Below are 72,089 nucleotides of genomic sequence, written 5' to 3'. Positions count from 1 at the left end.
GTGAATGCTTATTTTGGTGTCCCGGATTTCTTCAGGAGTTCCTAAATTAACTGGTTTGGTGTCATTCAGATTTGGCTTAGGTTTATTCTCAAAATGTTCCAACTCTCGGTTTATTTCCCTAAAAGCCTCTTCTTCATCATATTCTGGTTCTGGGTTCATTATTTCACAATTAAATAGCTCGTTGTGATCTGGGTGTGAAGTCCACAAGCATGTCATATTTAAAGCCGCATTATTATAACTGAAAGAAAAGATAAAGGAAAAATATCAAAAATCAGAACAAAGGAAAAAATGAGAAAACAACGATGATTTTTTTTTCTTGGAATTTGGAAGACAACAATATTTACAACTCAGGAATTCAAAACAACAATTGAAGGGAAGAAAATATCCAGGTTATATCCTGGAGATAACTTGTGATGTAGGAAAGGTGGCAGGACAGGTCTACCCGGACTTCTACCTAGTCCGAATGGCGTGGCCTCCCAGTTTCGAAGTTTGGCGTTTGGTCCCATATATAGCATCTCGGCGGTGCTGGTGCCTTCTCCTGGTTGAACCATGTGAGCCTCTTAGAGCATTTCTCTCATTTCCCCACATATCTCCTCGATTTCCTCAGCCGTGAAAACCTCATCGTCTTCTTCTTCAGTGTATCTTGGTCTGACGAAGGTTTCATATAAATCCGGCAGTGGCCGAGGCAGTTTCCAACCCCCACTCTTCCTCTTCTTTGCCCATTCTTCATCTTCTGGAGTAGGTTGAAAACCTATCCCAAAAAGTTTCTTGGCGGAAGGCAAGGTGATGGGTTGCGTTATTCCTTGCAATGTTCGTCCGAGCCCTTTCCCTGGCCTGAATCCGTGCCGGATCATCTCTTTTTCTACCATGATCGAGGCGTTAGACAAGAAAGGTTGGGGGTACGGTCTTCCCTCCTCATACTGCTCTGCTAACACAACTTCGAAAGCCTGATAGACCGTGTGCTCGCTCCCTTCCCTTGGTTCAAGATATGGGATGGATGGGTCCCGATATATAGACTGTTCGTCTTCTCCGTGTACCACAATTTCCCGGTCTTCGTGCTCAAACTTCACCATTTGATGAAGAGTGGAAGGTATAGCCCCCGCCGTATGAATCCAAGGTCTGCCGAGGAGAAAATTGTAGGACGTATCCATGTCAAGCACTTGAAAAGTTATTTCAAACTCTACTGGCCCTATGGTCAAAGCCAAGTCTATTTCCCCAAGGGTGTCTCTCTTGATGCCGTCAAAAGCCCTTTCGCAGACATTATTGGGGCGGATTCTTCCGGTCCCAATTTCCATTCTCCGTAGCGTGGAGAGCGGACAAATGTCAACACCTGAACCCCCATCCAACATTACCCGCTTGACGTAGTAGTCTTCGCATTTAACTGTTAGATGCAAGGCTTTGTTGTGTGCCGCTCCCTCTGGGGGTAAATCGTTCTTGCTGAAAGAGACCTGATTAACGGCGAAGGACCTCTCCGTCATCCGTTCCAGTTGTTCAACTGAGGTTTCAACTGGTACGTATGCTTCGTTCGGCCGACCTCATCAGCAGCGATAGCATGGACACTTGCTCGGGGCATTTGCGTAGTTGGTCTACCACTTCGTAGTCTGGCATTTTCATTTGTTGGAAGAAAATTTCCGCTTCTTCAATGCTTTCAGGCTTCTTTGGTAGGAAGCGTCTCCGTGTGGTGTTGTTTAGCTGTTGAGTGTTCGAATACCTTCCAATGAAAGTATTTTCCTCCCGTGACTTCTTTACCTTTGTATGTAACCAACGTTCTTTGATAGTTCCACGACACTATGGACGGGTTGGTCATCGTCTTCTGTGGCACGCGTCCGATAACCAATGGCTCATTCAGCCGAGGTGGTTGAATCGTCCCCCGGACCACATAGGCCCCTTTTTGCACGTACAATGGCCTTGCCCTTTTGACTTCGAAACTTTGCGGCCTCTCTGCTCGACCTCGCGGGACGTAAAGAACTCCATTCTTCACAGGCACCATTTTTTTCTCCACCTTCTTTTCGGGCTCGCACTTCACAGTACTGACCTTCTTTTCCCCTTTTCCTAGCTTTGGGCTTGTTTCAGGCCTTTTCCCTACGTCGACGATGGTGATTATGGCTTTTAAAGTAGGAGCAAATTCTTTGTCCTCGCAGATCATTCCAATTAGCGGCCCGTTGTTGTGAGCAGGCAACGGATTGTTAGTCACATTTGGGACCTCCTCGTCCCTTAGCACTATTTTCTCTTGCTCTATTAAATTCTCGACTACCCTTCTCAAAGCCCAGCAGTCATTTGTATCGTGCCCTTCCGCTCCTGAGTGATAGGTGCATCTAACACCGGTTTTGTAAGAAGGTGATGCCGGATTGTGCCTTGTCTGAGGGACCGGCTGCAGGAAACCCAACTGAACTAGCTTCGGGAACAAAGTAGAGTATGGCTCACCGATGGGCGTGAAAGTCCGCCTTCTAGGTGGTTCCTGAGGGCGGAAGTTATTTTGAGGAGGCTGTGGGTTATAGTGGTTGCGGTATGGAGGCTGATTTCTGGGAGGTAGAGCTTGGCCTCGATTGGCTTGCTACGGCGGATGGACATAAGGTTGGGTGTTCATACCATGTAGGGTTGAGGATCATATGCCACACTTTGGTGGGGGTAGTAGTGTTGTGGGGTCCTTTCTGGAAAACGGGGCCTGGGATTACGATATTCCCTTGCTTCTGACGCTGCCATGGCCGTTTCTTCCTTTTTATTTCCTCTTGTCATTCCTCCGGACCCGCTTTGGACTGCTTGGGAGGTTGCCCTTATGGCTGCCTGACTCAAAATCCTGCCCGTTTTCAGACCATTCTCCACCATCTCCCCAATCTTAATCGCTTCTGCGAAAGGCTTTCCCATGGCTGACATCATGTTTTGGAAATAGTCGGACTCTTGAGCCTGGAGAAAAGTAGTGACCATTTCTATCTCGTTCATGGGAGGCTTCACCCTTGACGCCTGCTCGCACCACTTAATAGCATATTCTCTGAAGCTTTCTGAAGGTTTCTTCTTCAAGTTTGACAGAGAATTTCGGTCTGGTGCAATGTCGATGTTGTACTGGAATTGTCTCACAAAATCTCTAGCGAGATCATCCCATATATGCCACCGGGATATGTCCTGGTCCATGTACCATTCTGAGGCTATTCCTACCAGACCTTCCCCGAAATATGCCATTAGCAATTCCTCTTTTCCGCCGGCTCCCCGCAATTGGTTGCAGTATTTCTTGAGATGAGCAATGGGGTCACCGTGCCCGTCGTACTTCTCAAACTTTGGGGTCTTGAAACCCACTGGTAGGTGCACGTGAGGGAACATGCATAGATCGATATAGGAGACGCTCTTCTGTCCGCTCAAACCTTGCATTTTTTTCAAACTCTGCTCAAGGCTTCTCATTCTTTTGGCCATCTCATCTTGTTCAGCAATTTTGGGGTTCTGATCCTGCCCAGGTGCAAACTCGCACTGAGGCTGTGGAGGATGAGTGCTAGTGGCGAACCAAGTTGGTTCCATTTAGAAAGATGGTGCTTGGAAAGTAAACGAGGATGAGTCAAAATTTGGCTTGTACGTAGCAGGTTGTGCCGTGATCGGGCAGGGTGGTGCAGTAAAGATGTTTGTGTTTACATCCGTTGTTAACACCCGGGGATAAGAATCAGAGGGCGATCCAGCAGAGAAGGCCAAAACGGCTGGGTATCCAAATGGGGCAGCAGGATAGCTTATGGGGACGTTAGAAGTCCCGCTTGTCCTGGAGAGCAACTCAGGGAATCCAGGGATGACACTTGGTGGCTCTTTTCCGTTATTCCAGTCATCCAGCATTTCCAACATGCGGAGCCGCATGATTCTATTCTCCTCCGCGGTTGCAGACTCGGGCGTGAGGACGGCCGATATAGAACTCTCCTTGGAAACAGGAATTGTCGGCAAAGGAATTTCTGAAGACATTTCTATGCTTCCTTTTGACCTTGTGAAGTAAGTGTGAGCACCGCCTCCTGACTTAACAACAGGTAATTGAACACTCCCTTTTGACCTCGTGAAGTATGAGTGTGAGGCCAGACTTTCACCAAACCAACCGCCTTTTCTAAAACCTGGAAGGACTCAACGACAAACGAACGGTTAGTTCGAAACAAATAACAGATAGGCAATCTCACGTTGGAGCATGATGCACCTATACAGTTAAGTGAATTCCTACATTTTTGCGACGAAAGCATGCGTCATTCCGGCTTCCTTTTTAGGCTTTTTTTTTATTATGTTTTTATTTTTCTTTTATTTCTCCTTTTGTTACTGTTTTCAATTTTTGTGGTTAAAATGTGACCAGATCCGATGAGGATTGCCTACGTATCACGATGCCACGCGAATCAGATCATTACATAGTTCAAAAACAGATGAATGTAAAAGAAACACACATTTTATTACTGAAACGATCTATTACAAGCAACATTTTCGAAAAAGGAAAAACAAAACTTGAAAATAAACATATACTCAAACAGACTAATGCACCCTGATGCGAAAAAGGCAGACAGAAGATGTTAAGATACAGACTTGACCTATGAATACATTATGGTTTCGAAAATTGGTGCCCGCGGGGCATCGTTTGGCCTCGCCGCAGTCCTAGGAGTGAGATCCCTTTCAAGTTGTTCCAGCTCATGCATGGTTTGCTTGACATAACCCATCACTGCCGAGAGAACGGTAATGCTGGTCATGTTCTCACACCGTAGACATCGTCTGATGATGGCATGGGCAATGGTCCTGATCCTATCTCTGGTTTGTTTCTTCTCTATGAGCAGGCGTTTTATCTGATCACTGCACATTTTTAAAACCTGAGAATCTTGTATATGCCGATTCTTCAGTTGCCGCACTTCTGCCTTCATTTGGGCCAACAGGTTGTAACAGTATCTGCTCTCAAATTGGAAATCCTCGGCCGGCTTAACTGCTTTAACCTCAAGTGTAGCCATATCTCTCTTCATTTTAGCGACAGTTTTCTCGTGGTCGTGTCTCAATTGGTTCAAGTATCGGCGATGCTTATCTGGTCTTGTACCCCACTGTGCTTTGAGCTTTGCCATGACATTTTCAGACTCTTCTAAACCATCTCGCCATTCTCTGACTTCTCTTTTCAACCCTCTTATCCACTGCTCGTCTGATCGACTTCTGGGCTATTTATCAAGAGCCAATCTCAATTTCTGGATTTGGGCCTTAAGTTCTTCATTTTCTTGGATCAATCTATTCGTTTCGCTTCGATCTGCAGCGATTTGTATGCTGTTATTGAATTTCTGACTTTCAATCTGTAGCTTTAAATCACCGATCTCTGCCCGATACCCCTTTTCTTTTGCTAACCAGTTCCATTGCTCTTGGGACGACTCAACGAAATCTTTGAGATGAGGTCTCTTAACTGGTCTCTCGCAGGACATGTCACCTCTAAACCAAGCGTGATACCCCGGGGCAACTTCCCCTTTTGTCGTATCCATCACACAAGTGTTTGCTGTCAGATGTTGGCACTCACTCCAGATTTGGCGAACCTCTTCTTCGGGGAAACGACCGTCCGGACTGATTTCTATCACTTGGGTAATCAGATCTTCATCTTTCGGCACCACTTGATACCTCCCAAGTTGCCTCAAAACCCGATACGGTGCATAGGGTTGGATGCTTTTAAGTCCCATTAACAGAAAGTGGGGCCTGGTTGCCGGCATGTATATGATTTCCTCAACGGGTAACCATCCGAGCGTCCACTGGATTTGGTTGGCAGTGAGAGTTCGGAAAAATGAGGTCCATGCTGTGACTCCCTCGGGTAGACTGAACCCTTTGATTCTTGTGTAGAATTCTCCAATACAAGTTTTTTCGGGCGAACCGTAACCCAAGAGCGGGGAGCGGGGGCATAAATGATCGGTCATCCACATTTGCAACAGCAGGTTACATCCTTCGAAAAAGTCGCCCCTGGCTCGGCAAGCAGTGAGAGCCCGGAAGATGTCAGCCATAATCATAGGTGCCAGAGTACTTTTATCTTGGGTGAGCAAAGTGCTGACGACCCCAGTTACTTTTAGATCGATGTTTCCATCTTTTCTTGGGAACACTATAAGACCCAAAAGGGCTGTCATAAAAGCTACCAGCCTGTGTTCGTCCCACTTTTGTCGGTTGCCTTTACTGCATAGTTTGAAGTCCGGCTTATTGAACCCAGCCACGTGGCCGTATCTAGCATATATGAGGTGGAGACTGCAGAAACCTTTGGCAAGATCTGGATGGTGAAATGTTCGGGGTATTTTTAGGAAATCCAGAAACCGGTGTACCGTGACGGCCCTAGGAGCAATCAAGTATTTGAACCTTAACGGAGCTTCATCACCTCCGATGTATCCCGCTATTTCTTCCAATGTCGGGGTGAGCTCAAAGTCTGAGAAATGAAATACATTGTGTGCTGAATCCCAGCAAGTGACCAATGATCTGATAATATCACCCCGAGGTTGAACGTCTAGTAAATCCGGGAGATCTTTCAGATATTTCCTTACTTTGTCTTGCCCCTCCTTGCCTAAGTCGTTCCACCATAATCGCAACTCAAAAGGGATCTTGGTCATTATTGAAAAGGGTTCGTTTTGTATCGTGCTCATCCTGCACATTTATTAGGGTGATTATGCTAATGAAAAGACTTTTATTAGACTCAAAATAAAACTATCTAGATTTTTTTCAAGATTTTTTTTATCTGATTTTTTATTTTGTTTTTTTTTCAAAACGACGAACTCGATTTTCAAATGCGGCCTTTTAGCACTTTGAGAATGAAGATTTTAAAGCTGCGAGGATCAACCGAAAAAAAATGATGACCGAAGATGGCCGTTTATGCAATGTCAGCCTTCCGGCGTCCCGCTTGGGAACATTCAGCTGTTTTTACAAAAAACGGCATCACCCGACTCATAAATTAAAATTCTGTCATTTTGGCTATTTCGGAAAATGGGGAGGTTGGACCCGATGAGGGTTGCCTACGTATCTCATACCCCGTGAGAATCAAACCGGCGTAGTTCGGTCGGATCAGAAATAGGGGGAACAAAAAAAATCTTTTAATGAAAAAGAGGAATAACTATTTTTCTGGAATTTTATATATTTTTATTTTATTTTATATTTTTTTTTTGAAAAGAGACTAAGAAAATATTTATACATTTTAAACTTCTTTTTCATTTTTTTTGAAATTTCGAAAATCTTTTAAAGAGATACTACAATTTTTTTTTTTGAATTTTTCCCCTTTTTTTATTTGTATATATTTTGGATTTTGAAACTGATTAAAAGGAATAAATCAAACTAAAAGACAAACTTTATTTTCATTTTTCTTTTTCTTTTTTTTTAAGAAAATTCCGGCGAGGTTTTGACATTACTTGGACATTGGTTTTATTTTTCCAAAAATAAGTAATTATCTCCCTACCCTGCTATTTTTTTTTTTTTTTGAAAATTTTTTCGGAAACCGGTCAGCATGCAGATCCGAAGCAAATAGATGCGCAAAACAAACGGGATGCAGCAGGACGGTCTTTTCATTTCAGGTTGCCTGTCCTAGACGGACCCAACCCCTGTATTGAGTCCCCTATGTCAAATGCAACATGATGCAGATAAGCGTCCTACTAGGGATCCGGCATGAGGTTTCGTTATACTAGGTTTATAACCTGGGTATATGTTCTAGACTGTGTACCCGAGCGAACAACTCGAGTCGAGGAGGGGGCAACTTACCGGGAACCAAAAGGCCATCCGGCTTCGTAACTTATCCGTCCTCTTTCTTATTTCAGGTATTGACACTTATAGAATAGGGAGCCTCGACCAGCGAGCTTCTCCCCAGAGGTAAGAAGAGAAGGGTTTCGGCACAGTTTATATACAATTCAGATAATATCAAAGCGGTAAAAGACAATATTTAGCACATTATGCCAAAACATGTAATAAATATCAGATAATAAAGCCAAATATAACAATTATTCTAAGCTCGAATTCTTGAACCCTGAACTAGAGGTTCTGGGTAAAAGTTCCCCAGCAGAGTCGCCAGAGCTGTCACACCTCCTTTTTGCGCGCCTACCCCGAAGGGTTAAATGCGCGAGGGAGTTTTTCCAATTTAAGTTACAATATTCGAAATGGGATTATTTATTTAATTCAGAGTCGCCACTTGGGAAAGGTTTGGCTTTTGGTGTCCCAAGTCACCGGTTTATCTTGAATCCCAAATCGAGGAAAATATTCGACTTTCCAAATGAAGTCTGCGAACCAGAAATTCTAAGTAAGGAATTCGGTTGACCCGAGGGAAGGTGTTAGGCACCCCCGAATCCCGTGGTTCTAGCACGGTCGCTTAAATTGTTATAATGGTTAACTATTTGATTTTAATACATGTTATGACTTGTGTGCTTTTATTTGGTTTAAACCGCTTTTATTATTATTATTTTTATAGAATTGCAACGTCGTGAAAACGCATCTCGAACCACGTCACAATCAATGCACCCATGGTTGTTAATACATTCCGACTCCGTCGAGATTTGAATTTGGGTCACATAAATGCGCACCCGAATTTAAGAATGTAATTTAATTAAGTCGCGCCTAAAGAGTCTAACGCGTTATTATCTTTGGGGAAGGCAGTGATATTCACTAAACAGTCCATCCCAAATTCTAAGTATTTATTATGACCAATTATTTAGGGCCCCGCAATTTGCATTTTTTATTTGGCGAGGCTCGTCTCATTATTTTTTTTAAAAAAAAGGATAACCTTAGCATGACTACATTTCTATTTTTTTTTGTTTTCTAAAAATAAATGAGAAAAGATCCTAAATCGTTACAAGCTTAAAAGAGACATATCATATTAAATGCTACATTGAGACGCACATTTACTGAAAGGAACATTACTAGAAATTATAAACAAAATCGAGGACGATGAAATAATATATCCGAACATGATTAATTATCCTATAGCTAAATTAACTCCTCATAATTATGTAAACAAACGAATAATCGTCCGCGACTATTAGTGCTGGGATTAACCTTAATTATTAATGCTCATTTGGGAGTTTATCTGATCTAAGCGCCAGACCATCTTACTCAACTCATGCCTATTAAATTAGTGTTCCTCAAAATTGTTGCATTATTTCGTGCTTCAAAAATAGGTAAAAACTTGCTGATCTTATTAATAGCCACTTTGTCTAAATGGTGGGCCGATGCCAATATCAGTTATTATCGAACCTATATCGAAACAAAGAATCTAAAAAAGAGGGTTGGAATATATGGCCAACCTGTTAACGTAACACCATATGAGAATTTGTTTGGGATACTTTTATCTTGAAATCAAATTGGGCCAGACATAACAAGGTTTGACAGTTCAATGATCCAGGCAGGAATACATACAGATGCTTGCTATGATTCTATGTTATACTGTCCTCACTAAATCAGACTAAATTGTTATACACATGGAGATACGTCTGATCTAACAACATACTATCTAGTAGTCTATCTCAATTAGGATATGTATTAATTCATACAGAACAAATGCAATTGGAATGAGCTTAAACAAATACAGGCTAACTATCATTTAACCTACTGCTATACTTTGAACACAGGTAGTGTGAAGCAAACGACGTTCATTTCATTATTTCTACTTCAAACTTCAAGCTTTCAACAACACATGGTTTCAGAAGTATGTACCTGGAAGTGCTTACAATTGAAGAAGAAGAGAAGTAATAGAATAACAGTGGCAAACAAACAGCAGCAGTAACAAACAGGTAATAGCAGAACAAGTTCCAGTGCAAGATGCAACTATAGCCGATGGAAAAAGTAGCAAAATGACAGCAGCAAGCAGTGTAGTAGAATCAGAACTCCAGACAGACCAAATCCAGAAACAAACCAATGAAACACACAACCAGTAAACTCAGTTGGGAATTAGAAAAATCAGTATTGATTAAACAGGTCGAAGCAAGTGAAATCAAGACAACAATGGGAAGAACAGTTTCTGATTTTTGTCTGTGTGTTTTCTATCTGTTTCCTGTATATATGCCTCTCTCCATGTGTATCTGTATATGCCTATCTATTTCTTTGTATCCTCTTCTCAAAATGTTCTCTATCTCTATCTCAATTCCCCCCTTTACTAAGTGGCAGCTCCTCCCTCTTTATACCTAACATCAGGCCAATTTACAGCCTGTTAAAACAATCAGAAACCCCTCCTTTTCTGGTGTTTTTCCACTCAAACATTTAAAATTAGAAACCCTCTCATGAGATTCCCTGACAGCCCTTTTATCACCTTATTAAACTAAAACCAGACATGGGCAGCAAGAATATAAGCTGACAGCACATGCTGTCCAATTATTTTAATTCCTTAACAGCTGACCATACACATGCTGCCCAAAATCTAAACCAAGTGAACATGTTATCCATTTAAAACCAAAGTTTGAACTGCAACTATAACACCACCCTTAAATGTTTTCTGATTCAAATTGAACAAATCACAGGCAACATACTCAGTTCCTAATTGAATTCAAATAAAATTTCAGCAGACAAACCAATGACAAGGATCAGATTATCACCATTCCAAGCTGAACTAATTGACGATGTATATCGACTCGACTATACTAATTGTAATACATACAATCGAAACCAATGATCAGAAATACCAAAAGTATCAACATGTGATTCAAATTGTACTGACTAAACAAAGTTGTACTGGGGACTAATTAATCAATCAAATTTAAATTCAATTGATTGTACAACTTACACACTTACACACGATCAGTAAATGGAGAAAACTTGGCCAAATACAGAGGTCCGGGCAAGGTGGACAACACAGTCGACAAAAATTCAAAACATAAATTAAACAAAACATTTGGACATATGAACAGACATTCAATTACAACAGACAAGATGAACTGATAAAGAAAAAGAAAACAAAAATTACCTTAAAGCCTTGAAAAATCAGAAAGCCCTAGCTCGGATTTGAATCGACCTTTCTTGGGGTTGAACGGACTTTAATCGAAGTGTTCTCTACTGAGAATACTTCGATTAAGGTCCATTAGACCCTAATCATCTAGGTTCAAACGGACACAGATCGAGCTCAGGGTTTCTAGGGTTCCTAAGGGGCAGATTTGGGATTTGTGTTTCCCTGGTTAGATTCGGACCAAACCAAGCATGGTTTGGTCACGATAGAGGTCAGGGGAGTGCCTGGTATGAACCTGGGGTGGTTTGGTGTAGATCGAGTTTTGCTCGAATCTTCAAATGAAGATTCGAGAACCTAGGGGTTGATTCGAGGCAAAGTGACAACAGATCCATGTTCAGGGTGGTGAGGCGGTCCTAGGGTGTTGAGGTGGTGGTAACCGGCGTCCATGCCGCCGGGTTTATGGTGAGAGAAAAGGGGGGCAGCTCTAGGGTTCTGAGGGACTGGGTCTGTGGTGAGGATGACCTAAGGGCGGGGTGTTTGGATAGGGGGCAGGGTATGATATAGAGGCTTTTATACGGGGTGGATGGTTGGGTCTTGGCCGTTAGATCACTCGAGATCAACGGCCTGGATCCAAAGGTTAATCCAGACGGTGTCATTTGGTTTAGTATTGGGGTCGGGTTGGTCCGGGGTTGAATGGGTCGGGTTCGTATGTGGGTACGGGGATATGATGAGGACCGTTAGATCAGTGTGGTTTGAACGGCTGGGATGGGTTGCCCCCTGAAACGACGTAGTTTTGGTGTCAAACTACGTCGTTTGGAGGCCTGGAGATGGGTCTGCTGGACCGGTTGCTTGGGCTGCTTTTTTGGGCCTCGGATTTTTAAATAGGAAACCAGCCCAATCCTATTTTAAACCAATTTGCACCCTTTTCTTTTATTTTCTAATTTTTTTAAAATACAAAACCTAATTTAAAAAAAATGAAATTAAACACTCACTAATCAGTACTTAACACAATTATCACACACATATTAACATATTTAAATAGGTGAAAATCACACCAAAGCAACGAATAGGACAAAAGACACATATTTTGTGATTTTCCTTTTAATAACCGGATTATGGTTCAACTACACACGACACACATTTTTTTTGTATTTTGTTTGATAATAACAATGGACAAAAACACAAATAACTAACAAAAATGCCACGTAAAATCCAAAAATTGTACAGCAAGACCATTTGCTATTATTTTTTATTTCTTTTGGAGTGATTGTCGTGTAAACAAAAATCACGTGCTCACAGGCGCCACTTCCCATACTTCTCAAGCTCCACCACCCAAACAAGTCCCATACCCTCCTCCACCAATTACACCTGTTTTTGTGGCACCTCCACCTACTACGTTACACCGATCTTCCAGTGAACCCCTGTTCCAAACTCACGACAACCAGTACTATCCCCCTGAACGCACCTTCAAAGTCCCAGAACCATATCCTTACACCTCTCATCTTGATATCCCGACAGAGACCGAGAAACCGCCCAAAAATCCCGAGCATGAAGAGATGATCAGAAAGGTCAAAATCTTAGAGCAATCGTTCCGAGATATGAGGGGGCTGAGAGGTCAAGTGAGTGTGGCCTATAAGGATTTATGTCTTTTCCCAGATGTTCAGTTGCCAGCAGGGTTCAAAATGCCCAAGTTTGATCTGTACAATGGGCATGGTGACCCAGTAGCGCACTTAAGAGGATTTTGTAGCAAAATGAGAGGAGAATGTGGAAGGGATGAATTGCTGATGGCATATTTCAGCCAAAGTCTGAGTGGATCGGCTTTAGAATGGTATACCAGACAAGATCACAACAGGTGGTACACATGAGACGATTTGGCCCAAGCCTTCGCCTGCCATTTTTAGTACAACCTCGAAATTATCCCAGATCGTCAGTCGTTGACAAAGCTTGAGAAGAAGCCCTGTGAGAGCTTCAGAGAATATGGATTCCGTTGGAGAGAGCAAGCTGCGAGGGTTGACCCTCCGATGAAAGAAAGCGAGATGGTTGATTATTTCTTGCAGGCTTTGGAACCCACTTATTTCGGTCACTTGGTGTCAGCAGTAGGTAAGTCCTTTAATGAAGTCGTAAAAATGGGAGGCATGGTTGAAGAGGGACTTAAGTCCAACAAGATCATGAGTTATTCAGCAATCAAGGCGACCACTCAGGCCATTCAAAACGGTACTAGGGACATGCTCGGGAAGAAGAAGAAGGAGGATGTTGCGACAATTGAGTTGGGAGCTTGGGTTGGATCCAGGAACCTTCCCCATTACTACAACCAGCCACGACCCTATCTCTAAACTTACCCCCACACTCCATATAACCCACCACAACACTATTACCCACCGCTAGATCCCTATCTTTCTGTCCATCACGCACAAACCTATACCCAGCGGCCCGCCCACTCTCAATGGCATGCGCCAGCTCCACAAAACCCGTACCAAGCTCCAAAAAATAACCATCCACCCCTAAAAGCCTACAGAAATCCTCCTGGAACGGGTTTTCGACCCAACCAAGCCTTTAAGAATGAAAGGTTGCAGAAGCAAAAGACTTTCACTCCACTGGAAGAATCATATGCTAGTCTGTTCCACAAACTGAGACAGTTGGGTATGTTGAATTCGATCGAGGCTAAATTGCCGAATCCCCCTCCCAGAAATCTTGACTTCTCGGTGAGTTGTGAGTATTGTTCAGGGGCCCCGGGACATGACACAGAGAAATGCTGGAAATTGAAAACAACCATCCAAGAACTTATTGACACCAATCGGATTGAGGTCCAAGCTCCAGAGGAGCCCAATATCAATCAGAATCCCTTGCTAGCCCATCATGAAACAAATGTAATTGAGATAGTTCATAAAAGAGGGGAGCCTAATAAGCCTTCGCAAACCGTCATGATGATTCAGGCTAGTGAAGCCAGACAATTTGAAAAGTCAACAAGTGAGAAGTCTGTGATCAAGTTGAACAGGGAAAATAATGAACAATCTGTGGAGGTCAAGAAGGGGTCCTCCAGTGACATCGCAGGAAAACTTGAAAGAGCAAAACTGGTTGTGCCAGGAGTGACGAACAAGCCTGTGTTAATTGTGAAGGGCGCCCCCACAGATCCTGTCGTTATCAAACCGGTAACTCAATTACCGATAGACAACAACAAGGCAGTCCCATGGAATTATGAACGAGTGACTGTGACTTACAAGGGGAAAGAGGTTAGAGAAGAAGTGTGTGAGACTCATGGTTTGACTTGATCGGGAATATTATTCGCTCCCGAATAGTTGAGAAAAGCTAGGACCTCAAAAGATAATCTAGTGTTGGTGAAGAAAGAAGTGACTGAGGAAGAAGCAGAGGAATTTCTAAGAAAGATTAAGGTGCAAGACTATTCCATTGTAGAGCAGTTAAGGAAGACACCAGCTCAGATGTTGCTTTTGTCATTATTGATCCATTCAGACGAACACCGTCGGGCTTTAATGAATATCTTGAACGAAGACCATGTCCCTGACAAAATCTCCGTAAACCACTTGGAAAAGATAGCTAATAAGATATTTGAGGTAAACAAAGTCACTTTTTCTGATGATGAGTTGCTCGTGGGGGGTACCGATCACAATAGAGCCCTTTATCTAACGGTGAAATTCGAAGATTCAATGGTTACTCGGGTACTGGTTGACAATGGGTCTAGTGCGAACATTTGTCCTCTCTCCACATTGACCAAGCTGAAAGTGGAGGATGAAAGAATTCGCAAAAACAGTATTTGCGTTCGGGGATTCAACGATGGAGGGAAGGATTCAATCGGGGACATAGTGCTTGAGCTCACAATAGGGCCAGTTGAATTTACCATGGAATTACAGGTACTCGATGTGGCTGTTTCGTACAATCTGCTGTTGGGACGACCCTGGATCCATGTTGCCAAAGCAGTCCCATCTACTCTGCATCAAATGGTCAAGTTTGAATGGGATCAACAGGAAATTGTTGTACACGACGAAGATAATTTGTGTGTGCCCAATGGCGCCATTGTTCCATTCATAGAGGTTGACGATGGCAAGGGACCATGGGTTTATCAGGTTTTCGACACAGTATCGGTAGAGAAAATTTCGGAAGGAAAGTGCGCTCCAACTCCAAAGATGGTCGCTGCATAAGTTATGGTGGCTGTTGAGATGTTGAAAAATGGTTTCGTACCGGGCAAGGGTTTGGGTGCGTCTCTGCAAGGTATTGTGCAACCAGTTTCTCTTCCAAAAATCTGGATACTTTTGGTCTGGGGTTCAAGCCTACCGTTGCAAACGTGAGAAGATCTAGAAAAATGAAACAGAAAGCATGGGCATTGCCAAAGCTAGTCTCGCGTCTGTCTAGATCATTCGTCAGGCCGGGTATCAGAAAGAAACTGTTGTCAAAGGTTCCTAGACCACTGATTGGTGCCGATAGAGGCTTGGAGAAGGGGTTCAAAAGGTTATTCGCCAAGGTTAACATGGTTCAGGCTGGGGAAAGGTCCAGCAGGGTAGATGTTCAATTCGTGGGACCACGTGCAAAAGTCAACAACTGGGAAGCTACTCCTCTAACTACCCGGAAGGAGTCTTGGTAGTGGGTTTTGATTTTCTTTTAGTTGTCTGGATTATTCTAGGGTCTGTAATTCAGATATTATGTTCCATCCAGTTGGATGTGTCAAAACCCTGATATCTTTAAATTCAATGAAATGCAATTGTTTCTTTTCCTTCATTTCTTCTAATTTTATTTTTGTTTCTTCTTTTGTATAATTCTTTTATGCTGATATCAATGACATGACATGCATGAGAAATCTTCGGTCCAGTTTTAAAAGCCAATCTAACTCTGAAATAATAATACAACAAATTGAGTGTGATGATGAATTGGAATTTGATGATGATGAGGCCTATGAAGATATTAGTAAGGAACTAAGTCTTTCTGAGGAAAAACCCAAACCTAATTTGAACGATATAGATCCAGTTAATCTAGGGGACCAAGATAATGTCCGTGAAACTAAAATAAGTGTCCATCTGGAACCTCAACTAAGGGAGGATATAATTAAAGCAGTGTTCGAATACAAAGATGTTTTTGCATAATCCTATGACGACATGCCGGGCCTAAGCACTGATTTAGTGGTTCACAAGTTGACCACTGAACCGGCATTCCCTCCTGTCAAACAGAAGCTGAGAAAGTTCAAAACGGATATGAGTGTAAAGATCAAAGAAGAGGTCACCAAGCAGTTCGATGCCAAAGTCATTTTGGTCACCTGGTATCCCACCTGGTTAGCCAATGTTGTGTCTGTGCCGAAGAAGGATGGCAAGACCAGGGTATGTGTTGATTATCGGGATCTCAACAAGGCGAGTCCAAAAGACAATTTCCCGTTGCTGAACATCCATATCTTGATTGATAATTTTGCCAAACATGAGATTGGCTATTTTGTGGATTGTTACACATGTTATCATCAGATCTTAATGGACGAGGAAGATGCAGAAAAGATGACATTCATCACCCGTGGGGAACGTACTACTATCGGGTCATGCTATTTGGCTTGAAGAATGCTGGGGAAACCTACATGAAGGCACTGACAACAATATTCCATGATATGATACACGAGGAAATCTAGGTGTACGTGGATGATGTGATTGTGAAGTCTAGAAAGCAGTTTGACCATGTCAAGGATCTGAAGAAGTTCTTCCAAAGGCTTCGCAGGTACAATCTCAAGCTTAATCCTACAAAGTGTGCTTTTGGGGTGCCGTCTGGAAAGTTGTTGGGGTTCGTAGTCAATCGTCGGGGTATTGAACTAGATCCATCGAAAGTCAAGGCCATCCAGGAATTGCCACCTCCGAGGAACAAGGCCGAGGTGATGAGTTTGTTGGGGAGATTGAATTATATCAGCAGGTTCATCGCTCAACTCACGAAAACTTGCGAGCCTATCTTCAAACTGTTAAAGAAAAATGTTGCAGTCAAGTGGACAGATGAATGTCAGGAGGTGTTTTATAAGATAAAGGGGTATTTGTCAAATCCACTCGTGTTGGTCCCGCCAGAACTAGGGCGACCATTGATTCTATATTTGACGGTTTTGGACAATTCATTCGGCTGTGTATTGGGTCAACATGACATCACTGGCAGGAAGGAGCCGGCCATATATTATCTCAGCAAGAAATTCATGCCATACGAGGTCAAGTACACTCAGCTTGAGAGGACATGTTGCGCCCTAACTTGGGCGGTACAGAAACTGAAACATTATTTGTCATCTTACACTACCTATCTCATATCTCGCTTGGATCCATTGAAGTATATCTTTCAGAAGCCTATGCCCACAAAGAGGCTTGCAAAGTGGCAGATCCTGCTCACAGAGTTTGACATTGTCTACGTGACTCGAACTGCAATGAAAGCACAAGACTTGGCAGACCATTTGGCCAAGAACTCGGTTGATGAAGATTATGAACCTTTGAAAACTTATTTCCCTGATGAAGAGGTGATGCACGTTGATGAGTTGAAACAAGTCGAGAAGCCAGGGTGGAAACTTTTCTTTGATGGGGCTGCAAACATGAAGGGCGTGGGGATAGGAGCAGTACTTATTTCTGAAACAAGACAGCACTACCCTGTTATGGCTCAGCTTCGTTTTTACTGTACCAACAACATGGCTGAGTACGAGGCATGCATTCTGGGTTTGAGGTTAGCTGTGGATATGGGTGTCCAGGAAGTCTTGGTCTTGGGTGACTCGGACCTCCTGGTGCACCAAATTCAAGGAGAATGGGAAACAGGGGATTTGAAACTAATACCATACAGACAATGTTTGCATGATCTTTGTCAACAGTTTCAGTCAATAGAATTCAGGCATATCCCAAGGATCCATAATGAAGTCGCCGATGCTTTGGCTACTCTGGCATCAATGTTACATCATCCAGATAAGGCTTATGTGGACCCTTTGCAGATTCAGGTCCGTGATCAGCATGCTTACTGTAATATGGTAGAAGAAGAACTTGATGGGGAGCCATGGTTCCACGTTATCAAAGAATACCTTCGGACGAGGGTATATCCGGTACAAGTCACAGGTGATCAGAAAAGAACAATTGGATGATTGACAAGCGGATTTTTCTTCAGTGGAGGGGTGTTATACAAAAGAACTCCAGATCTTGGATTGCTAAGATGCGTAGATGCCAGACAGGCCACAGTTATCATGACTGAGGTACACTCCGGAATTTGTGGACCGCATATGAGTGGGTACGTTCTGGCAAAGAAGATTCTCCGAGCAGGTTATTACTGGCTCACTGTGGAGCGAGATTGTATCAGTTTTGTGCGCAAGTGTCATCAGTGCCAGGTGCACGGAGATTTGATTCATTCCCCACCATCTGAATTGCATACAATGTCGGCACTATGGCCCTTTGTTTCTTGGGGAATGGATGTCATTGGGCCAATCGAGCCAGCAGCATCAAACGGACATAGGTTTATCCTGGTAGCCATTGATTATTTTACCAAGTGGGTTGAAGTGAAAACTTTCAAATCTGTGACCAAGAAAGCAGTGGTCGATTTTGTGCATTCAAATATCATCTGTCGGTTTGGGATTCCGAAGGTAATCATCACGGACAATGGCGCTAATCTCAATAGTCATTTGATGACAGAGACATGTCAGCAGTTTAAGATTATACATCACAATTCCACCCCATATCGCCCTAAAGCGAATGGAGTAGTCGAGGCAGCTAATAAGAACATAAAGAAGATACTAATGGTGGAAGGGTCCAGACAATGGCATGAGAAGTCACCTTTCGCCTTGTTGGGTTATCGCACTACTGTTCGCACTACAGTAGGGGTCACTCCTTATTTGTTGGTGTATGGCACAGAGGCAGTAATACCCACAGAAATTGAAATCTCATTCCTTCGGATTGTTGCTGAGGCAGAAATCAATAATGTTGAATGGGTCAAAACCCGCTTGGAGCAATTAAGTCTGATTGATGAAAAGAGATTGGTAGCAGTATGTCACGACCAATTGTACCAACAGAAAATGGCGAGAGCATATAACAAGAAGGTACGTCCATGGAAGTTCGAAGAGGGTCAGTTAGTGTTGAGACGTATCTTGCCTTATCAGGCTGAAGCAAAAGGAAAGTTTGCCCCAAACTGGCAGGGGCCATTTGTCGTAACTAGAGTGTTGTCCAATAACGCATTATATTTGACAGATATAGAACGAAAATGTGTAGAAAAGGCTATCAAATCCGATGCAGTCAAGAGATACTATGTATGATTTCTTTGTTTGATTGTACTTGTTTGTATTTGGCATATTTTGAAGATTGAAATGATGAAGGCGTTTTGTTCTGCTATCTAAATACTTGATCCCTCGTCACCCCTTTTGAGCCTTATTTATTTTCTTTCTTACCCCTCTTTTAGAATCAATAGTGAATATCAGAAATACAAGCGTGAAAGATAAGAAAAGAAAGAAAATAAAAATAGAAAGAAAGGAGAGAGAAAGAAAAGAAAAAAAAGGAAAAGAAAGAGGAAAAGAGAAAAGAAGAAGAAAAACAATAAAAAGAAAAAAAAAGAAAAGAGAAAAGCAAAAGACAAAAGAAAAGAAGAAGAAAGGGAAAAGAAAAATCACAACAACGAAGTAATTTCTATGACATGAACTACGTTCGACCTGATTCCTTTTAAGGATACGTAGGCAGCCTCACGGTTCGGTCCCGTCAAAATAAAAATCCAAAAAGCACTCAACCAAGAAACTGGGGCAGAAGTTGTGGTTGTTGTAAGAAAATCTGATTCCTAAAGTTGTAATTTTAACCCATTTGAATTGTTTTAAGCCTTTTATACCCTTTCTTTCTAAACCTGTCCAAAATCCCACATTACGGTCCAAAGAAAGACCTTCTGATCAGTCTTTGAGAAATGCCGAGTCAAGCAGGCAAAGGTAATTCATGTCAGGGGCAACACTCTGGTTCAAGCAGAAAAAATAAAAAATGAGAGAGTCTTATTGGTGAAAACCTTCATAGGCACCGTAAGACGATGTGAGTTGTGAGAAATTAAAATGAGAGAGTCTTATTGGTGAAAACCCTCACGAGCACCTTGGGGCGAAAGTGAGTTGAAAAGTCAACAAGTGAGAAAGGTCTGTTGGTGGAAAACTGTTTTAAGGCACCACAGGATGAACGAGGTCAAGGTTTGGGTAAAGTAATCAGGTCATGGAAATGTTGAGGCGACGAAGTATGGCAACTGAAAGTGGATCGGTTGTACATATTGGGCCAATTAATCTGAAATGAATGTCATGATCATTTGTACCAGTTGTTCCACTCAGATAAGATTTTTTTCCTTTTCCCTTTGTAGTAGTTATCTGGTTTTGGATTCTTCTTATCCTTAACCCGCAAAGTCATTGCATTTCATTTTCTTTTGGACTTATTTGTCTAAGAGGTTTTAATGTCAGTCTTGTCCCAAGTAAGAGGAAAAGAATTTCAAAGCTCACTACCAACTCCCAAAATTGCAAATTACAATGTGATCAGAGCATACTAAAGGCAGCGTGATGTAAGGTAAGGTGGGATATGGGGAATCACCAGAAGTTGCACTGGTGGAATGATTTGGTATGTCATGGGAGATGCAAAGGTTCATATCAAGGGGTCAGAGGTGTGAAACAACAACATGGGTATAGAACACTCGGTTCGTCAAAGGCCATGGAATTTGAAGTTCAGTTAGAAAGTCAAAGCGGTTCAGGGCCAGTTCGGGAAAGCCATTCAGAACAAAACAATGCAGTGGAAAGATCTTCAGCAAGAATGCCATCAGCTAACCATCACTTTAAACTGACAAAATTTTCTTTGATTGAAACAGGGGCAGAAAATTCATTTGTTTCAGAGAAACTCTCCATAGGGGAAAGAGCAAGCATCAAAACATGTTTGACTATAAACTTTTAGGACCCTCCTGGAAAATGGGACCTAGTTTACAGTTCAGAAATAGCATAATCTAGCATAAATGTATCTCAAAGGAATAAGTTGGCTTAGAAGTTTGCATGTTCGAGATAGGATTTAATTAGGAGTTTCCAAGACCCTCCTGAATAATGGGACTTAGCTGTAAAATTTCGATTAGATAGCAACATTTAGCGTACAATTTTGCTATAGGATAGTATAATTCAGCCCTAAAAGCTGTCACTCTTAAGATAAAACTCAACTTTTCATTTTCAGGGCCCTCTTGGATAAGGGGGAGTAGTTTGAAGACCCTCTTAGATGACAAGATTTAGCAGAAGTCACACTTTAGAAGATATAGCATAGATTTTTAATTATCGTGTAACTAGGAATTTCAGGACCCTCCTGGATAATGGGACCTAGCTTTCAATTCTTAGTAATACGTGGTAATACAATTTAGTTTTACACTCACATCTGTGCCCAACCACCAAACTGGGGCAGAAATATTTTCTTTGTTTTATCTATTTTAAATTCAGGAGCCCGCCTGGAGAGAAGGGAATACATTTCAAGTTGAAGTCAGGAGCCCGCCTGGAGAGCAGGAAATACATTTCAAGTTCAAGTCAAGAGCCCGCCTGGAGAGCAGGGAATACATTTCAAAGTCAGCCGTCAGGAGACCGCCTGGAGAGCAGAGAATACGGACAAGCATAGCAGTCAGGAGCCCGCCTGGAGAACAAGGGAGTACAATTTAAATTTTAGCCTTCAAATTCTTTTTTGTCTATGTTGAAGTCAAGAGCCCGCCTGGAGAGCAGGGAATACATTTCAAGTTGAAGTCAGGAGCCCGCCTGGAAAACAGGGAATACTTTCAAGCTTAGCAGTCAGGAGCCCGCCTGGAGAACAAGGGAGTACAATTGAAGTTTTGGTTTTCAAAATTCTTATTGATATTTGGAGACCGCCTGGATAGCATGGGAATACGTATCAAGTTCAGTGGTCAGGTACCCACCTGAAGAAGGGGAAGACATCTCAGCTTACAATTCAAGGGGATAACAAATGGATATCACCGAGAGAATAGAGGACCACAAGACAACAAGAAGCATAAGAGCAAGTTTGAAGATCTAGATAGGATTTTGTAAAACATAGATCATAGTGTAGTCAAGCTTCTTTTATTTTTGACATGGTGTAATAAGGGGTTCAGTAAGAAGCAGCAGCAGCAACAACAGTGAAATCAAGGCTTCATGGTAGTCCCAGCTACCAGACATTCCTGAACTACACTGACCTGATTCCTTTTTAGCCAAGGATATGTAGGCAACCTTGGAAGCAGGATGCGGTCAAATCTCTCAAAAATGCTTCCCACAGAGTATTCAAACGGGCAAAAATTGCTTGTATCCGCTCACTTATCTTTGCACGAAAACTCTTTGTGTTTTAAAGCAAAGAGGGGCAACTGTGAGCACGTGATTTTTGCCCTATATGAATTAGTCCATCAAATTCAAAACAAAATAATTTCTTTCAGTGTTTGCAATTTTGTTGGATTTCGTGGAATTTTCTGTTAATTATTTACATTTGTCTGTGCGCGTTTATTTTATTTAAGTCGTGAAAAATACAAAATATATGTTGCATCTGCATTTAGGATTTAATTTTATATTTTTAGATTAATTAGTAAATTAGTTTTGTTTTATAAAAAAAATGAAAATCACAAAAAATAATTCATTTTTGCATTTTTTACTTTTCAATTTTGAATTGTGTAATTTTTCTTTAAATTTTGGATTTAATTAATTATTCTAAATACCATGATGAGTGATTAATCTAATTGGGTAGGTTAATTTAGTTTAAAAATTATTATTAATTAATTTAGGATTTATTTTAATTTTGGAAAAAGAAAAGAATTGTTAAATTAAAAAAGAAAAAGAAAGAAATGAGAAGACCTAAATCTGGGACAAAACCAATCCAAATTTCCCCAACCCAAACGAAAACTACCAAATACCCGGCCCAAACCACCCTAACTCGGTCCGGCTTCCCCCCCCCAAAGCGAAAAGACGTCGTTTCAATAAGTATTGATCTGAGCCATTGATCTCCCCTTGATCAAACGGCTCAAAACTGAAGCCCTGGGGGGTATTTAAGTGTTCGAAACCTTCCCTCCCTCCCCCCTCAGAAACCCTTCTATTCAACACCCCCACCAGAAACACCCTGAAACCCTAGCTGAGCCGCCCCCAAATCCCCGGCCTCCGGTGGCGGCGCTACCTCCAAACGCCACCAAAATCACACCACCGAACCACCCTGACCCCCTCGTTCCGAATCCCCACTCCGTTTCCCTCGAATGTAGCCCGATATTCTCGAATAGATCAGAGGATGAACCATAGAATCCCCAGGTCTCAAATCAAGGTTTCGTTGAAGATTTTAAGGCTCAGGTCGACTTTAATCGCATGTTTTTGACAAAGAACATACGAGTAATCTCGGTTTGGGCCGAAAATTGGATATGTTGAAGCGTAAAGGCTATTTTGTGTTTGTCCGAGATCCCTAGGTATTTTTCTATCCCCTTTGGTATTTTGTTTCCTCATCCTCACCTTCTTCTACTCTTTCTCTTATTTTCTGATTTTTATCCTATTTCTTTTTATTTATCATTCTTATTTATCTTCTGTACCTGCATTTAGATTTAGGATGTGTATGATTGTAAGTTGGGTCTTGTGTTCAAGTCTGAATTTGCATTGTCTTTTTGGGCTTAACTTCGTTCCGAGTCTTCAGGATCTCAATTTGAACATTTGGGTTTTGGGGTTTTTCTTAGTATTGATTGGGTTCACAAGATTAAAAAGCCCAATGAGAGTTGAGCTAGGTTTTCAGCTTGACCCAATTAGCTTGACTAGTTGACCCGGGTGGTTTTGGGGTAGTTTCAGATTCTTTAAAGGGTAGTCTAGGGAATTGGCCTAAGGGAATCTTTCTATAACAGACTAGGATGCTTCTAAGAAGCTGGGGAAGGGGTTGGTTCTGATTTTCTGTTTTTTTAAGGAGTATCTAAGCTATAATAAAAATGAAAAAGGGGGAAAAATGCAAAACTAAGCCTGCCCTAATAGCTTGCATATAAAGACAGCTTTTCTTGCCTTACAAGGCAGACCCAAGAGAATTAAGAGAAAAATCAGAAGAAAAACAACAGCGGTTAAAAATCTCAAAAAAGATCACTGTTTCATTCAGTTTTCCTTTGTGATTCTTGAAGTCATCAATTTCTAGAATAATTTTCTTGACTCATATGGGGTAAAAATGGATTGAACTTGGTATTGAAAGAGCTGGTTTAAGTTTGCTGACTGGTTTACTGTTCTATCGATTCTTCTGAGTGGATTATCACTGTTTCAATTGCTGAAGCTGGGCTGGCTGTTACTGTTTATTGTTGAATCCCTCATTTTTCTGTTTTGATTTTAATTCCAGGTACATTTTCTGAACTTTACTTGATGTAAGTTTCAGTTCAAAGATGGAAATAAGAGGTTAAAGGAAGGCAACAGTCTTACCTAAGTTTTTTTTACCTTTTTTTGTTGTTTGTGATTTAGATTGTATGAATCATTGTGTATTCTAGCTGGTTTCCGTTTGAATGGTTAAATTCTTATAGCTGCATTTGGTTTGAGACTGCTTGACTGTTATGTAAAAGAATCAATCAAGTTATTATATCTCAAATGTGTTTGAGCCTTAAATGAAGTAAGTAGGTATGCTTGGTAGTATTCTTATACTTGAATTGGTGCTAACGAGACTACAAGGAGATGATTAATGTTTGGTATGCTGTTAGAGGATTCTGTGGGGTGTTGACACGTAGTAGTGTTGTTTGGAAATGAGATTGATTAGCTGATGTAGCATCAAAACTTTGAATTGCTGGCCTCGGTACTGTCAATATCGAGAAAATTTAACTGAGCATATTTGATTGTCTCAAAGTCTAGGTTATTTGATCCTTTAAGTGTGTTAATGTAAGGTCTAAATAAGGTTAAATTCCCATGTTAGCAGTGTAAGCTGATTTAGGGCTTTGAAGATTAAGAGTCATGTGCCACGTAGTTGGGTTCTAATCGTTTTCAAACCATGGTGTTGCTAAGGATTCTTGTAATTATTTACTGGTCAGTCAAAGGGTGATTTTCAAATTGTTGCATCCATGTTAGTTCAGTGTTAATTTCTGTTATTTCGACCCTTGCTTGCACGCTGTAAGGGCTCGATAGTGAGTCTAGTTCATAATAGCCTCAGGTGATTTGAAATTGGGCTCACCCTAGGCCCAAATACTTGGGATTTGTCGCCTTTTCAGCCCCATTTTCTGATTACTAGTCCATATTAACTAAGGCTCATTCGCCTAAGTTGAACAAATCAGCCTCGTTTTCTGATTAATATTAATTAGTCGTACTCTTGAGTAGTTTCAAGGGGTGCTATTAAATAGAAGATAGTGCGTGGCCCTAGTGATTAATTTAGAGACATTAGAATAAATCGAGGTATGTCGTGCCAAACAAAAATGGCAATTGCATGGCCTTCATGTAATTAATTTTATTTTGATCCTTAGATTTCGAGGTGTGCCATTTAGCGAATTTTTCATGGCCCTCGCAAAGTTAAAGCACGTAGTTGCTTTAGGCGTGCTATTTTAATCATTTACCTTCCTAAACTCGGGTGTGCATTTCATGTGACCAAAATCAAATCTTAAAACGCTGAATAAAATGGGTTTAGGATTGCGGGTGCATTTCATGTGGCGCGATCCAAAGACGTATTTTAAACGACGTTCAATCTTCTTTAAAAATTAAGTAAAAGTGGTTAAAAGGTTAAAATCGGCACATAGGTTCATAATTAATTAAAATCAAATAATTAAGCCGAATTAACAGTTAAGCGACCGTTCTAGAACCACGGAACTCGGGAATGCCTAATACCTTCTCCCGGGTTAACAAAATTCCTTACTCGGATTTCTGGTTCGCAGATTGTTAAACAGAGTCATATTTTCCTTGATTCGGGATTCCATCGATGACTTGGGACACCATAAATCATCCCAAGTGGCGACTCTAAATCTTTAAATAAACAAATCCCGTTTTGATTGTCCTTTAATTGGAAAAACTCCCTTGTATTTATACCCTTTACGGGGTGTAGTAAAAGGAGGTTTGACACATACAATCGATTTTAATTCCCTAAAACTTGGATACATTTGGTTTGGGGTTCAAGCCCACAGTTGTGGATGTGAGAAGAGCCAGGAAAATGAAACAGAGAGCATGGGCCCTTACGAAGCCAGTCCCGCATCTTTCCAAATCATTTGTCAGGCCTGGTACCAGAAAGCACCGAGTAATGACGGTTCCCAGTTCGGTGGTTGATGTGGATGGAGATTTGATGGAAAAGTTCGAGAGGATATTCGACGAAGTGAACATGGTGAAAGCTGGAGAGGGTTCTAGGAAGGCGGATGTGCAATTCGTTGGGCCCAATGCAAATATTAAAAATTGGGAAGCTACTCTTCTCCCCACCAGGAAGGAGTTTTGGTAGTTTGCTTTGATTTTCTTTCAGTTTATCTGGATTATTTCAGGGTTGTAATTCAGATTCTATGATTCCGTCCGTTTGGATGTATAAACCTTGTTATCTTTAATTTCAATGAAATGCAATTTTCCATTTTCTTCCTTCCTGATAATTTTATTTTTTCTCTTTTCTTCCTTGTACAGTTCTTTTTATGATGGCTTCAATGATGTGACAGGCATGCGGAATCTCCGGCCCAGTCTTAAAAGCCAATCTAATTCCGAAATAGTAATTCAAGAAATAGAGTGTGATGTTGAATCGGAATATGACGAGGATAAAGCCTTTGAAGAGATCAGTAAAGAATTAAGACATTTTGAAGAAAAACCCAAGCCTAACCTGAGTGATACAGAAGCAATCAATTTAGGGGACCAAGATAATGTCCGAGAAACTAAAATAAGTGTTCATCTTGAACCACAACTCAGAGAGGAGATAATCACAGCACTGTTCGAGTATTAAGATGTTTTTGCATGGTCCTATGACGATATGCCAGGTCTAAGCACTGACTTGGTGGTTCACAAATTGCCCACTGATCCGGCATTCTCCTCTTGTCAAGCAGAAGATGAGGAAATTTAAAACTGACATGAGCGTGAAGATCAAGGAAGAGGTCACCAAGCAGTTTGATGCAAAGGTCATTCGGGTCACTCGGTATCCCACTTGGTTAGCCAATGTAGTGCCTGTGCCGAAGAAGGATAGCAAGACCAGGGTGTGTGTTGATTATCGAGATCTCAACAAGGCATGTCCCAAGGATAACTTCCCACTGCCGAACATCCATATATTGATCGATAATTATGCCAAACATGAGATTGGTTCTTTTGTGGATTGTTATGCGGGTTACCACCAGATCTTAATGGATGAGGCGGATGCAGAAAAGACAACATTTATCATGCCATGAGGAACGTACTGTTATCGGGTCATGCCATTCGGTCTGACAAATGCTGGGGCAACCTACATTAGGGCAATGACAACCATATTACACGACATGATACATAGGGAGATCGAGGTTTATGTGGATGATGTAATTGTCAAGTCTAAAAAGCAGTCTGATCATGTCAGAGATCTGAGAAAATTCTTCCAAAGGGTTTGTAGGTACAATCTCAAGCTCAATCCTGCAAAATGCGCGTTTGATGTTCCATCGGGAAAGTTGTTGGGATTCATAGTCAGCCGACGAGGTATTGAATTAGACCCGTCAAAAATCAAAGCTATCCAGGAATTGCCACCTCCAAAGAACAAGACTGAGGTGATGAGTCTGTTGGGGAGATTGAATTACATTAGCCGGTTTATTGCTCAGCTCACGACAACTTGTGAGCCCATTTTCAAATTGTTAAAGAAAGATGTTGCAGTCAAGTGGACAGATGAATGTCAGGAAGCATTTGATAAGATAAAGGGATACTTGTCAAACCCACCTGTGTTGGTCCCGCCAGAACCAAGGAGACCTTTGATTCTGTATTTGACAGTCTTGGACAATTCATTTGGATGTGTGTTGGGATAGCATGACATAACCGGCAGGAAGGAGCGGGCCATATATTATCTCAGCAAGAAGTTCACATCTTATGAGGTTAAGTACACTCATCTTGAGAGAACGTGTTGCGCCCTAACTTGGGTAACTCAGAAGGTGAAACATTATTTATCATCTTATACTACTTACCTCATCTCTTGCTTGGATCCGTTGAAGTATAACTTCCAGAAGCCTATGCCCACGGGAAGGCTCGCAAAGTGGAAGATCTTGCTCACAGAATTTGACATTGTCTACGTGACTCGGACTGCGATGAAAGCATAAGCATTGGCCGACCATTTGGCTGAGAATCCTGTGGATGAAGAATACGAACCTTTGAAGACTTACTTCCCTGATGAAGAGGTAATGCACATTGATGAGTTGGAACAGATTGAAAAGCTAGGATGGAAACTTTTCTTTGATGGGGCTGCTATCATGAAAGGCGTTGGGATAGGAGCGATACTTGTTTCTAAGACAGGGCATCATTACCCTGTTACGGCTCAGCTCCGGTTCTACTGTACTAACAACATGTCTGAATACGAGGCATGCATTTTGGGTTTGAGGATGGTTGTGGATATGGGCGTCTAGGAAGTCTTGGTCTTGGGTGACTCGGACATTTTGGTACACTACATTCAGGGAGAATGGGAAACACGAGATTTAAAACTCATATTGTACCGGCAATGTTTCTAATCAATATAGTGCAGGCATATTTCAAGGATTCATAATGAGGTCACTGGTGCTTTGGCTACTTTGGCATCAATGTTACATCATCCAGATAAGGCTTATGTAGACCCATTGCATATTCAGGCCGACGATCATCATGTTTATTATAACGTGGTGGAAGAAGAACTCGATGGCAAACCGTGATTCCACGATATCAAGGAATACATTCGGATGGGAGTATATCCAGTACAAGCTACAGGTGATCAGAAGAGAACAATTCGTCGTTTGGCAAGCAGATTTTTCTTCAGTAGGGGAGTTTTGTACAAAAGGACCCCAGATCTTGGGTTGCTGAGGTGCATAGATGCTAGGCAGGCTACAACTATTATGATTGAAGTACATTCTGGGGTCTGTGGACCGCACATGAGTGGGTACGTGTTGGCAAAGATGATTCTCCGAGCAGGTTATTATTGGCTTGCTATGGAGCGAGACTGTATCAGTTTCGTGCGTAAATGTCATCAGTGCCAAGTGCATGGAGATTTGATTCATTCTCCACCATCTGAATTACATACAATGTCTGCACCATGGCCTTTTGTTGCTTGGGGAATGGATATCATTGAACCAATCGAGCCAGCAGCGTCCAACGGTCACAGGTTTATTCTGGTGGCCATTGATTATTTCACCAAGTGGGTAGAGGCTAAAACATTCAAGTCTGTAACCAAGAAGGCGGTGGTCGATTTTGTGCATTCAAATATCATTTGCCGGTTTGGGATACCAAAGGTGATATTACAAACAATGGGGATAATCTCAATAGTCATCTGATGAAAGAGGTATGTCAGCAGTTCAAGATTACGCATCGCAATTCCACCCCATATCGCCCCAAGGCGAATGAAGTAGTCGAGGCAGCCAACAACAACATAAAGAAGATACTTCGAAAAATGGTAGAGGGTTCTAGGCAGTGGCATGAAAAGCTGTCGTTTGCATTGCTAGGTTATCGTACTACTGTCCATACTTTAGTAGAGGCGACTCCTTATTTGTTGGTGTATGGCATCGAAGCAGTGATACCCGCAGAAGTGGAAATTCCATCCCTTCGAATTGTCGTGGAGGCTGAGATCGATGATGATGAGTGGTTAAAAATCCACTTGGAACAATTGAGTTTGATCGATTAAAAGAGACTGGCAGCAGTGTGTCATGGCCAGTTGTATCAACAAAGAATGGCAAGAGTATACAATAAGAAGGTGCGTCCACGGAAGTTTGATGTGGGTCAGTTAGTATGGAAACACATTCTTCCTTATTAGGTTGAAGCAAAAGGAAAATTCGCCCCAAATTGGCAGGGGCCGTTCGTTGTAACTAGAGTGTTGTCCAATGGTGCATTGTATTTGACAGATGTAGAAGGTAAATGTGAAGAAATGGCTATCAATTCTGATGTAGTCAAGAGATACTATGTATGATTTCTTTCTTTGATTGTACTTGTTTGTATTTGGCATGTCTCGAATATTGAAATGACAAAGGTATTTTGTTCTGCTATCTAAACACTTTATCCCTTGTCACCCTTTTTGAGCCTTATTTGTTTTCTTTCATACCCCTCTTTCGGAATCAGTAACAAATATTAGAAACACAAGCGTAAAAGATAAGTAAAGGAAGGAGAGAAAAATAGAAAGAAAAGAAAAGATAAAGAAAAGAGTGAAAAGAGAAAGAAAAAGTGAAAAGAGAAAGGAAGAATGAAAAGAGAAAGAAAAGAATGAAAAGAAAAAAAAAGAGGAAGAAAAACAACAAAAGGGAAAAAGAAAGCAAAAGAGAGAGCAAAGAAAGAGAAAAAGAAAAATCACAACAACAAAGTAATTTCTATGACATGAACTACGTTCGACCTAATTCCTTTTAAAGATACGTAGGCAGCCTCACGGTTCGGTCTCATCAAAACAAAAATCTAAAAGTCCCCAAGAAAGAAACTGGGGCAGAAGTTGTGATTGTTGTAAGCAATCTGGTTCTGAAAGTTGTAATTTTGAACCCATGATGAGTTGTTTTGAGACTTTTTATACCCTTTCTTTTTAACCCCATCCAAAAGCCCACATTACGGTCCAAAGAAAGACTTTCCGATCAGTCTTCAAGAAATGCCAAGGCGAGCAGGTAGAGGCAATTCATATCAGGGGCAACACTCTGGTCCAAATAGGAAAAGAAATCAAAAATGAGAGTCTTATTGGTGAAAATCCTCACGGGCATTGTAAGGCGACGGGAGAAGAGAGAAATACAAATGAGAGAGTCTTATTGGTGAAAACCCTCACGGGCACCGTAAGTCGATGGTAAGTTGAAAGATGAACGAATTAGAGAGGTCTGCTGGTGAAAACTTTTTAAGGCATCGCAGAATAAACAAGGTCGGGATCTGTATGAAGAAATCAGGTTATGGAAATTTCGGGGCAACAAAGTGTGGAAACTGGAAGTTGATTGGTTGGAAATATTGGTCCGATTAATCCAAAATGCATGTCATGATCATTGGTGCCAGCTGCTCCACCCAGATAAGTCCTTTTTCTTTTTCCTCTTCAGATAGTCTTCTAGTTTTGGATTTTCTTATCCTTAACCCTAAAAGTCATTGCATTTCATTTCTTTCGGGTTTAATTCTCTAAGATGTTCCCAATGTCAGTTCTGTTTAAGCAAATAAGAAGGAATTTCAAAGTTCACAACCAGCTTCAAGATTGCAAAGCACGGTGTGGCTAGAGCATACCAAAGATAGCATGGTGTAAGGTAGGATAAAGTGTCGGCAAAAGTTCCATCGGTAGAATGATTTAGTAATTTAATGGGAGATACAGAGTTTTAGTTAAAGGGGTCAAAGGTGTGAAACAACGGTTTGGATATAGAACACTCGGGTCATCCAAAGTCATGGGGTTTGGAAAGTCAGTCAGAAAGTCAAGTGGTTCAGGGCCAGTTCGGGGAAGCCAGTCAAAACAAAACAATACAGCGGAGAGACCTTCAACAAAGAATGCCATCAACTAACCACCACATTTTAAACAGACGAATTTTTCTTTGATTAAATAGGGGCCAGAAATTTCGGTTGTTTCGAAGAAACCCTCCGTGGAGAAAGGCGGTCACCAAACAGGTTTGATTTTTGATTTTTTAGGACCCTCCTGGAAAATGAAACCTAGTTTAAAGTTTAGAAATAGCATAATTTCGCATAAATGTATCCCAAAAGAGTATAAGTTAGCTTAAAATTTGCATGTTCGAGATAGGATTCAATTAGGAATTTTCAGGACCCTCCTGAATAATGGGACTTAGCTTTAAGATTTCGATTAGATAAAAACATGTAGTGTAAACTCTGTTGTAGGGTAGTATAATGTAGCCATGAAAGTTGTCACCCTTGAGATAAAATTTGACCTTTGATTTTCAGGACCCTCCTGGATAATGGGGAGTAGTTTAAAGATCCTCTTAGATATCAAGATTTAGCAGAAGTCACACCTTTAGAAGATATAACTTAGATTTAAAATTGTCGGTTAATTAAGAGTTGTCAGGACCCCCCTGGATAATGGGACCTAGCTTTCAAATTTGTAGCGATACTTGGTAATATGATTTAGTTTCACACTCACAACTGTGCCCAGCCACCAAACTAGGGCAGGAAATTTTCTTTGTTTTTGTCTATTTCGTTGAAGTAAGGAGCCCGCCTGGAGAGCAAGGAATACATTCAAGTTTAGCAGTCAGGAGCTCGCCTAGAGAGCAGAGAATACATTCAAGTTTAACAGTCAGGAGCCCGCCTGGAGAGCAGGGAATACATTCAAAGTTAGCAATCAGGAGCCCGCCTGGAGAGCAGGGAATACGTTTCAAGTTAGAAGTCAGGAGCCCGCCTGGAGAGCAGGGAATACATTCAAAATTTAGCAGTCAGGAGCCCGCCTGGATAACAGGGAATACATTTCAAGTCAGCAGTCAGGAGCCTGCCTAAAGAACAAAGGAGTACAATTCAAAGTTTTAGCTTTCAAGTTGTTATTGATTTTTGGTAATGTGATCCGTCTTACACTTACATCCGTGCCCAACCTCCAAACAGGGGCAGAAAATTTTCTTTGTTTTGTCTATTTCATTGAAGTTAGGAGGCCGCCTGGAGAGCAGAGAATACATTTCAAGACAGCAGTCAGGAGCCCGCCTGTAAAGCAGGGAATACATTCAAGTTTAGCAGTCAGGAGCCCGCCTAGAGAGCAGGGAATACATTCAAGTTCAGCAATCACGAGCCCGCCTAGAGAGCAGGGAATACATTTCAAGTTCAGCAATCAGGAACCCGCTTGGAGAGCAGGGAATACATTCAAGTTCAGCAGTCAAGCGTCCATCTGGAGAGAAGAAAAAACATCTCAATGTGCAGTTGGCAGTCAGGCATCCACATGGCGAAATGGAAAATATCTCAGATTACAATTCAAGGCGGCAACAAGGGGATTCGACCGGGAGAGTACAAGTCAACAAGGCAACAAGAACCACAAGAGCAAGTCTAAAGTTACAGATAGGATTTTGTAATGCATAGATCGTAGCATAGTCTAGCTTCTTTTTATTTTATCGTGGTGTAATAAGGGGATGCAGTAAGCAGCATCAACAACAACAACAACAGTGAAATCACAGCTTCATGGTAGTCCCAGCTACCAAACATTCCTAAACTACACTGACCTGATTCCTTTTTAGACAAGTATATGTAGGCAACCTCGGAAGCAGGGTGCGGTCAAATCTTTCAAAAAATGCTTCCCACGGAGTATTCAAACGAGCAAAAATCGCTCGTATCCGCTCACTTTATCTTTGCACGAAAACTCTTCGTGCTTCCGAGCAAAGAGGGGCAGCTGTGAGCACGTGATTTTTGCCCTATATAAATTACTCCCATAAATTCAAAACAAAATAATTTCTTTCAGTGTTTGCAATTTTGTGGATTTTCGTGGCATTTTCTGTTAATTGCTTGCATTTTGTTTGTGCATTTTAATTAGTGAAAAATACAAAAAAATATGGTGCATTTGCATTTAGGATTTAATTCTACATTATAGGATTAATTAACAAATTAGTTGTTTTATAAAAATGGGAAAAATCACAAAAAATAGTTTATTTTGCACTTTTTAATTTTAATCTCGAATTTTGGTAATTTTTCCTTGAATTTGGTTTTTAATTAGTTGTGGTTATTATTTAGAGTTAGTTAATTTAATTTGATAGGATAATTTTCTTTGTGATTTAATTTTGGTTTTATTTTTAATTTTTAATTTTGAAAAAAAAAGAAAAAGAAAACTTGAAATTGTAAAAAAGAGAAAAAAGGTTTTGAAACAAGAGAATTTGAATTTTGGGCTTATCAATTGAATTTCCCCCCAGGCCCAAACAATATTCCGCTAATACCCGGCCCAAACCCGTTACTGCACCCAGTCCAAGCCAGCCTGACCAAACGACGTAGTATGGGGGTGTTACTACGTCGTTTCGAGTTCACCAGTGTCAAATTAATCCTGGACCTCCATCCCCGGATCATCCAACGGTTAGGAAGTGGTGTCGTTTGAGTATTTAAATGTCGGAACAGCCCCTCTACCCCTCACTCATCGTCCCTCTCTCACCTCTCTGAGACCCCTTATCCCTGATAAACCCTAGCGCCGCCGCCCTAATTCCCACCGCCTTAGCCCGGCGACGCCAATGCCATGCACCACCAAAATAACACTCCTGAACCCCCGTCTCACCCTCATTCCAGAAATCCACTCCGTTTCCTTCGAATATTAGTGAAGCTCCTCGAATCTGGATTTGAAGGGACAACCCTAAAAGGTAAAGGTCAGAATTGGCGAGGGTTAAAAGATTTTAGGCCTAAATCGATGTTACTCGTGTGTTCTTGATATTAAGAACCTACGATTAACTTCGGATCGGGCAGGAATCGATGAGTTGAAGGTTGTTCCTTAGGCCCTTTTGTTCGGGTCCTCTTGGGTATGTCTCTTTTCTTCTCCTCAGTTCTTTTCCTTCTCTACTCCTTCGTTTCTTATATTATTTGTTGTTCCGTTAGGTTTTTTGTTCTCGTTTATGGATTGTTTATTATGCATGTTATTTTAAAATATTAGGTCACTTAGCTTGATTAATTAAGTTGGTTTTATCTGGTAATTTCTTTAATTTTAGCCTAGTACTTGATTTCTGTTTTTGAAGTTGTTCAGACTCATCTCTTTTATGAGCATTTGTTTCAATCAATTCGACTTGGTTTGGGTTTGGGTTTATGCCTCTGATCTTTTAATTTACTGATTTGGGTTGAACCTGAATTACTTCAATTGAGTCGAATCGACCCATGCTCTGTCCGGTTCCTTCACGTAACAACAGGGTCATTAAGAGGTAACTTGGGTAGTCTAGGCTTGGGATCTCTTTGTAACTGACTGGGGAAGCTTCTAGGAAGCTGGGGTGGGGGCTAATTGGTAAATCTAATTTTTAAACTAAGGTTTCCTGAGCAAAAGATGAAAATAAACAATTAAGAGATTTAGCACACCCGGATATGGCTACAAGTAGTTCAATCCTATCCCTAGGTAGAATCTATAAAATGAAGGTTAAAGCCTCAAGTTCTTGTTAATTAATCTTTCCTAACCCCAAATAATCTTTCCAAAAATTAATTAGGAGTTAATGGGCGAGTCCTAGGGTTAGATAATCCCTTTGGAAAAATTAAAAAACAAGAATAATTAAAGAAACAATAACTCACTTCATAAAAAAATAAAAATCATTCAATACATAAGAACAACACGATATTTAATCCACACTTTAAACATGACTATTCCCATAAACAAGATTCAAGTGTTGGATAAAATACTACACACTTAGATATTCAATACAAAGCAAGGAAATGAAGAAACAAACATAAATGGGTAAGAAATTCTCAACCAAAATCTTCAAATCTTCAAGACCAAAGTGTGTGTGCAAACCCTAGCTCCCAAAACTTGTTCTCTCTAGTCTTTTACACTGCAAATAAGCCAAAGATAATGAAAATATCTGCTAGGACAAGTATTTGTGGGTTTGGGATTGAGAACATGTGAAATACCTAAACTGCCCAGCTCTGATGCCCGTTGACCGCACCTGCGGAAGAATACTCGCAGGTGCGGCTCCGCAGATGCGGATAGACCATTGCAGAAGAGAAAAGTGAAGCTGAGTGCTGGATACACAAATGTGGTCTTTCCAGTGCAGATGCGTAACCGCTTCTGCGGTTCTTGACTCGCAGGTGCGATCCCAGGCAGAAATGTTTGGTTCCGCAGATACAGACTTCTCCTCGCAGGTGCGAGATCGCTTCTACGATCTGGTTCCGCATATGCAGAATTACTGGAGAGTTTTGTACTCTTTCAACCAATTTTTGCTCAATTCCACTTCAATACAAAGCAAATCACTTCATGACATCCTTTTCCTGAACGTCAAACAATACATACTATAAACGACCTCATGTTATCATTAAAGGATGCAAATCTAACGAAAAGAGGCTAAAATGAGTGGTAAAATCACCACTCATTAGTTATCCTTCATAGAGTGATGTGCAGGAGGTGTGATCCTCTCTAAGATATGGTCAGCTAACTCCTCAGGCAATAGCTCCCTCAATAACACTTCATTCCATGTCCCATTCTCCACCGCCTCATCCATATGTTTTATGGATTCATCACACCAATGATCTATACCTGAAGCATGGTAAAGAGCACCAAGTCTAGTCGAATTATGATACCAGCAGTAAGAGCTTCCATTCTCCAGCCGCCACCACACTTGATGCTCCACCTCCTCTCTTATTTGTAGCATTTTCTTCTAAATCCGGAATCCATTTCTCCAAGGAACTAGCACCTTATTAATCTTCTTGCAGTATTTGTTCCTCATAAATGTAGACTATGGTGTATCTTTTGTTTTGTATTTCCACCACAGCTTAGCAAACAATGCCTTAGCCACATCATGTAAGGATATGAAACCAAGACCTCTTTCACTTTTAGGCAGACACAAATTGTCCCATGAAGCCCAATGTCTAGCCTTTCTATTGCCTGAATTGCTCCAGTAGAACCTAGCAAACATCTTGTTAACTGATTGATCATATATGCTGGTGGGTTCACAGCTGAAAAGAGATGAATTGGCATGCTCTCAAGCACATGTGTGATCAAAACTGCCCTGCCTCCAATTGATAATAACTTACCTTTCCATGATGATAGCCTATCCTGATCTTTGAAGAGGATGCCCTTATAGAAATCTTTCTTGCTCCTATTGTAGGATATAGGGCATCCCAAATATGTGAATGGGAAGGGATTTCTTTGAAATTCTGTGATCAAATGGACTGTGTTAGCATCAGCTGTAGGCAATCCTTCATGCATATAAAAGGAGGACTTTTCCTTGTTGATCGTCTGACCTGAAGCTGCCTCATATTCCTCTAATACATTCATGGTAAGACGCACTGCCCCACAGTGAGAAGAAAAAAAGTAATTGTGTCATCTACAAAGGATAAATAGTTGATGTTTTGACTTCACTTTGGCATACCAAATCCTATGAAGTCAGGATTGCCAAACAAGGTATCCAAGGCTCTTCCAAGTACTTCAACTGCTAGAATGAACAATGAAGGAGAAAGAGGATCTCCTTGCTTAACTCCCCTTGATGATTTGAAGAAACCATTGGCCTGCCCATTCAAGAGAACAAAGTACCAATTGTTAGACTCTAACCTAAAGATCATGTCAATAAACACCTCTCCATACCCCATTTGCCTCACCACCTTTGTCAAAAACAACCATGAAACTCTATCATACGCCTTTGCCATGTCCAATTTGATAACAACATTAGATGGCTTCCCTCTCAATCTAGTGTCGGTTATGATCTATTGAGTTAATAATATATTCTCCATAATGCTCCTCCCTTTGGAAAAACCAGCCCGATTGGGAGATATTGAAGATGGAAGTAGATCTACTAATCTCTGGTGAACTACTCTGGATATGATTTTGTTGGAAAAATTGCTCAAACAAATTGGCGTCATAGCTGAAAATGTAGCTACAATCTTCTTCTTGGGCAGCAATACAAGATTTGTGTGAGTGATAAATTTTGGAAGCGCAACATTAGAAAAAAAATGAACTGACCATATTAAGCATATCTTCACATATTATTTCCCATCTAGCCTGATAAAAATGGCCCGTGAATCCATATGGATCACTGGTACCATCTCCATTTAAGCCAAATACTTTTGCCTTGACTTTCTCCATTGTAGGTTCAGCCCACAACCTTTCATTTTGCTCTCCAATAATCATCTTTGGAGCATGTTGTATGATGTCAAAGTTTGTTGCAACTCTTTCTTCAGTAAACTGTGCTTGAAGGAAGTCAACTACCTTCTTAGCCATTCCTTCTCGTGACTCTATCCAATTACCATTATCATCTAGTATCCTATTGACCTGCAACCTTTCCTTTTACCACTAACATGAGCATGAAAGAATTTTGTGTTTCTATCCCCATCTTTAAGCCACTACATTTCTGTTTTTTGCCTCCAAAATTCCTCCTCAAGCTGATAGTATCTTGTAAGATCAGCTTCAACCTTGTGTAATTTAGCTCCATTTTATGCTGTTGGATTCAACTCAAACTCTACCTCATGAACCTTAATGGCATCCTCCAGTGATGTGATTTGCTTAAATATCTCTCCGAAGGTCTCCTTGCTCCACACTGCCAATGTTGCCTTCACCTTCTTCAACTTGTTGTGAAATAGAATTAATGGATTTTCCATGCCATTAGTCACCCAATTCTCTTTTACCACCTTCAGAAATGTTTTATGCTTAGCCCAAAAATTAAGAAATTTGAAAGATTTCTTAATCTAGACTATATCAATGTTACAGGAAAGTATGAGGGGAGCATGGTTAGAACCATACTTGATTAGATTCCCTACTTCAAGTGCTGGGAAAAGGTCAAGGAACTATTGATTTGCAAAGTATATATCAAGCCTCTTAAATATGCAGTCAATATCATATCTCTTATTCAACCAAGTGTACAAACTTCCCTAGAATCCTAGGTCATATAATGCACATGTATCCACACAATGTGCAAAGTCCTCTACTTTACTTAAATAAACAGACACTCCTCCATATTCTCTTCTTCAGATATAATCACATTGAAATCTCCTCCAACAAGCCAAGGAGATTCCATATCTGTGGCTAAAGGATACATTGATTCCCATAATTTAATTGTTTATATAGCATCACATATGGCATAAACTAATATCACATATAATTCCTTGTTCAAATTTATGGGAAACAACTTAAGTGTCATTTGTTGTTCCATGTTCATCACAATGTCAACATCTATATCTTCATCCACAAAAGCCCATACCTTACCATTCATATTAGCATAAGTAGAATGAATCCGTAGCTTCCTTCTATACTCCTCTAGCTTGTTGATATCTTGCCAAGGTTCCATCAACCCTATCAAATAGAAGTTGTACTTTCTATGTAGGTTAATCAACCTATTGAAATTTTTTGTATGTTAATCGACGTCACATTTCAAACTAGAGCATTATCCATATGATTATTTGGAAGTAGAGACCACAGTCCTCTTTGGTTGCAGCCTTTGAGGTACACTATCCTTGATGTCTTTCTTTTGTTTCCTTGCAGTCTTTCCAGTTGACTTCTTCATGTACACACTATTAGGTGATATGTCCCCAGCTCTGGCTACTTGTTGGAAGTTTGCAGCAATCGAATCTTCCTCAATATCTTCATCAAAATCTTCTTGATCTTCCTTATAATCACCTATCACTTGAAGAGCTAACAAGTTTGGTTCATGGTTTTTGGCAATCATCCCAAGATCCTTTTGTCCCTTGTTGTTAATGAGAACTCCTTTTGCCAATATACCACTAGTGACACTAAATGTTTTCCCAGCAAACAGTTTAGGATCATCAATTGTAGGTGCAACAGTTTGCTATGTTGAGTTTCAGAAATTCCTGTATTGACAGGCAACTCAACTTGATCTTGGGCCCTATGTGTAGCTTTCTTCACCACCCCAACATTCAACTCCTTTTCACTCATAGCCTCTTGAACTGCTTTGAATTGTAGTACATACATATCTCCTAGATTATGGTTTCTAGAAATTATTGTTGCTAGTTGCCTAAAGTTTACTATTCCATTGAGCTCAGTGGTCTTGCCTTGAGCTGTTTGATGATTTTCCATCACTGTATCATTAAAGATATTAACATCTACCTTTTCAACCTTTTCCTGCCCCAAAATCTCCACCGGAACCCCTTTAGACTGATAAAAAATCTGAATAGTTTCTCTAGGAGTTACTGTTCCATTGGTTCTCTTATTAGTTGAGGCTTCTCCAGCTGATCAAATTGCATTACTAGCTTCCATATAATTTCCTTCACCTCCTCTAATCATTAGAGAAGTTAATGATCGATTAGCCCATTTCTCCACCCTCAACCCTAGTTTCAGCAATTCCAGGGTTTACGGTAGATAGTGGGCTTATAGTTGATGCTTCTTTCTCAATCATGATGCCTCTTTCTTCCTTGATTTTTGTACTATTATTTGTCATATTTTCAACCTCCATGATCTCATCCTCATCACTCTATAACCTTCTATCAGAACTGACCGTAGTATTAGCTTCATCCCCTTTGAATCATCATAGTTTTGCGATGGAATTTCATGACAAGAATGATTCAATATAACATTCATCTCTCTTAGTTCCTCCTTACTCGTTCCAAATCTCCTATGAACCCACTCAATTGTGTATTCCTTTTTTGTTTACCTCCTAAATCCTAATCCCAATCCCAACATCACTAGGACTAGGAATTTGGTTTGCTGGATTTTGAACTCCTGCCATTTTTTTGGAGTACCTTTGACAATAGAAGTAGGATTCACCTTTTTTACCTCAACCTTCTCCTTGTTTAACACCTTTTCCACAGCTTTCTTCTTTATTTATTTTTTAAAATTCAATCTCACCTTCTTCTAACAATGAAAACATACTACTAGTTTGCATTGGAGCATTAAATATTTCCTTCCCAACATCATCAAGTTTTCCAGTCAACTCCTTGCGTTTTTTCTCCTTTAACTCTTGAGAGCTCGTAACATCTCCATTCCTAGCCTCTTCAATTATATAACCTCTATTGTCCCTTTGATATTTATTCTTCCTCCTTTGAATTCACTCATTCATTGTAGCATTTGGCACGAGCTTGCCCAGTATTTTCCCACTTGTTAGGATCTTCATAGAAGCTGAAGCAATTCCAACAACATCACCTTGCACAATAATATTCTTCTCCTTGACATGATAACCACCTTCTTCATTAATTTTTTTGTGAAGCTCTAGATGAATTACCTATCATTCACTCACATTATGACCTTGGCTTTTTACAAGTTTTATAGTATTTAGGCATGTAGTCGTACTTGATCTTCACCCATTTAGATTCCTTAGGTCTAGTTTCATCTTCCTCTTTAATGATCTTAATCCTTTGAGGCATTATAGCTAACAAATTCACCTCTACTTTGACCTTAGAACAAATAGGTCTTGTGCCATTTTGGGTGGCCAAATCAACATTAAGAGGCCTACCAATTGCATTAGCTAATGAAAATATGAAGTCCTTACCAAAAATGTAACGATCCGACTGGTCGTTTTGCTTTATAGAATCTTGTCCCCATAAAGAAAACTTTTCGCACTTGCTTTAACTAATTTATGACCTGCGGGGATGATTAGTTCGGGATTTGGAAGAGTTTGGGTTGAAATAGTCTTATTTGTTTCTGTAAGATTTTCTTAAAATGCTAAGTTTGACATTGGTCAACATTTTTAGCAAACGGATCCGAATTTGTATTTTGACGGTCTCGGGGGGTTCGTAGGAATATATGGGAACTAGGCGTATTCCCGGAATCGAATTCCGAGGTCCCTAGCCTGAGTAGTGATTTTTTGTTAGAATTTGTTAAACTGAAATTCTAAGGATTTAAAGAAAATAACTAATGATTGATCATGTTGGTATCGGGCCTGTATGTTGGTTCTGAAGACCGGTACAGGTCCAATATAACATTTAAGACTTGTCCACAAAATTTTGGTGTTAATCCGAGTAGTATAAGTACGTTTCGGCACATTAGAAGTGAATTGAAGAACTTGAAGTTCATAAGTTTGATTCAATTGGTTCTAGGGGGTGATTCTTAGATTTAGTGTTGTTTTGGGCATTCTGAAGGTTCCATCGAGTGTGTTTCATGATTTCAAACTTTTCGGTATGTTCAGGAGGGGCCCGGAAATCCCGAGCATCAATCGGACGAGGCTCGAGTGAAGTTGGAAAATTTGGGAAGAGCTGAAACTTTAGGTTGCTGTCATAACCACACCTCTGGTTGGTCAGCCGCAGGTGCGAGACCGCAGAAGTGGTCATCCTTTCGCAGATGCGGCCTGTCACATCTCCTTTTTTCACCTACACCCCCTTAAGGGGATATAAGGGAGTTTTTTCCAACTTAAAGTGACAATCGAAACAGGATTATTTTATTTAAAATTCAGAGTCACCACTTGGGATAATTTATGGTGTCCCAAGTCACCGGTTCAAATCCCGAATAGAGGAAACTATTGACTCTGTTTACAGCCTGCGAACACAGAAATTCGGGTAAGGAATTCTGTTAACCCGGGAGAAGGTGTTAGGCATTCCCGAGTTCTGTGGTTCTAACACGGTCGCTCAACTGTTATAATTAACCTATTATCTGATTTTAATACATGTTTTAGCCTATGGTTCAATTTTAACTTTATGCCGCTTTGAATTACTTTTAAGGAAGATTGCAGCGTCATTTAAAATACGTCTTGAACCACGTAACATAAATGCACCCGCAACTCTCGACATATTTGATCTAACGTTGTTGAGATTTGGATTTGGGTCACATAAATGTGCACCCGAGTTTAGGAAGGTAATTTATTAAAATAACGCGCCTAAAGCAATTACAAATTTGCAACTTTGCAAGGGCCATGAAAATTTGCTAAATGGCGCACCTGGAATTCTAAGGATCAAAATGAAGTTAGTTAAAATGAGGGCCATGCAATTGTCACTTTTCTTAAGCATGACGCACCTCAATCTATTCTAATTAAAGTGTTTATAAACTAGTACATGTGGTTCATAAGCTATTCTTGTTTAAGATGGCGCACTCTCACTAACCAAACCAACTAAATGAAATTTGAAGAAAACTATTGGCTGCTTTTAAGTCAATGCTCAAACCCAACTTATTAATTATAAGGCTATTTGTACTTCATTTTCAAAGCTTGGGCCTAAATTGAGGCCCAAGTATCAACTGCAAAGAAGGAGTCAAGAATGCAAGAGCATATAACCCCACTGGCCCATGTCTTCTGGTTTAGGCCATGCAGTCAAAACAAATGTTAATTCCCTTACTGGACTTACTTAAGCCCCGATTTCAGACAAAAGCAATTGCTGGCATAAACAATATCAAAATGCAAATATAATCGAGACACGCTATTGTATTAATGATTCCATATCTAAATTCCAATATGGAAGTACAAGTTAACAGACATGAACTTGCAATTTTATCCCGGCTTGCATTTTTGGGTCAAATTTACTAAGTGAAAGGCCTTACGATAACAACCCAAGTCATTGGGCTCATGAGACAAGCCCGAGAACCTGTAACATATTACCCTCTTTACTGAAACCATGATGATACCATAATTGACGAAATGCTCATGCTTGCATTTTAAATTTTCTTAAACTAACTTCCTACAAACAAACATATGGGATTGGAACTGATATAGAGCAAAAAACTACTTTGACTAAATACAATACCATGACACCTTTCAGAGTGAAAAGCAGAGTCATGGACACCACTCAATATAACAAACCTTGATTTCAAACCAAGACAACTATCTAACACCTTCAAGCAATTTCCCCTTACAAAAACGTTTAACAGTTCATTCATAAAAATAGGATTCAAACACTACCATAGTACCCCCATACTCTAAAATCACACATTTAATCTAAACAACTAAACCATTCTAAGCTAATATCATGAGTAAACAAACCAACATGAACCAGAAACTGGACTGCCACAAAACTGAAGCATTTAATTGCACATAATGGTAGTAACCAACAGTAATTGCATCAAAAATTCAATGTTTCCATTTAAGCTTCAATTTGATTTTCCAGATCTTCATACATGCTAGTCAATATTCAGTTCCACGGCATATTTTTGAGGGCATACCTAGAGATTGCCAAAAGGAAAAGAGGTGAAAGCACGAAACAACAGCAGCAGCAGAACACAGCAACAAGAAATGAACCAGAAAACCAATTTTGAAACCCAGCAATGAGGTACAATAGCCCAGAAACTAACTTCAGTCGAATAATAAACCAGAAATCTTACAACCAATCTCGATCTCAAACCATTTCACACCCAAATAAAGCATACATTGCTTCAGCAAATTGAGGATCCCAAAATTTTAAGCAGGAAAAGCTATATGAAACAGTGTTCTCCTCCAGTTTTTTTAGCCGTTTTTGTTTTTCTGGGGATTTCTTATCTCTTCAGCTCTTGGGTCTTTTTTTCTGCCTAAAATATTGGTTGAGGCTCACTATGCCCACCAACTTGAGAGTGTGTAAAGAAGTCAAGAAGAGTCCGATTTCGAGGAAGAAAGTGAGATCTACTTTGAGGAATCAAGAATTGAACATCCTCCAATCGACTCCATGGGTATTAATGATGCCGAGAAAAATATGGAATTAGAGTCAACCGGTGTAAATGAAAATTTGGTTGAGATTGACTCTAGTCCGGGGGAAAAAGAGGATGTCAAAATCCGGGAAGAATTGTAATTTGGAGGGTTGATGCCACATTCCAAGTATTTTTCAACATTGAAATTGTGTGGTGAAATGGGAATTGAACTACACGAGTCAATAAGGGATTGCGAGGAGGAAAGATAAAGGCCATACATTTTACAATTTGAGGGAACAAGAAGGCAAAATGATATTCCTCATATGAAAGCCAAGAAATGCAAAATGAAGAAATTAAGTCTTGGCTTGATCATCAACTTACCACCCCCACCGCTCGTGGTCACAAGCTTGATTCCAAGTCGGGTGCCCAATTCATATCGTCCAAGTGGCAAGAAAAGTGGTAAAGTGTTTTGCATCGTGCCACGACGTTAAATGCGGCGCTTGGTGGGAGGCACCCCATCGTTTTTTCAAAATTTTTAGTCATTTTTAAAATTTTCTTTTTTTAGAATAGCTTAGTATATTATTTTTGACTAATCTTCCAAGTTTCTTATTTTTTTGGAGTTAAATTAAGGAGTTTGGGACGTTGGAATGGCACAAAACAGTGGCTGCAATTCTGGGCACCAGTTATCTGGTGTAACCGCATCTGCGGGATGCAGTCACGCAGATGCGAAAATCGGGCAAGTTTTAGAAAATAGAACTCTCATTTCATTAGGTAGTCTCTGAATATTGATCTTCTCCCAAAACCCCAAACTCCCCCATATCTCACACTATTATACTAATCTCATTCGATTTTATCAAGCACAAGACCACACAGGTAACTTGGCATACTCCTCTCCTCTACTTCTCTTTTCTTCTTTTTCTTCTCCATTTCTCCAGTTCCCATGGCTATTTCCCCTAATTCTCCATTCCCCTCTGATTTATGTGAGAATAGGGTGTGGAAATTTGTTGAGGGTGCATGGGTGTATGCTACTTGTTATGAAACAAATTTGTGGGAAATATGAGTACCCAAATTGTGTGAAGAAAAGGCGATTTTAAACTGCCTGCAAAGTGTTCGATAAACTGTCCAAAAGAAACTTTTATGCTAACTACCACAAAATCGGTCACAATAGAATCAGAGTTTCATGTAGTGCACTAATTTAGAAGTCTTGAGTATAAATTAGGTGCCAAAATTGGGTTTAATAATTGAAAAATATTAAAAAAATCTAGGCATCTGAACCCTTGCATGAACACCGCAGATGCGGTCTCGCACCTGCGATGATTTTTCCGCATGTGCGTTTTTGGTCAATCTGAACAGAACTGCATATGCAGTGTAAATTTCGCAGAAGCGGGATCGCTCCTGCGGTTAATCTTCCGCAAATGCGGAAATTGGGCAGCCTGCCAATTTCCAGTAGCTTTGTAACAGGCCCTTCCCGGGCCCGTTCAACTTGGTTCTTTGGCCTAATTGCAGTGTTTTAAATTGCTTAACATAGTTCTATTGCCCGACTAATATTGTGTTGATTTTGTGAAGGTACTTTTATCTAAAATGGACCCGAATATGAATGAAAATACTCCACAAATTGAGGAGGAGGTTGAGGAACCATTTGATAACTCACGCTTCCTGTCGGCTGACTATCAGCGCAGATATTATGACAACCTCGCCACCAAAAAGATAATTTTTGAAAAAGGGATCGCCGAGTTCTGTGGTTCTAACACGGTCGCTCAACTGTTATAATTAGCCTATTATCTGATTTTAATACATGTTTTAGCCTATGGTTCAATTTTAACTTTATGCCGCTTTGAATTACTTTTAAGGAAGATTGCAGCGTCATTTAAAATACGTCTTGAACCACGTAACATAAATGCACCCGCAACTCTCGACATATTTGATCTAACGTTGTTGAGATTTGGATTTGGGTCACATAAATGTGCACCCGAGTTTAGGAAGGTAATTTATTAAAATAACGCGCCTAAAGCAATTACAAATTTGCAACTTTGTAAGGGCCATGGAAATTTGCTAAATGGCGCACCTGGAATTCTAAGGATCAAAACGAAGTTAGTTAAAATGAGGGCCATGCAATTGTCACTTTTGTTAAGCATGGCGCACCTCAATCTATTCTAATTAAAGTGTTTATAAACTAGTACATGTGGTCCATAAGCTATTCTTGTTTAAGATGGCGCACTCTCACTAACCAAACCAACTAAATGAAATTTGAAGAAAACTATTGGCTGCTTTTAAGTCAATGCTCAAACACAACTTATTAATTATAAGGCTATTTGTACTTCATTTTTCAAAGCTTGGGCCTAAATTGAGGCCCAAGTATCAACTGCAAAGAAGGAGTCAAGAATGCAAGAGCATATAACCCCACTGGCCCATGTCTTCTGGTTTAGGCCATGCAGTCAAAACAAATGTTAATTCCCTTACTGGACTTACTTAAGCCCCGATTTCAGACAAAAGCAATTGCTGGCATAAACAATATCAAAATGCAAATATAATCGAGACACGCTATTGTATTAATGATTCCATCTCTAAATTCCAATATGGAAGTACAAGTTAACAGACATGAACTTGCAATTTTATCCCGGCTTGCATTTTTGGGTCAAATTTACTAAGTGAAAGGCCTTACGATAACAACCCAAGTCATTGGGCTCATGAGACAAGCCTGAGAACCTATAACATATTACCCTCTTTACTAAAACCATGCTGATACCATAATTGACGAAATGCTCATGCTTGCATTTTAAATTTTCTTAAACTAACTTCCTACAAACAAACATATGAGATTGGAACTGATATAGAGCAAAAAACTACTTTGACTAAATACAATACCATGACGCCTTTCAGAGTGAAAAGCAGAGTCATGGACACCACTCAATATAACAAACCTTGATTTCAAACCAAGACAACTATATAACACCTTCAAGCAGTTTCCCCTTACAAAAACGTTTAACAGTTCATTCATAAAAATAGGATTCAAACACTACCATAGTACCCCCATACTCTAAAATCACACATTTAATCTAAACAACTAAACCATTCTAAGCTAATATCATGAGTAAAAAAACCAACATGAACCAGAAACTGGACTGCCACAAAACTGAAGCATTTAATTGCACATAATGGTAGTAACCAACAGTAATTGCATCAAAAATTCAATGTTTCCATTTAAGCTTCAACTTGAGTTTCTAGATCTTCATACATGCTAGTCAATATTCAGTTCCATGGCATATTTTTGAGGGCATACCTAGATATTGCCAAAAGGAAAAGAGGTGAAAGCACGAAACAACAGCAGCAGCAGAACACAGCAACAAGAAATGAACCAGAAAATCAATTTTGAAACCCAGCAATGAGGTACAATAGCCCAGAAAATAACTTCAGTCGAATAATAAACCAGAAATCTTACAACCAATCTCGATCTCAAACCATTTCACACCCAAATAAAGCATACATTGCTTCAGCAAATTGAGGATCCCAAAATTTAAAGCAGGAAAAGCTATATGAAACAGTGCTCTCCTCCAGTTTTTTTAGCCGTTTTTGTTTTTCTGGGGATTTCTTATCTCTTCAGCTCTTGGGTCTTTTTTTCTGCCTAAAATATTGGTTGAGGCTCACTATGCCCACCAACTTGAGAGTGTGGAAAAAAGTCAAGAAGAGTCCGATTTCGAGGAAGAAAGTGAGCTCTACTTTGAGGAATCGAGAATTGAACATCCGCCAATCGACTCCATGGGTATTAATGATGCCGAGAAAAATATGGAATTAGAGTCAACCGGTGTAAATGAAAATTTGGTTGAGATTGACTCTAGTTCGGGGGAAAAAGAGGATGTCAAAATCCGGGAAGAATTGCAATTTGGAGGGTTGATGCCACATTCCAAGCATTTTTCAACATTGAAATTGTGTGGTGAAATGGGAATTGAACTACACGAGTCAATAAGGGATTGTGAGGAGGAAAGATAAAGGCCATACATTTTACAATTTGAGGGAACAAGAAGGCAAAATGATATTCCTCATATGAAAGCCAAGAAATGCAAAATGAAGAAATTAAGTCTTGGCTTGATCATCAACTTACCACCCCCCACCGCTCGTGGTCACAATCTTGATTCCAAGTCGGGTGCCCAATTCATATCGTCCAAGTGGCAAGAAAAGTGGTAAAGTGTTTTGCGTCGTGCCACGACGTTAAATGCGGCGCTTGGTGGGACGCACCCCATCATTTTTTCAAAATTTTTAGTCATTTTTAAAATTTTCTTTTTTTAGAATAGCTTAGTATATTAATTTTGACTAATCTTCCAAGTTTCTGTTTTTTTGGGGTTGAATTAAGGAGTTTGGGACGTTGGAATGGCACAAAACAGTGGCTGCAATTCTGGGCACCAGTTATCTGGTGTAACCGCATCTGCGGGATGCAGTCACGCAGATGCGAAAATCGGGCAGGTTTTAGAAAATAGAACTCTCATTTCATTAGGTAGTCTCTGAATATTGATCTTCTCCCAAAACCCCAAACTCCCCCATATCTCACACTATTATACTAATCTCATTCGATTTTATCAAGCACAAGACCACACAGGTAACTTGGCATACTCCTCTCCTCTACTTCTCTTTTCTTCTTTTTCTTCTCCATTTCTCCAGTTCCCATGGCTATTTCCCCTAATTCTCCATTCCCCTCTGATTTATGTGAGAATAGGGTGTGGAAATTTGTTGAGGGTGAATGGGTGTATGCTACTTATTATGAAACAAATTTGTGGGAAATATGAGTACCCAAATTGTGTGAAGAAAAGGCGATGTTAAACTACCTGCAAAGTGTTCGATAAACTGTCCAAAAGAAAATTTTATGCTAACTACCATAAAATCGGTCACAATAGAATCAGAGTTTCATGTAGTGCACTAATTTAGAAGTCTTGAGTATAAATTAGGTGCCAAAATTGGGTTTAATAATTGAAAAATATTTAAAAAATCTGGTCATCTGAACCCTTGCATGAACACCGCAGATGCGGTCTCGCACCTGCGATGATTTTTCCGCATGTGCGTTTTTGGTCAATCTGAACAGAACAGCATATGCAGTGTAAATTTCGTAGAAGCGGGACCGGTCCTGCGGTTAATCTTCTGCAAATGCGGAAATTGGGCAACCTGCCAATTTCCAGTAGCTTTGTAACAGGCCCTTCCCGGGCCCGTTTAACTTGGTTCTTTGGCCTAATTGCAGTGTTTTAAATTGCTTAACATAGTTCTATTGCCCGACTAACATTGTGTTGATTTTGTGAAGGTACTTTTATCTAAAATGGACCCGAATATGAATGAAAATACTCCACAAATTGAGGAGGAGGTTGAGGAACCATTTGATAACTCACGCTTCCTGTCGGCTGACTATCAGCGCAGATATTATGACAACCTCGCCACCAAAAAGATAATTTTTGAAAAAGGGATCGCCGAGGAGAAATTGGCCGAGTGGCTTCCAGATTTCTATGCCCGTCTCCATGCCTCCGAATGGTCATATTTCATTCCCGCTCCATGCAAAGCCAACAAGGAGTGGGTTCATAAGTTCTACGCGAATCTAAAGTGCACAGACTTTTCCAACCCACAACTTATCATAAGAGGAAAATTAGTAAGGTTTGGGATGGAGCAGATAAATGATACCCTTGGGATTCCTAACTATCCAGTTGAGCTGGTGCGAGAGAAGGACCAGTGTGACAACGGGGAATGGCTTGTCTCAAAACTCTACCCTCCAAGCCTGAGAGCAAAATGGGGAAACAAGAGAAAGGGTTTGAAGTCAATTGTCTTCACAGCTGAAGCAAAGATGTGGTTGTACATCCTCTGCAATAGGGTGTCTCCTTGTGGAAATGTCTCAGATGTCTCCTACACCAGGGCATTGATCATTGCATGTATCCTGGACGACATTCTTGTGAATGTTGGTTACTATATTTTGCAGGAGCTGAAGGAGTATTTGTTGGACAATGATGTAGGGTTGATGTTCCCTTCGTTGATCACACAGTTATGCATAAAGGCAGAGGTTGAGATGCGTAGCACCGATCGATGGTTACCAGCTGATAAACCTTTTCACCCACTGAGAGTAACAGGTGAGGGGAGTGCAGTAAAAAGCAAGAAAAGGAAAGTTACCACTTCTGTTACCGGTACAGAGCCTTCATCATAGGCAGCTGCACCTGAGGGACCATTTGGGGTGCTAAACTCCGAGCTTGCATCCATCCAGGAGTTAGTGTCACAGCTTCCGAGTGAGCCCTCATCCTCCCAGCCTGAGCCCGCGTACTTCTCCAGGGAAAATATGAGGAGTTACTTAGATGCGCAGAAGAGTCAAGCAAAGTCTCATGAGAAGATGGCAGCATCAGTTAGCAGACTCGAGACAGCCTACGGCAACTTGGCCAAGGTGCATGTTGATCTCCAGTCAGACTTCCAGAAGGAGAAGGAGAAGAACAAGAAGAAGAGCAAATTCACGATCAAGATGTGGAGAGGCATAAAGGCCATCTTCAAATGGGGGCAGCCAGGAAAGAAGATACTAGTAGGGGCGAAAGATGATAGCGAGGAGTACTCCTTCATGTCAGACGTTGCTGGTGATGGTGATGATAATGATGAGACTGATGATGATGAGGCTACGAGTTCAGCACAACATTGATCAACCTTCCTCCCACAATCTGCAAGTCTGATGTAGATCTCAGGGAGACCCTCAAACTATTTTTGCTTTATTTTTGATATTGTGCAGTGAGGATACTGCAATATTTTTAGTTGGGGGTGGCTTTAGGAGTATACTATATTCATACTATGATATTGTGTGCCCTTGCCGGTCTTATTTTGTTGTTATGGATATTGTGTGCCCTTGTCGGGCTTATTTTGTTGTATCATGTGCTCTTGCTGAGCTTGGTGTTATTAGTCTATTATTATCTTTCTTTCGTTATTTGTTTTCTTTAGTAGCTTGGTGTTATTAGTATTAGTCGCTTTTATTTTAGCATCCTCTTTAGTAGTTTTGTTCTTTTATTTTTATTTCCTTAGTAGTATTTTCTTGGGTTTTCTTCATGCTACGGTTCTTTCCCAAGGAACATTTTTTAAGTGAACCGGGTGACTTTTTCCTATGATAGATGGCGCGACAACTTTCTTAAGGGAATTAGTCTTATTTTGCTAGGAGGAGACTTTTGGATTATTTGGTACTAACAAAATTAGTCTCTTGTATGTGAAATGTGAATTAAGAATACCCCTCCGAATTTTGATTTTGAATTAAAACAAGTAAGTTGCATGGTGAAGAATAATTTTTGTGATAAATTTTTGGTTCTTTTGTGACTCTTTGCCCACTAGTTTGAATAATATTGCTCTATATGCTCTTAGTATAAAAAGAAATTTATCCATCTTGATTAATTCATGTGTCACGTGTGTTAGTGTTTCTACAAATAAATCTTGTGTTTACTTCTTTCATCTAGAACTTGCCCGGTTGGTCTTTCAACACTAATGTTAGTTATGTTTGGTTGGAGGGATGATCTTAGGCATTCTTTGTGATATTTCTAAAACCTCTTTAGCCTTTCAAGCTTACCACGGCATAAATACTATCACTAGTACCCTATTTGAGCCTTCAACCTTTTTTTGGGCCACCTCATTACAAACATTTTCCCTTTTGTAAAATAATTTCCTCTTTTGAATCCGTCCCTCCTTGAACATTGAGAATGAATCAAAAAGCCTATGTTGGGGGTGTGGTGTCAAAGTGGAAATTGGTAAGGTTGTACATTGAGTGTAAGAACATATACCTCAAAGTGTTCATATTAAATTATTCATGCTCCCAAAGAAAAATATGTATATAAAAAAAGAGAAATATATGTATGTATATAAATATGGAGCCTTGAAGAAAATTAGAGATGTATTTAAGGTGGTTCTATGTTGGTAACTAGATGCCAATGAGGATATGTGGTTTGAAAAGAAACAAAGTGCAAAAAGAAAGACAAATGTGAGTAGCGTTCAATGAGGGTGTAGTCATTTGTATCCCAAATGCTTATTCCACCCTTTCCTAAACCTACATTACAAGCTCAAAAAGTCCTTATGGGATCTTTAACCGAATGTTCTTGAATATGCGATGAATTAAAATAAGGGCAAGCTTATGGTATGAGATGGTGTAACACTTGAAATTCTTTGTGAAAGTGAGTGTCTTTGTCAATTTTTCCCTTATTTCTGTTGTAAATAGAGTGATTTTGGGACTTTTCTTTCTTGTGAGGGCACATGAATTAGGATGGATTGGTAAAATTGATGCACCCGAAAATGAGCAAGTTGAGCATATGTAGTGGACTTGTGCTTTTGAGTCACTTCTTGAGGATTATTATTGTCGCTTGATTATTTTGAAACACCCTTGCACTTCTTGAAGTTGTTTTTAAATGAGGGAGTTATTTGGGAAAGATGCACATACTTGAGCCTAATTATTAGTACCAACCAAATCCATAAGTATAATGCTTAATTGGAGAATGTGATTTGTAAATGCTAGAAATATGACTTGTGCTTTAAATGGTAGAACCTCATTGAATTGTTGGTTTTGATTTGCTTGAGTATAAGCAAAAGCTTTAAGTTGGGGGTGTTGATGAGTGGTGATTTTACCACTCATTTTAGCCTCTTTTCATTAGATTTTGCATCCTTTAATGATAACATGAGGTCGTTTATTGTGTGTATTGTTCGACTTTTAGGAAAATGATGTCACGAAGTGATGCGTTGAATTGAAGTGGAATTGATCAAAAACTGGTTGAAAGAGTACAAAACTCTCCAGGAATTCCGTACGGAACACAGATCGCATAAGTGATCTCGCACCTGCGGGAAGAAGTCCACATCTGCGGTACCGAACATTTCTGCCTGGGAATGCATCTGCGAGTCATGAACCGCAAAAGCGGTTACGCATCTACGCTGGGAAGACAACATCTATGTATCCAACACTCAGCTTCACTTTCTGCTTCTGCGATGGTCTATCCGCATCTGCGGAGCCGCACCTGCGAGTATTCTTCAGCAGGTGCGGTCAACGGGCATCAGACCTTGGCAGTTTAGGCATTTCGCATGTTCTCAATCCCAAACCCACAAATACTCATCCTAGCAGATATTTTCATCATCTTTGGCTTATTTTCAGTCTAAAAGACTAGAGAGAACAAGTTTTGGGAGCTAGGGTTTGCACACATACTTTGGTCTTGAAGATTTGAAACTTTTGGTTGAGAATTTCTTACCCATTTATGTTTATTTCTTCATTTCCCTGCTTTGTATTGAATATCTAAGTATGTAGTATTTTATCCAATACTTGAATCTTGTTTATGGGAATATTCATGTTTAAAGTGTGGATTAAATATCTTATTATGCTTAGGTATTGAATAATTTTTATTCTTTTATGAAGTGAGTTATTGTTTCTTTAATTATTCTTGTTCTTTAATGTTTCCAAAGGGATTAGCTAACCTTAGGACTCGCCCATTAACTCCAAATTAATTTTGGGAAAGATTAGTTGGGGTTGGGAAAGATTAATTAACAAGAAATTGAGGCTTTAACCCTCATTTTATAGATTCTACCTAGGGATAGAATTGAACTACTTGTAGCCATATCCAGGTGTGCTTAATCTCTGAATTGTTTTAGGGATAATTTAATTAAGACGTCTTGTTTGTCTTTGGAAGATGCTAATATAGAATTATTACTCGTGGCTAATTAACATAAACTCGCTCATATTTGTAAAATCATGAAATACATTGGATCGTTATTTGAGTGTAATTCCCAATGCATCCATACTTGTAGTCATTGATCATTTTACTTATTTTTTTAGGTTAGTTTACTTTTTCGCATTTAGGTATAAATATTTTCCAAAAACCAATTCTAAGTGTTTGACATTGCATAACAAGTGATAATTCTCTTACATTCCTAATCGCCTAGATATTATTCTCTGTAGGATTCAACCGACTCATAGTTGGGTATATTATATTGCATGTGACCTTGTCCATTTACTTTTTAATAGTGGATTTGGACGTCATCAATAAGCCCCGGTGGAAGCTAGAAACGAATGGCCAATTTACAGTGAAGTCTGCTTTGGCAATACAAAAGGAAGAGAAGAGATGATAACAAGCTATACAAGTTCTTTTGGGTGAAGGGACTGCCTTTCAAAGTTAGCTTATTCATGTGGAGGTTATGGAAAGCAAATCTGCCTTTGGATGATTGGTTCCAAAGGCTGGGGTACATTATAACTTCAAGATGTTGGTGTTGTATACACCCTAAAGAAGAAACATTACCTCATGTATTCTTGATATCTCCGGCTGCTAGGTTTGTGAGTAGGGTGGTATTAGTAACTTTGATACTCAACCCCTATAGGTGTAACCACTACATAGGTCAGCCCAATTATTCTATCAAAAATGCAAAGAGAAGGTTGCTCACAAGCCTATGCTAAATGATCTGTTACTATGTTCAGTATGGAGGAAACATGAAGAGTTACACTAGGAAATGCATCTCTTTGCATCTACCACTTACTGAGGATCACAAAAGGTAAGAAACACATAGTCTATCAAGTCTCAAGAGCCGGTGTTACGTGCAAGGATTATCTACTGCCCACATTAGGTAAGCTTGGCCATGGGGTTGTACAACTTTGGGCGGGCAATTTCAGTGAGTATTGGAGGAGCTCTGATGCACATGATGGATCTACTGTGCATAAGGAACCTACATAAAATAGGTTTGGTACCAGATTGTCCAGGTATGATCATACAATTTGGCGACAAAGTTGCAACAAATTCCCTTCTTCCTTGAACTCGACAAGTATATTAGAATGCATTTCATGTAAATTGGGGAACAAGTAGTCATGTCCAAGTTTAGATACCAGTTATAGACATCACAAGAAGATCCCAATTGACAAGACACCAACTGCAACTACCAAGATTCAAACGAAGAAAATGCAGTCCTTTCAAAGAGGTGGTACAAGTTGAAGTCAGTTATATTGATTCAAGATTTATGGTTATTAGATCTTTTGTACTATCAAAGGATTGTGTCACACAAGACTTTGATATTTGGTTTCATGTACTTTCATTTTTTACGCACTTACATTTTGTAAGACCTCTAGACACATATTGTTTTATTTTTTATTATCTTTATAAAAAATACCACTAGGCAATAAACCTAGTGGTATATTAGACTTAAAAAAATAAGATTTTTTTTGTAGATTTGGAAAAAAAATTTAGAATGTAAGCAGGAGAAGATTAATTAGACCACCAAAGGAATCTGTTAGTTTCATATATTAAACAAAACATCTCTTAGCCATACATACTTGATAATATGCACAAATCGATGGCTTATGTATTTTGGTACCCAAAATTAGTACTAAGCATAAGAACGAGAAGAAGAAACAAAGTCATCTACAAACCTTATATTCACGTTAGCTACTGATTTTCTCTATTGTTCTTGAAATCCCTTACCTAGTTTATCTCCCAGGTGAAGAAACAAAGTCATCTACAAACCTTATATTCATCGCTAAAAATAATTTTATTTTTCTTTTTAAAAAATGACAAAAATTTGCGTAGCAAGGATTTTTAAAATATTATGATAAATAAATTAAGTCTAGCGGCGGATTTTTTGTTGCCAAATCCATCGTTGTAGTTAAATAAATTTTGTCGCTCACCTTCTGTCGCTAAATCCTTAGGTAAATTGAGGGCGCCAACAATTAGCGACAAATTTTTGCTTTCATCGCTATTTAGTTGCTATATTAGATACTAACTATTTTTTGGCTTTTTTGCAACAAAACTATTATTCTGTAGCCAATACATTGTGTCACGACCCAAAATTCAACTAGTCGTGATAACACCAAACCCAACCTGCTAGGTAAGCCAATTAACAATAATTCACGATATAATGATAATGATAAGAGTCAAAAATGAAATAACAAAATTTTATATAATTGCCCAAAGACTGGTACTATAAACCCTGAGCTTCTAAGACTTAGAGTTTACAAAGTTGGAATAAAATAAATACATCATTTGTTGAAACGTACATAAACAGGTTTATAAATCTAAAGCTACCAAGAATAAGAGGTGGCTATAAACAGAACAGTAATGACCCAACCGGTTATTTTGAGCATTTGCACTTCGCTCGGTGGTTTGAGGGCATAAGTACCTCTGTATGATGTATGATGACTTGTGTGAATCGTCGGTTTTGGTTTTTAAGTAATTCGGAATCGATTTGGAAGAATGAATTTTATGATTGAAGCTTTAAATTTGGAAGAGTTGACCAAGTTTGACTTTTTAGTATTTGACCTCGGATAAAAATTTTGATGGTTTCGTTAGGTCCGGATGGTGATTTCGGATCCGGGTGTATGCCCGGATTTGCATTTAAGTATTTCTCGAAGGTTTCGTCGCTAATTGGCAAAACTTGGAAATTTAAAAGTTTGAAAAGTTCATAAGTTTGACCGAGAGTTGACTTTGAGGATATTGGATCTGGATTTTTGTTTTGGAAATTGGAATAGCTTCGTTATGTCATTTGAGACTTTCGCGCAAAATTTGAGTTCATTCCGTGTTGATTTGATATTTTTCGACGCGTGTTTTGGAAGTTGAATGTCCAAAAGTACATTAGGTTCGATTTGATGTGCGATTCATGATTTTGATGTTGTTTTGTGTGATTTGAGGCTTTGCGTAGGCCTGTGTCATGTTATTAGACTTGTTAGTATGATTGGACAGGGTCACAAGTGGCTCGGGCGAGTTACAGACGTGTTTTAGAAAAAATTTCATGCATATGTGGTTGGTGGTGGCTGCTGGTACTGATGTTGCACACATGCAGCTGATTTGCGAAGGTGCGGTGGTCGCAAAAACAGAAAGGTAATCGCACCTGTGAAAGGATATGAGTTTGGAGTCATCGCAGATGCAAAGCTTGAGGCGCATCTGCGGCCTCGCAAAAGCGATGTCCTTGGGCGTAAAAGCGAGATTGAGCGCAGAAGCGGGATGTTGCATCGCACTTGCATTTATGCATAAGCGAAATAGTGTCTGCAAGTGCAAGAGGGCAGTTGGCTAGTCGAGTCCGCAGAAGCGGCTATTATTATCACAGATGCGAATGTGCTTGGGCAGATTCTATTAAATCCTATTTCGTGGGTTAGAGTCATTTTATCATGTTTGGAGCTATGGTGCTCGGATTGAGACAATTTTTAGGTGATTTTCACCATATGGATTGGGGTAAGGGTTCTTTACTCGGTTTTGGTTATATTTCGTGAATCTATATTCATTTTTGGTAATTGGATTATGAACTTTACAGATAAAATTTGGGGGTTTCTTCCAAAGTTTTATAGAGTGAATTTTTGATTTTTGAACATTGATTTGGAGTCAGATTCGGATAGAACTAGTATGGTTGGACTCATAATTGAATGGGTTGTCGGATTTTGTGAATTTTGTCGGGTTTTGAGGTGCGGGCTTGTGTTTGAATTTTTTGTTGACCTTTGGCTATATCTTAAACATTCAACCTTTATCATTTGGAATTGTTAGGGATTATTTGATATTTTTGAGTTGCTTTTGGCTAGTTTCAAGCCGTTCAGAGGTCGGTACATGCGGAATGGCATTTTTGGAGCATCATTTGGCTTGCTCAGTATTGTATTTGGCTTGTTCAAGGAAAGTAACACTTCTATACTTGGTTCTAAGGGTACGAACCCCTGAATATACATGATATATATTTGGTCACGTGTGTGTGGGCGTGCATCATGTGAATTAAGACTCGGTTGATTCTAGGATACTGTGCCATTACCTAATCTTGTTGTTATCAATGTAATCTATACGTGCTAGAGTAACAGAGTTGTGATCCATGTTAGAAACCATATTTAGGCTATGTGTTTATTCTGTTGGGACCCACTGAGGTCATATCTATTGTTGATTTTTGCTTAAATTGCAGTTACATATTCAGTCCTACTCATTCATTTGTATATCATATCTCATTCTATGTTTATATTTATTAATACATCATATCATAATTTTGGGCTTATTTTCATGACATTGCAAGCCCGAGAGACTGGAGAGATTGATGACTGCGTTGGGGCCCGAGGACAGGATTGTGAGTGATATTGATGGGATCGGGTTGCATGCCGCAACAGATATTATTGATTGATTCCTTGTTTGGCTTATATAGCGCTTGGGCTAGATCTGCCCCTCCGGAGTCTGCACACCCACAGTGAGCACAGTTGTTGATGTTTGGGCTTGATCTGCCCTGGTCTGGCTCTGACCTATACAGTATTGAGTGACTGAGTGTGCTGAGTATTGAGCGTGATGAGTGAGAGTGCGAGACAGAGAGATTGAGTACTCTGAGATTGTGAGTACATGAGTTCATTACTGAGATTCATTGTATTTGACATGCATACTTGAGATACAGGCATAGAGATGTATTTCCTCATGCCACCTGATTTTTGGTGACATTCATGATTTCACTTGCATATTCACATGTAGGTGTAGAGATGTACTTTCCACATGCTACCTGAAAATGAAACATCTTATTTATTGGTGAATGATTTTTGGGAAAAATCACAGTTTTCAGACTTACTCATATTTTTTATAATTTGGTGAAAAATAATTGAGGTTTCCTGCCATCTTTGAAAAACATGCCCATTTTCCCGTAATTGTGAACGAGTTGAGCATCATACCTCTGAGTTATTTCTTGTACCATTTTTACTATGTTGTTAGGAACTGTTGCTGGTTATTGGAGTTGGACTATGACCCTTGTCCCAGGTCGTCACTATTTTCAACCTAAGATTAGGTTTGTTACTTATAGAGTACATGGGGTCGGTTGTACTCTTACTACACTTCTGCACTTTGCGTGCAGATGTTGGTCGCTGATGTTGTTGTGCATGGCGGGAGCTGGATTTGAAGAGGTTCATGTGTTCCGATCATAGCTGCCTCTTGATATTGGTAGCTTTAAAATTTTAATCTGTTCATGTATATTTCAAACAGATGATGTATTTATTTCATATCAGCTTTATAAACTCTAAATTTTAGAAGCTCATGATTTGCACTACCAGTCCTTGGGCAATGTATTAAGGTTCAGTTACTTTATCATTTATTTGTCTCAATAATTCTCATTAAATTGGATAGTTGTTAAGTGGCTTACCTAGCGGGTTGGGTTAGGTGTTATCACGACTAGTTGGATTTTGGGTCATGACAAGTTGGTATCAGAGCTCTAGGTTCATAGGTTCTATGAGTCATGAGCAACTGTCTAGTAGAGTTTTGCGGATTGGTATGATGACGTCCATACCTATCTTCGAGAGGCTACGGGGCATTTAGGATAAATTTCTCATCTTTCTTTCCTTATCGTGCAGTATTGTTTTAGCTTGAAGTGTAGCTCTTTGAATTCCTTCCATGCAAATGTATGCGCATATGAGTGCTCAATATCAGCTGTGCATTGACGACTTATGATTCATAGATGAGGTGCGAGATATGATTTCTATATGCTGATGATGGGCCAGTCTGGATGACTTGAGGCAATGTTTTGACTATAGCTTCATCACGGGGATTTCGATTGTATGAGAAAGTGTTTTTGGACTTATAAGTCCTGTAGTGTCCCTATGAGCGGAATTTGTGGCTCGATGAATGGTTAAATGGCTATATGATGAGTATTATGTGAATACGAGATGTGTTCAGGTGGTTTGAATGTGACGAGAAAAGTTTTCTTGAGATATAAAAAGGAATATTGGGTGCTTGATTTCTATCTTGATGTGACATTTAGTCTCGTGTTATGAGTGTGCTGAAGATTTTTCATAATGTTTAATTATAGAACAAAGTAGATCTTATGTCTTGCTGTGAGTTCAGACTCAGGACGATTAAGTGATGGCATAGTAGGTATGGCTGTGAAAGGTTATAGAGAGATGCCAGTTTGAAGCTATGCAGGTGGGTTATAACCTGTGGGGTAATCTACGGATGTGTGATCCTTATGATGTTGGGTGGAGGCTTTATTTTCTACCAGTAGGTTATATTTGTGTGATTTAAGTTTGAATCGGTTGTAATAGTTGACCTGGACGTAACGAGAATGAATACGAGCTTAGTAGATGATTTGAGGTATTATATGGTTTATGTTACATGAGCTTATGAAGGATTGAGTTAAATCTCACTACGCTATTATGGCAGTAATAGAGTATGGGCATTGTGAGTTATTGAGTGTTTTGATCTATGGTTTTGAGCCAAGCGAGGGAGTTTGTTATCGAAGATTGTAGTGCATCGTTATGTATTGTACTAGTTTAGGTTTGAGGCATACTCATGAATCAGTTATGACTTGCAGAGGTTTAGATCAAGGATGACTCGAGCAAGGGAATTTCTGAATACGGATCATATTAAACTTAATGGGTACATGGAAATCATGGAATGATTTGAGTTATTATTTGTGATGGATGTAGAGCGCTTGGAGTAGGAATTTGCTCGATTGGGTCAAGGCATGGTTACTTCTTTGGGTGTTGTCATGCTAAAGGGGAAAATGTCGTTTGGCCTGTTTGGGTGGTGCAATTGAGATTTGAGAAGAGTAAATGACTCTCGAGAGGGTTCTAATGGGTTCAAGGTTTATATGTAGCATTTAAAAATTTCCGGATTTGTATATGTCTAGAATCTGAGATTTCCATTAGATGGTATCGTGACTCGCAATATTTCTATATTATTATGGATTCTAAATTTCAATATCAGGAAGTTGAAGGAAAGGGTTTTGATTCATAGAAGGTCTCTTCAGAGTGGGTGTCTCAGTTGTGGTACTTTTGGGGTGCTCAAGAAGGAATACAATGACTTATGGGCCTTAGGGCTGTTTGGTTTTATGTTAGGGTCTCGTGTGGTGAGTTTTGGTTGAGGAACGTGGTATGATGGCGAGTAGAAGTATAAACTTGAAAGAAATTAAGAAGAAACTCGGAGAAGTAGGACAACTTAATAGTGGAAAGCTCGGTGGGGACTAGCTTTTATAGTGGCATTCCTAGGTGTTTTGATTTGTCCAAGAAAAGATGGAAACATAGAATTGGGGCTTGTGGGAATAGCCGACTTCATGACTAAAAAGGCAACTGGCACCATTGCACCGATGATCTTGGCGGAGATTTACCGAGCTCTAACTATTTGCCGAGAAGGAGAAAAGTTTTTTGAAGGATGCAATATGCTTCTACAACTCTAGATGGTGGAGCACCTTTGCCACCATCCGTGGTACATGAACTGCGGTATGACCGGTCTTCAATGCATTGAAAAACATGAAAAACGGGTGGAGGGCTATGAGTTTCTGGAGGGTACGGAAGCATGGTTTGCACACTTGAGCTCCCTGACTGTAGACAAGATTGAATGGACATTCGGGTGGCTCTCGATCAGCGAAGTCATTTATATGTCGGTTGAAGTGTGTTTTCTTCTATTGATGGGTCTCCGGAGCATTTAGCCTTAGGCCCCGCATAGAGTTCTATGCCATTTAGGCAGGTAGCACACCATCCCACATGATGAGGATTTGAGTTGGCAGGTCATCGAATCGGAACCAAAAGCTTCTTTCCCAGAAGAAAGGGTGCGTCGAATTTGGCATCAATGTAGGTTCTTAGAGCCAAAGACTCAGGTACGAGATCTATACAAAGGCGCATTAGAGCCTAGTTACTTAGCTTGGTATGGTAAAAGATCCCAAGTCCATCAAGAGCCCGAACGGCCCGCAAAAGGCCCCATGTCCAAAAATTCACTAATGGACAAGAGCAATAGGATTGGTTGGCAAAAGAGGCAAACTACAGAGCCACCATAAGCAAATTGGAGTGATAGATCCGGGATATTAAATTTGACAAAAGTGTATAGGTCGCGGCTGAAAAAGGGTAGAAGAAGAAATTGGGTCAAGAAAACGAGGCCCTTCGAGCACTGATCCAAAAAATGAGAATAGCTGCTGAAAATCAGGAAAGGAGCCGAAAGGATGAAAGACTCATAAGTGGTCTCAAGAGGAAAATAGCTGAGTGTGAGGATAATCTGGAAAAATTCGAGGGTAATCTGGCAAGTGCCCGGGCACAGTTAACGAAGAACGTAGAGGGACGAGCAGAGTCTGTCCAGCAACTAAAAAAGAAATATGAGGGATAAGCCACCAAGTTGAAGAAACGACTAACTACCCTCGAAAATGAGATGGCCAAACAAGCTAAGAGCATTAAAGTAGAAAGGGAACAATGCTATGCACTAATGACCAAGTTATAGGAAGATATGCAACGGTTGCAGGGTCAAAACCACCATGATGACCAGGTAATAGAAGCTAGGTCTCAGCAAATAGGGCATTTGCTCCAAGAAAAGGGTATCATTAGGGAGAGGGTTAGAGCAATTGCTGACTACATCGTCATGAAGTGCCATGAATGTGAAGACATGACTAAAGCCACCTTCTTTGTCGCGGTAATGACCTTTGTTAGCCAAATAATGAGTGACCTGGAGCGACTTCAAGGGGATCTTGCGCATATGCCCGTGGCGAGACCGACTGATGTCCTATGGGCCCCTAGAGCAGTTGAGGCATTGATATATTCATGATTTTCATTCGAGTCTGTATTTTCATCTTTCTGTTGGAGTCTGTTAGTCCCCCCTTTTCGAGTCTGCTAGTTTTTATGATTAAATTCTGTAGTATGAGTCATTGTAATCAAGATGTTTTTATTGAAAATTTGAAAACACCAAAAATACTTGTTTTATTTATATTTTTACACTTACCTCCCAGAACTACGCTTGGTATGATTCATGCGGCGTCATGATACGTAGGCAATCCCCATAGGATTTGATCATAACCATGAAATAAAGAAAAAAAGAAAAAAAGAAAAAAAGAGAGAAAACAAGAAAATCGAGAAAGAAATAATGGCAAAACAAGAGAGGAAGATGAGAGAATAAAGAAAAGCAAGAATCAAGCAAAGAAAAGCATGAATGAAAAAAGAGAGAAGTTGCAAAATGAAAATTAGGGAAAGCCCGGATGACGCAGGCAACCGATCAAATGCATAATAGAAAGGGTTAACTGCTTAGGTGCATTGCATCCCCAACGTGCAGTTGTCTATCTGTTAAGGCCTAATCGCTAACAAGTTTTTTGTTGTTATCAAGTTCAGGCAGGTGGTTAGTTTGTTTGGCATTCTGGAAACTCATCCGTACAATACCAGGTCAAAAGACAGGTTAATCATGTCTAACCAAGAACTGGATGCAAGTGTTATTGATCCGTCAAGATAGGGGGATGGGTCTGATGATAACCTGAAAGAGGAGTTGTATAAGCTGAAACAACATATGGCAGAAATGTACTAGGCATAGGTAAAAGGACCTCCACCACCATCCTACCCCGCTAACCCTGCTTTCGTCCTGCCGCTAGCTCAATCCCAAGAACATCTAATTGTTGATTCATCTCCAGGCTTCCCCATTTACCACCACTACCAGGGCACCACTTCCCAAACACCACGAGCTCCACCACCCAAACCAGTCATATACCCTCTTCCACCAGCCACCCCTGTTTTCGTGGCACCCTGTCACGACCCCAAATACCGATCATGATGGCGCCTATTACATTACTAGGCAAGCCAACCAAACAATTAACCACAACCCATTTTCCTTCAAAAATAATCCATTTTCTAACACAGGTTTTAAATTCCAATTTCATTATAAGCGTTTTAAGCAACAAAAGATATGCAGAAGTCAAAATAACAGGAAACTACACATCCCATAAATCTGGTGTCACGAGTCTAGAGCTTCTAATACAAGTCTGAATACCTACTACATCAATAGTCTAGAAAGTGCAGAAAAGATAACAAGATGGGGGAGAAAACAGGGTTGCGGACGCCATGCAGCTACCTCGAAATCTCCAACAAATGCTAAATTAGCTGAAGACCCTCACTAGGCCGCTCGGGCACCTGGATCTGCACACAAGGTGCAGGGAGTAATGTGAGTACGCCAACTCAGTAAGTAACTAAAGTAAATAAGGATTGAAAGTAGTGACGAGAAGTTCAAAAGCATATAACTTAATAATCAACAGAATAACGGATCAACTATATAGTTAGTTTCGTCATAAAATCAACACTTCCAGTTTAAAACATTTGAAATCAGATACTTAGCAATATATCCAACAGATGCTTATTTAAAAGAAGAGTGAAATCGGTGAAAACATCATAATAGGGCCCCTCGGGCAAGGAATCACTTAGAGTATAGCCCCTCCGGCAGCATCTCAGTCACTCGTGACTCAACTCTCGTCACTCAGTACTTACTCTTTGCACTCGGATCATTAATATCTCATAATAATAGAAATTATAGTAACTGTTGCGGCATGCAACCCGATCCATAATTTATAGTCAACTACGCTCACTGGGGGTGTGCAGACTCCGGAGGGGCTCCTACAGCCCAAGCATCATATTGTTGCAGCGTGCAGCCCAATCCAATATATATATCGATGCGGCGTGCAGTCCAATCCATATAAGTATCGTTTTGGCGTGCAGCCCGATCCATAGCTCACATATATATAAATATCCTTACAATTTGGTTCTCAACCTCTCTTAGTCCTTAACCTCACAGCCTCTCGGGCACAACAATAGAAATTATGGAACTCAACCTAAAAAGCCCTCACAATTAGGAGTAGAGTAATAAAACCAGTTTTAAATATTTGAATAGGTAAAACATGACTGAGGATATGCCTCTAGCAAGTAAAGTGAGGAAAACCACCAAAATGCCTTAAGGGTTTCTACAGGTCGGCACAAGGCCCCAAACATGGCATGCAGCCCATAATACAGTATAAATTTCCAAAATACGGAATAATATAATGTTTCAAAACCATATACGCGGCTTAATAGATGCTACGGGACGGACCATGTCAGAATCCCTACCGGTGCACGCCCACACGCTCGTCACCTAGCATGTGCATCATCACATTTATCAAAACAAGTCAAATACCGGGGTTTTGTACCCTCAGTTCTAGATTTACAATGGTTACTTACCTCAAACCGGTGAAAATACTACTCCATGATGCCTTTGCCCCTCAAATCGGCCTCCACTCGCGTCGAATTTATCCAAAATCAGAATCACAACATCAAAATATGCCAAGGGAACAAAGCCCAAGTGAAACTAATCAATAAATGGCACAAATCCCGAAATTACCAAAACCCGACCCCCAGGCCCACGTCTAGGAATTCAATAATATTTTTACATCAATAGAATCATTATCCTCCCACGAGTCTACACATATCAAGAACACTGAAATTGGAGTACAAATGACCCCCTCAAATCCCTATTTAAAGGTCTCTTAAACTCAAGCCCTAATCCCCAATTTTTCTTCCTTAATATCCACTAAAACCATGATTAAACAATGAAAAATGATCTTAAACCCAAATAAATAAGCTTAGGGAACTTACTCAACCGATATCCTTTGATTCCCCTTGAAATCCTATGCCTTAGCCTCTTTCCAGTCTTCAAAAATGATGAACTTAGCCAAATTTTGGGAAGAAGACAATATATACCCTCTGGTCCAGGGATTTTTGCATCTGCGACCATTCTGCCGCTTCTGCAGTACCGCATTTGCGGTCATCTAGCCGCTTCTACAGCTTTTCATTAACTTAGCCCCAAACCGCATCTGCGATGCCTCATCCGCACCTGCGTCATCGCAGGTGCGATCCATTAACCGATTATGCGGTTTCTTGACTCTTCAGCTCAAATCCGCTTCTGCGGTTTTCCTTTACTGCATCTGCGAGATTGAAACTACGGCCCCCAATCCGCAGGTGCGGAAATACCAGAAGCAGAAGATTTCTGTAGCTTCAACAACATCTCAACTCCCCGCCAACCTCCCGAAATCACCCCGAGGCCCCCGGGACCTCAACCAAAAGCACCAACATAACCCAAAACCTTATTCAAACTTGTTCCAATCATCAAAACACCTCAAACAACATCAAACCACCCAAAACATATCAGATTCAACCCAAACTTTCTAAAATCTTCCGAATTTCGCTTTTGATTAAAAACCCAACCAAACCATGTCGAATGACCTGAAATTTTGCACACATATCCCAAACGACACAACGGAACTACTGCAACTCTCAAAATTCCATTCCGACCCCTATATCAAAATCTCGCCTATCAACCGGAAATTGCCAAAATATCAACTTCGCCAATTCAAGTCTAAATCTACTTCGAACCTCCAAAACTCATTCCGATCACGCTCCTAAGTCCCAAATTACCTCCCGAAGCTAACCGAACCATTGGAACTCAGATCCGAGCCCTCTAACACATAAGTCAACATCTAGTTGACTTTTCCAACTCAACCTTCCTTAAAAGAGATTAAGTGTCTCAAACCTTACCAAATCATTTCCGAACCCTAACAAATCAACCCGATCACATATAAAACCATTATACAAAGTAATTGGAAACAAAAATGGGGGAAACAAAGCGGTAACTCATGAGACGACTCGTCGAGTTGTCACATACCCCCACCCGCTACACTCCACCGATCCTCTAGTGAGCCTTTATTCCAGACCTAGGACAACCAATACTACCCCCCGGAGCCTACTTTCAAGGCCCCAGAGACTTACTCCTATACTCCTCGTTTCGACCTCCCTGTTGAGACTAAGAAACCACCTATGAACCCAGAGTACGAGGAGATGTTCAGGAAGGTTAGAAGTCTGGAGCAGTCATTCAGAAACATGCAGGGATTGGGAGGCCAGGTGAGCGTAGCCTACAAGGATTTGTGTCTATTTCCTGATATTCAGTTGCCTATAGGATTTAAGATGCCGAAGTGGCCCATTTGAGGGGATTCTACAGTAAAATGAGAGGAGCTGGTGGGAAAGATGAGCTATTAATGGCATACTTTAGCCAGAGTCTGAGTGGCTCAGCATTGGAGTGGTACACTCGTCAGGATCACAGCAGATGGTACACCTGGGATGACTTGGCCCAAGCATTTGCCCGTCATTTCCAGTATAACATTGAGATTGTTCCAGATCATTTGTCTTTAACTAAGATTGAGAAGAAGCCTAGTGAAAGTTTCAGAGAATATGACTTTCGCTGGAGAGAACAAGCGGCAAAAGTTAACCCCCCGATGGAGGAAAGCGAAATGGTGGAGTACTTTCTGCAGGATCTGGAGCCCATTTACTTCAGCCATCTGATATCGGCCATAGGCAAATCGTTCAAAGAGGTAGTGAAGATGGGAGGCATGGTGGAAGAGGAGCTTAAATCAAGCAAAATCATGAGTTACGTGGCTATCAAGACAACTACCCAAGCCATTCAGAACGGTACTAGGGGGGTGATTGGAAAGAATAAGAAAGAAGATGTGGCAACAATTGATTCAGGATCATGGTTTGGACCCAGGGCCTCATCACACCAATATACCCAGCCTCGACCCCATCACCAAACCTACACTCAAACCTCATATAATCCACCCCAACACTACTTCCCATTACCAGACCCTCATATTTCTATCCACCATGCCCAAACATATACTCAACCTCCTACCTATGCACAATGGCGTGCCCCAGCCCCACAAAACACCTACCCAGCTCCACGAAATGCTTACCCACCCCTACAAGCCTATCGAAACCCTGCCGGCCCAAGTTTCCGACCCAATCCAGCATTCAAAATCAAGAGATTGTAGTGAAAGAAAACCATCACCCCACTGGGAGAATCTTATACCAGTTTATTCCATAGATTGAGGCGGTTGGATAAGCTGAGGCCAATTGAGTCGAAATTGCCAAACCCTCCTCCAAATAATCTTGATTACTCCGTAAGTTGTGAATACTGTTCTGTTACTCCGGGGCATGATACAAAAACGTGCTGGCACTTGAAAAATGCCATCCAGGAGCTCATTGACACAAATCAGATTGAAGTCCAAACTCTAGAGGCACCCAACATCAACCAGAACCCATTACCAGCCCATCAGGAAACAAACATGATTGATATAGTACATAAGGGAGGGGAGCCCAAGAAGCCTTCACAGACCGTCATGATGATTCGGTCCAGTGAGGTCAAAATAGCTAAAAACCCAACAATTGAAGGATCAGTGAACAAGTTGAATAGGACAAGCGGTGAACCATCTGTGGTAGTCCATAAAGGATCCCCAAGTGACGTTGCGGCAAAGCAAGAAAAATCAAAAGTGGTTGTGCCGAGAATGGCAAACAAGCCTATCGTAATTGTAGAGGGTGCCCGCACGGATATTGTCATCATCAAGTCTATAACACAGTTGTTGTTAATCAGCACCAAGGACATCCCATGGAACTATGAATGGGTGATAGTGACCTATAAGGGAAAGGAAGTGAAAGAAGAAGTCAATGAGGCCCAGGGATTAACTCGTTCGAGGAGATACTTTGCCCCGGAAGAGTTAAGGAAAGCTAAAACATCCAAAGATAACCCAGTTCTAGTGAAGAAAGCAGTGACTGAAGAAGAGGCACAGGAATTTTTGAGAAAAATGAAGGTACAAGATTATTCCATCGTGGAGCAGTTGAGACAGATGCCTGCTCAGATTTCATTAATGTCATTGTTAATCTACTCAGACGAGCATCGCCTGGCCTTGATTAAAATTCTGAACGAGGCTCATGTTCCGGACAAAATTTTAGTAAACCATCTGGAAAAGATCACCAAAAAAATATTTGAGGTGAACAGGGTCACTTTCTCTAATAATGTGTTGACTGTGGAAGGTACTGAACACAACAGAGCTCTATATCTTGCGGTAAAATATGAAGATTCTGTGGTTACCAAGGTATTAGTTGACAATGGGTCCAGTGCAAACATCCGCCCACTCTCTACTCTAAACAAGTTGAAAGTTGATGATGAGAGGATTCACAAAAACAGCATATGCATCTGAGGTTTTGATGGTGGAGGAAAAGACTCGGTCGGTGATATAGTGCTTGAGTTGACAATAGGACCGGTGGAATTCACCATGGAGTTGCAGGTGCTGGATGTGGTCGTCTCCTATAATTTTCTATTAGGTCGACCTTGGATTCATGCCGCCAAAGCAGTCTCGTCCACTCTGCATCAGATGGTCAAGTTTAAATGGGATAGACAAGAGATCATCGTGCATGGAGAGGATAATTTGTGTGCTCACAGTGATGCCCATGTCCTGTTCATTGAGGTTGAAGATGACAAAGGGTCTTGGGTCTATCAAGTTTTTGAAACAGTGCCAGTCGAGAAGGTTCTAGAGGGCAAATGTGTTCCAACTCCAAAGATAACCTCCGCGTCAGTCATGGTGGCCTTTGAAATGCTGAAAAATGGTTTTGTGCTCGGTAAAGGTCTGGGTGCATCTCTGCAGGGTATCATACAGCTAGTGTCCCTCCTGGAGAATTTGGGTACGTTCGGTCTTGGATTCAAACCTACAACGGCAGATATAAAAAGGGCTAAAAGGTTGAAACAGAAGGTGTGGGCACTTCCAAAGCCTATCCCGCATCTCTCCATGTCTTTTGTCAATCCCGGTGCTAGAAAATGCCTAGTGACGACAGTTCCAAATTCTGTGGTTGACATTGATGATGAGTTAATTAAAAGGTTCCAGAGGTTGTTTTACGATGTGAACATGGTGGAAGTTGGAGAAGGTTCTACCAAAGCGAACGTGCAGTTCGTCGGGCCGAATGTAAAGCTTAACAATTGGAAGGCTACTCCTCTCCCTACCCAAAAGGAGTCTTGGTAGTTTGTTTTGTTTTCCTTTCTATCTAGGTCATTCTAGGGTTGTGACCCAGACTTTTATTTTCCGCTTGTTGATGTACAAACCCTGTTATCCTTTATTTTTAATGAAATGCAATTTCCCTTTTTCATCATTCCTGATAGTTTTATTTTTCTTTTTGTTTTCTTCTCTGTACAGTTCTTTTTATACTGGTTTGAATGACATGACATGTATGAGGAATCTTCGACCCAGTCTTAAAAGTCAATCTAATTCGAAAATAGTAATCCAGGAAATAAAGTGTGATGATGAATCAGAATATGATGAAGATGAGGCCTTTGAAGATATTAGTAAGGAACTAAGTCATTTTGAAGAAAAACCCAAGCCTAACCTAAATGATACAGAAGCAATCAATCTAGGGGACCCAGATAATATTAGAGAAACTAAGATAAGTGTCCATCTTGAACCACAAATCAGGAAAGAGATAATTAAAGCATTGTTTAAGTATAAGGATATTTTTGCATGGTCATACGATGATATGCCAGCTTAAGTACCGATTTGGTGGTCCATAAATTGCCAATTGATCCGGCATTTCTCCCAATTAAGCAGAAGCTGAGAAAGTTCAAAACCGACATGAGTGTGAAGATTAAAGAAGAGGTCTCAAAGTAGCTTGATGCAAAGGTCATTCAGGTCACGCGGTATCCCACGTGGTTAGCCAATGTTGTACCTGTGCCAAAGAAGGATGGTAATACCAGAGTGTGTATTGATTACCGTGATCTCAACAAGGCAAGTCCAAAAGGACAACTTCTTATTGCCGAATAACCATATTTTGATCGATAATTATGCCAAGCATGAGATTAAGTCTTTTATGGATTGCTATATGGGCTATCATCAGATTTTAATTGATAAGGAAAATGCGGAAAAGACGGCCTTCATCACTCCATGGGGAACATATTGCTACAGAGTCCTGCCTTTTGGTTTGAAAAACGCTGGGGCAACATACATGAAGGCGATGAAAATAATATTCCACGACATGATACACAAGGAGATCGAGGTTTACGTGGATGATGTGATCATAAAGTCTAGGAAGCAGTTTGACCATGTCAAAGATTTGAGAAAGTTTTTCCAAAGGCTCCGCAGGTACAATCTTAAGCTCAATCCTACAAAGTGCGCATTTGGTGTTCCATCAGGGAAGCTGTTGGGATTCATAGTCAGTCGGCGGGTTTTTGAATTGGACTCATCAAAGATCAAGGCTATCCAGGAATTACCACTGCCAAAGAACAAGACCGAGGTGATGAGTCTGTTAGGGAGGCTCAACTACATCAACAGGTTTATTGCTCAGCTCACGACAACTTGTGAGCCCATCTTCAAGTTGCTAAAGAAGAATGTTGCGGTCAAATAAAACAATGAGTGCCAGGAATCCTTCAATAAGATCAAGGAATATTTGTCGAACCCACCTGTGTTGGTCCCGCCAGAACCAGAAAGATTTTTGATTCTTTATTTGATAGCCTTGGATAACTCATTTGGTTGTGTGTTGGGTCAGCATGACATCACCGGAAAGAGAGATCAAGCCATCTATTATCTTAGCAAGAAATTCACATCTTATGAGGTTAAGTATACTCCCCTTGAGAGGACATGTTGCGCCCTAACTTGGGTAGCACAGAAGTTGAAGCATTATTTGTCATCCTACACCACTTAACTCATTTCTTGCCTGGATCCTCTAAAGTATATCTTTCAGAAGCCCATGCCCACAGGAAGGCTCGAAAAGTGGCAAATCTTGCTCACAGAATTTGACATCGTATATATGACTCGGACGGCGATGAAAGCCCAACATTGACGAGGTCGAGAAGGATGAAAAGACTGAGTGGAAACTTTTCTTTGATGGGGCTGCTAACATGAAAGGCGTTGGGATAGGAGCTGTACTCATTTCTGAAACAGGGCATCACTACCCAGTAACTGCTCAGCTTCGTTTCTATTGACCAACAACATGGTCGAGTACGAAGCGTGCATTTTGGGTTTAAGGCTAGCTTTAGATATGGGAATCCACGAAGTCTTGGTCTTGGGAGACTCGGACCTTCTGGTGAACCAAATTCAAGGAGAATGGGAGATGCGGGATTTGAAGCATATACCGTATCGACAATGTCTGCATGATCTTTGTCAACGTTTTCGATCAATAAAATTCAGGCACATTCCAAGGATCCATAATGAGGTTGTCGATGCCTTGGCTACCTTGGCATCAATGTTGCACCATCCGGACAAATCTTATGTTGATCCTCTACATATTCAAGTTCGTGATCAACATGCTTACTGTAATGTGATTGAAGAAAAACTTGATGGTGAATCATGGTTTCATGACATCAGGGAGTATATCAGAATGGGGGTATATCTAGTATAAGCCACAAGTGATCAAAAGAGAACAATTCGTCGTTTGACAAGTGGATTTATCTTCAGTGGAGGAGTTTTGTACAAAAGGACTCCAGATCTTGGATTAATAAGATGCATAGATGCTAGACAGGCCACGACTATCATGACCGAAGTGCGCTCTGGAGTCTTCGGACCGCATATGAGTGGGTATGCTCTAGCAAAGAAAATTCTCCGATCAGGTTATTATTGGCTCACCATGGAGTGAGATTGTATCAGTTTTGTGCGCAAGTGTCATCTATGCCAAATACACGGAG

Source organism: Nicotiana tabacum, chromosome 1 (assembly GCF_000715075.1).
Source record: "Nicotiana tabacum cultivar K326 chromosome 1, ASM71507v2, whole genome shotgun sequence".
NCBI lineage: Eukaryota > Viridiplantae > Streptophyta > Magnoliopsida > Solanales > Solanaceae > Nicotiana > Nicotiana tabacum.
Note: the sequence above shows the minus strand (reverse complement) of the source record.